The following is a 72,089-nucleotide window of genomic DNA, read 5'->3' as shown; positions in this document are numbered from 1 at the left end:
CTCGCTAACCACCTACCCAAATGATAGCATACACAAACAACAATTAGGGTTCACGTTCTCGAAATCGGTTCAGTGTTCGTTTTCAGTGTTACTGAGTTTTGGACAGAACATTCACCAGAATATACAATCAAGTTCGTATAAAGTATAAGTATATATATTCACTCGATGTGCTGATAATTACCGGATACGCTCCCGCATTTCCATAGTTGATTTTCCGGAAATCGGGCAGCGTCTCCTTTGTTTATCAGACTACCCGTCGAAACATCAATCGACGTCAACAAATCACAATCCAATTTTTTACAGTTCCACAACTATTCACATACGAAACTAATACACGACTCATTTCATTTTATTATTTTTTTATATAAAATTAGGACTCAGAATAAATTCATCACCGTCCACCATTGACTCACCGAAGTTCATCATCAACGGCGGTAAAATTTACGGGTACATGATTAATTCGAGTTTCCAACGTAAATTCCACCAATTACAAATTTGATTTTTCCCCGCCTGAACATATTTTTTTTTCATTTCATGAATGTTACTCGAATAAATTTCCTGCAGAAAATACTAATAAGAATTAATATAGTAAATTTCCCCGAAACACAATCTGCAAAACAAATAGAGCAAGGACAGTGGCTACACGCGCCACCGGAAAGAATAGGGCAGCCGGAAAATGGCCAAGACCAGGCGGAACAACAAGATAACCGCAACAAGGGAACAAAACAGACACACACAGCTATACTCGTACGCACACACACACATACATATAATCTCATACACACACATATATTGTACAGGGGTGAATCGAAGGCAGGGACCAACCGGAAAAAGAAACGGCCGGAACATAAACGGCGAACAGCAGCATGAAATAGGAGAACGAAGAGAAATAACAGAAGAAAGGGGAGATAGAAGAGGGAGAGAGATAACGAGAGGAGAGATTGAGACTGCCAAGATTGATGTCTACCCCCAAACATAACAATGACTCACCCTCCTGATACACAATCTCACGGCACGTGTCCAATTTAATAGATACGTGTCGTTTTATTTTTGTTTTGACTGACTGCAAGCCAATTCACTCTGCTTTAAACTATTTTTATAGTACAATCTGTGAATAAATATTAATCAAAACAATACCAAATTAATCTTAAGATTTTCTAAAAATCCCGAAACTAATAAAATAAAACTTTCATAATTTTTTAAAATATTTTTGAAATGCAACTCGTATCCGCATTTCGCAATTAACGAACCGAGCTGTACTTAAGATAAATTCAGAAAATCGCGAAATCAGTCTTAAAATGTTATAAATATCCCGAAGTTTATAAAAACATAAATTTTGTGATTTTAGAATAATTTCTGAAACGAAATTTATACCCGCTTTTAACAAATAAGGGAAACAACGCGCAGGTGAAATTAATCCCAAAAATTACCAAAATAATTTTAAAATTCTCAAAATATTCCAAACTTAAATAAATATGAGTTCCATAATTTTCGAAGAATTCTAGAATTAAATATGGATTTTATAAATAAAAATAATCAGAAAATCATTTAAAGATAAATAATTAATAAAATATTGATTCCTCAATTTTATAAAATCCTAAAAAATAATTATTGTAATTATAGAACCATAAAAACAATTTTAAAGATATTCCAAATATTTATGCAATTAAATTTGCACTAAAACCACTTTTGAAATTGAAAACAATTCAATACGACTTCATAATTAATCACGCGGACAACCTGATACACTATAATTCTCACATAGATAATAATCAAACAACACATAGCGGTCAAAACCAATACACATATTTTATTTAATAATTTCCATAATAATCACATATTTAAATAATTCAAAAAAAATACAAGAGTCGTTATAGGTTTTAAGTTAGGATAACTCAATAAGAGAGGTAAAAGTGTCTATTATGCTAGATTCTTTATGATGCTTGCTAACCATCTTATTGAGAACATTGTAATTGAGAACCCAACCAACAAACTGAACTGTTGGGTTCAAGAAAGAAGAATTATTGCAGATTTTAATAGAGTAAATTACCACAAAGAGGTGCCCTTATTCTATTTTCCAGTAATTGAGGGACCTCAGGTAAGTGAGGTAATTTCTATTGTCTCCACTCTTCCAAACTCGCACATTTCTTTTCCTTCTAGTGTAGCTATGACATCTGTGTCAATGACCCAACAGATGCCTACCCAAGCTACTAAACCACAAATTTCAAAATCCAAGTCTAAGAAAACCCCCTCTGGTTTCTTTCAAAAGAAACCAGTTGCAAAATCCACTAAAACCAAAGAGGGGAGTGTGAAGGAGGGTAAGCAAGGTGAGGGATAGGGTGAAAATCAAGGAAGCCCTAAGAATAAGGTTGGAGAGGTGAGTGTTTCCCAGCCTAGCCACACTGCAGCTTCTCAACAAACTACAGTGCTTAAAAAGGACTTAAGCTCATTACTAGTTGCATCCTCCCAAAAGGTTGTGACTGTTAAACAAAGCTCTAAGCCAAGAGCACATGCCAAGAGGGTAAGGGACACTAGCTCACCCCAAACTTATGCCGGAAAGAAGAAATCTAAACTAACTGGGGATGCACAGGGAACACACACAGTGCAAACTGAAGCAATAGACTCGGTCACTACACCTTCTCAAAGTCAGATTGATGTGACTCCACTAAATGTGGAGTCACAACCAAAATCCTTAACAATTGAAGCACCTCAAACACCAAATTCAACCATACACTCACTGGATGTTGACATGATCAATACTTCACTTCCAAATTCTCCATTTTCAACTCTCTTGGAGAAGCCAAAAATCCAAGCAAGTGAGCATCATCTTTTAGATGATTTGTTGGCTCACTTGCCATTTCTTTCTGAGTCTGTTGAGACATCTGTGCCTAAATTTTCATGAATCTGCACAGAGACTACAATAGTCTCCACTTCAAACTCATTCATTTCTTCTATCCCGATGGATATTAATCATCCATCGAGTAGTGATTGTATCCTGACGGATAATCCTAACAGCAGTCATCCGTCAGATAGCCATACTACTGTCCCGATGGATATTCATCATCCGTCGGGTGTCTCTGCACAACTTCAAATTTCTTCAATTCTTACAAGTGCAGAAGACTTAGTGGTAGTGCAATAACTCTTAGGACTGAGGGAATGGAGTGAATTGAGTGAGAGTCTGGGTTGCTCCCAGGAAAAAAGGAGAGAAAATGAATGAACATATGCAGTACATTTCTTCGGGACTGGAAAAAGTGAGTGAGAGGAGTACTACCTTAGATGGTGAAGGTGAGGGTGTGAGGGTGGGAAGGCAAGGGGAGCCCTTGATGCAAAAATAGAGAGATCATGAGAGAAATGCAGGTACAGGAGAAATAAGGGTGGACATCATTGTTAGTGAGTCAATGAATGTCAATGAAGTAAACAGAGAGGAACTATCTCAGCATAGTCAAGCTGTTATAGATTCCACCTCTTTGGATGCTGAGGCATTTACTCATCCTGTTCCAGTATATCAACTTTTGGCTGGACAGGGCAATGAAAATGCAGAAAGGATGTTGAATTTGGTGCACACCACTCAATCCATGCAAAGAGCAAAGGATACCATCACAGCTATGCCTTCTAAAGCTGGTGATGACATAGATTATGAGGCTGGTGGGTCAAAAGAATTCTTTGGTGATGATAGTGAAGAGGAGTCACTGGACATAGGGGGAGAAGTAGGCCCTAGTTCCAGATCCGGTATGCCATCTTGGCATTTTCAAAGAAATGTGATGAACATTATTTCAAGACCACCCTCATTCAACTCATCAGTCGGATACAATCTTCTTTACAATCAATAACAAATGCCAGCACCAAGAAGCTCCTACAAGCACACCTTGCTTCTCTTCATTTACAACAAATCCAAGGCTTTCAACACAGTCAAAATGTCACTTCTATTAAAAATGAGGTTGATCAAATGAAGAAGGATATTTCTGACAGATTGGATGCTAAACTTCCAGAAGCTACAGTGATTGATATTAAGAGACAACTAAGGAAGAACTTTGATCTTGCCACAAAGGTGGAGTCCTTGGACAAAAGGATGACTGCTATGGAAGCTTCTCTCACAGCTATACATCTACATCAAGCACAGCAAACTCAACTGTTGCAACAACTGGTGGATGCACAATCTTCTTCCTCCACTCTACTTGATGATAACAAAAAGGGGGAGAAATCATTATCTCAAGTCAGTCAAGCAGAGCCATCTAGTGAGGGGGAGAAAGTGGTAAATGTGCAAATCAACCAAGTAATTGTTCCAGAAATTACTTTGCCTAAGCCACCGGTATTGGACAACATTGATCTGATCCACATAGCAGCTGCTAAGCTTGAGTCAAAGTCAATTCCTAAGATACTTGATGTTGCAGCTGTGGAGAAGGAACTAGATGATAAATGGAGAAAGATAGATGCAGAAATTCAACAAAAGTTTTGGCCAATTCAGAAGCCAGACAAAACATTCATTCATCACTCTCAAGTCAAGAATATTTCTGTGAATGAAATGAGTATGAATTATCTGGAAAAAGGCCAAACATCTTGTATCAAATCTCCAAAGGAAAATCTGGTCATGAAGCCTAAAAGGAACTACTCAAATTTCTCAGACAAAAATCCTATGGATATTATGTATGAGACACCTAGGCCAGATGAGAAGAAGCTGTTGGCTAGGTCAATTGCATTTTACAAAGATCTAGTAGATTCAGCACTAAAAAGAAGAGTAGCCAAGATTTACAGAAATGGTAAGGAAATTTGTGTGGTGGCTGGACACCCTATATTTGTGGAAGCTAAAAAGGAAGAGAATGAAAGAATAAGGAAAGAAAAAAAGCAAGCTACTTTGGATGCTAAGAAGCTCAAACACAGGAAGAAGCAAGCTGCTATTTTAGTCAAACTTCAAGCTATAAAGACCACAACTGAGATTTCTGCACAACCATCTATAATTGCTAAACCTCAAGATCAAGAAGTGCAAGATGAACCACAACAGAAAAGAAGATTCAGATATAAGCTCCACTCCAAAAGAAAATTGGACTTTAGTGATGAGGAAATGGAAGACAATATTCCCAAAAAGACTACAACTTCAACTCAGACATCAAAACCCTCAGTGGTATTTGAAGAATTCAAAGTGGTGGATCCAACTACGAACATTCATGGTGAGCCCATTATTCCTAAGGATGAGCCAGTAGATTGGGATAGTTTGCCAATTCCTGAGCTAAATTTTCCTATCTTCAACAAGCCAAAAAAAGACAAAGACTAGAGCAAGCAAGAAAGTGAAGCCTATGACTCTCAGATCCAAGACCCTAACCAAAACTCAATCTATAGTCAACAAGGGAGATTTGTTATACATCTGTGATATCAAGGAGTTCTCTGACATAAACCACTACTTAGATGAATTGGAAGAAGTAAGAGGGATTGATGCTCACAGACATCTTCCTGAAAGGCTGGTGTTCAAATATAAGGGATAAAATGAGCTAATATGGCCACTTCACAGGATTCTTCTAGAAAGCCAAGCTGTTCTAATAAAGATCTACTCATCTTTCAAAAAGAGATTTGGATACAATGTGACTGCAAGGAGATTAGTTCGAAAAAAGATTGAGGAGCTGAGGAGTAATAGAGCCAAAAATGCACTACCAAAAACTCTGTCAATTCCCTTCACAGGAAAGAGAGCGCAATTGAGGCCCTATTGGCTGATGGAATTCAGGGATGAAAAGGGAGTAAGAAGATTCTTCAGATTGGAGGACCAGTTGAGTATCTCTAGCAATGAGACTCTACTGGAAATGCAAGAAATGCTAGATCTCTTGGAAGCTGATGAACTTGAGTTCCACAGACAACTCCAAAATCAGATAGAAGAGAACAACAGGAGGCTTGGGAAGAAATCCATAAAATCAAGGAAATAGACTTATCTGCTCAGACTAGAGGAGTATCTTGATAATGATTGTGAGCAACTTCTTTTTATGCTTTAATTTGTTCAATTTTCAGTAATTATTGCAGCACTTATCAGTTTCATCTACTATTTTTATTCTGTATCTTTTGGATGTTTTGTTATCATCAAGTTTCTCTTAATTTATGCCTACAATTCCAGTAGACATAAATTGGAGGAAATTGTTAGGAATATGTTGTGAACTTGATGATAAATTAATCAAAACACCTTAGTAGATTTAACTTAGTGAATTTTGTAGCACTCGACGGATAACCAAATATAGTCCCGACGGATAATTCAATATAGTCCCGACGGATGATGATTTGACATCCATCGAGTGAGTAGCTTATGTAATAATAAGTATTGTAGCACATTTCTGCAAACAACTTTGTGTAGATTCTGTGGGAGCATATGAGTCATATTGACTACTAGTAAATATGCAGAATAGGTTGATTAATTGTTAATATGAGATTTCTTGTAATTCTGCATAAGTGAAATGGAGTCAAGTGACAAATAGCTACCCGACGGATGATCAACAAAGCTACCTGACGGATGATCAATAAAGCCACCCGACGAATGACAAGCATGTACTCGACGGATAATCAAATTCAAATATCTGTTGACAGTGATAACACAGTCACATGCGTTGGGTGTTTACAAAAGGAATGTGACAGCCTATTAAGCAGGGTTTTGAGAACAAAGAAGCATTACCATTTCCATGCTATTATGAAGATATTCAAAGATGCTGGAATAGAGTAGTGAAGTAGCATGGAGTTAGACTAGATATGTGTTATTTTATTATCTTGTCTTATTGTCATGTAAACTTGATGATATATAAACCAAGTGTAGCAAGTAGAATAATTATCAAACTAAGCACACACATTTTCAGAGAAACATTTTCAAGCTGTATTCTGTAGCATTTCTCTATAAGTTTAGTTGTTCATACTTGTAAGCAGCTGTGAGCTATTCAAGCTTTACAGAGTTTTCACTCGATATATATAAATATATATCTGGTGGATACTTTCAAAATCCACCAGAAAGTTTTAAAAGTTTGTGTTTTTATTACTTTGTGTTTTGATTCATTTAAAGTATTTATTCCGCATTCTGCAAATCAAACACTTATATATTATCAAGTAAGAGTTGTCTTAAAAATCTTGAAAAAGAAGCCAGAATTACCTTCAACCCCCCTTCTATAATTCATGTTGTATTTTTAGGGAATAACAATTGGTATCAGAGCAAGCTCTTGAAGTACAAATAGTGTAAAGATCGCAACAAACAGCAAGATGAACAAGAAGGATGTTGTAGTTAAAATTCCTTTTCTGGACAAAGATAATTATCACCACTGGAAGGTGAAAATGCACCTACATCTTCTTTCCCAAGATCGGGCCTATGTGGATTGCATAGAGAGAGGTCCTCATGTACCAATGAGAGCTGCAATTGGCAATGAGCCATCTGTTCCTAAACCAAGGCATGAATGGTCAGATCCTGATATTGAGCAAGTCAGGAAAGACAAGGCCATGAATATATTGTTCAATAGAGTTGATGGTGATATGTTTGATAACATCATTAACTGCAAAACAGCCAAGGAGGTTTGGGACACTATCCAGATTACTTGTGATGGTACTGAGCAAGTAATAAAGAATAAGATGCAGCTGCTAATTAAGCAATATGAGCCCTTCCATTATAAAGATAATGAGTCTCTCACTGATATTTTTAGTAGATTTCAAAAACTACTAAATGCTCTGAAGTTGCATGGAAGAGTATATCAAACAAAAGACTTTAACCTCAAGTTACTTAGATCTCTTCCAAAGGAGTGGACACCAATGACAGTCTCATTGAGAAATTCTCAGGATTACAAGGAGTTCACCTTGGAAAGACTGTATGGCATCCTGAAAAATTATGAGCTTGAAATAGAGAAAGATGAGAGGATGGAGAAAGGAAGGAAGAAAGGAGGGTCCGTACCACTGGTTGCTGAGTTAGAGAAGGAAAAAGAGATGAAGGTAGAAGCTGTTGAGTCTACATCAAAGGTCTGTGAAAGTAAGGGCAAAGGGATGGTAGCTGAAAATGAAGATCATTTGAGCCAAGATGACATGGATGATATTGATGAACATCTAGCATTCCTATCCAGAAGATTTTCCAAGCTCAAATTCAAAAAGAATTTTGGAGCAGCCAAGCCAAGTAGAAACATGATTTAAATGTTTTAAATGTGGCTTGACAGGGCACTTTGTAAGTGAATGTAGAAAGTCTGATCCTAGCAAAAAGAAGTTTGAGCCTGTTGACTATAAACAAAAATGCTTTGAGTTGCTCAAGCAAAAGGAAAGGGCTTTCATCACACAGGAGAATGACTGGGCTGCAGATGGTTTGGATGAAGATGAAGAAACAAGCTATGTCAACCTAGCCCTGATGGCCAAATCTGATGAAACTGAAATAAGTTCTTCAAGTAATCAGGTAATCACCACTAATCTAGCACATTTATCTAAAGCTGAGTGTAATGATGCAATAAATGACATGTCCACAGAATTATATCACTTGCGTGTTACACTTAAGCCCCTCACTAAGGAAAATGCTAAAATTAAAGAAAACAATTTATTTCTAAGTGAGAGGAATAATATGCTAGAGTCTCAGTTTATTGAATTTGAAAAATTGAGAATTGAATGTAAGATTGCTAAGGTTGAATTAACTGAGTCCTTGAAGAAAGAAGAGATTTTAAAGAAGCATCTTGAATGAGAACAGGAAGTGATTAAAGCATGGAAATCATCCAGAGATCTCCATGCTCAAATCACTAAAGTTCAAGGTATTGAGTCCATTTGTGATACAGCCTGGAAAAAGAGTGAGGAGAAGCTGGAATCCAACTTGGTTGAAGGATTGTTGAAAGATGTGGACTCGATGGATGATGAAAATCATCCGTTGGATAATCAAAAAGATTATCCGTCGAGTGACAAAGAGCCACATCCGTCGGCTGTGAGTAAACCTGTGAGCAAAGCTAAGCTTGCCAAGCTGAATGAGAAATATGGATCCGTTTCCAAAAACTTTGTTCCAGGAGAATCAAGTCAAGTGAAAAAGGAGAGGAAAGTTAATGTTGGTCATCTATCCATCAAGCAATTGAATGACAGATTAGAAAAGATTGAGGTTAAAATAGAAACTAAAAAGAAAAACAATAGAAATGGGAAAGTAGGAATTAACAAGCATAACAACTACACACCTGATAAATATGCTCCGAGAAAAATCTGTGTTAAGTGTGGTAGTGTTAATCACCTGTCTATTAATTATAAACTTTACATGCCTACTCCCATGTCTGTGCCTCACTCTTTTCCCAACATGACTGCCATGCCTATGAATGCTATGTCTACTCAGAATATGAATGCACAATTTGCTAATATACCATTTGCACCTAATCCTTATTATACTGCATTTAGTATGCCACAAATGCCATTTAGCATGCCTTACTGGAATAACATGTTTACAAACAGCATGCCTTTTCCTGTTAATCAAAATGTGCAAGATAATTCCCAAGTCAAATGAAATGAAACCTAAGAAACCAAAGAAGAAAGCTAACAACGCAGGACCCAAGTCAAGGAAGAAAGCTAAAAAGCAACTACCGTCCAACGACTCAGAATAATATCTTTTTTTTTCTCAAAAACCCAATTTAGACATTCGACAAATAACATAGATCATATATTGCACAAATATTCTATGACGCCCTAAATCTTGGGGTTAGGAAATGAGGACCCATACACCATTAAACTATAAATAAAATAAATATAAACCCTGATTAACTACTAACAGGATCTAAACAGGATTAAGTATGAGACAAGACAAAAGTATCAACCAACATATTATTATTACAACCCAAAATATAATATCGAATTTACCCAATCGATTCCGACTTGGAACCGACAGATAACCTATTGTATCTTTACAACCTTCCAACTAAAGCGCTTGCTCACACAACCTATACTGCCTGCTCTGGCATCTGGAAGCCTACAACACGGTAGGGGCCACCAGGTATGCTCTTATGAGTAGTGCACCTAAGTCTGGCCATCTTCTCTCTTAACTGCCATGGTTAGAACAAAGTAAAATATATGAGCATAAAACGCTCATCAAGTAACTATATGACAGTTCTATGATGCAATAATAACAATTATCCAGAATCACTTTTAAGGCATTCTACTTTAAATCTCTAGGTGGAAGATTTCTATCTTTGGGCTATGAAAGGGTTATGAAAAAAGGTTTGGGCTTTGAGGAATCAAGGTTCAAGATAGGGTGAAAGCCGACATTCATCACAAATCATTAACAGGATCTCAAAGGATCTTTCAAGTGGAAAGCAAGAATCTATTCAACTATAGGAATCAATTACATGATTAATAATAATATCAGCATAAGAATCATGGTTCTCAAAGCTGTATTCTAAATAATACACAATCAACTCATCTCAAATCATTTTAAATCATTTCATTTTCAAGGAAGCAATTGCTAAGGCAATGTATTCAATATCTTTTTATAAAGTGATAGGGAGCCCTTGATTGGACTACTTTAACTTTCATAAATAATAATACGGGTGATCAGCCCGTACTGACCTCCATCTGGTCGTTAAGGTACCTACGGCATAATTTTAGATTTAATTGGACTAGCCCCACTAGTCTCTTATATGACTGGACTAGTCCCACTAGTCTCTTACGTCTCAATCCAATCCATCAGGAATTTATTAGGAAAACCTTGTGTTGAAAAAAGAAAGGTTTTACTAAATTCATTTTATCATTACCAAGAATATGAAATCATTCGGACTATTTTAAGTCGAAACTCATTCTTAAGTTCAATTTATGATTTAAGGAAGTGAATGAATCATACGTAAACAGGGATCAATACCAAGGAACTAGATCAAATGACAAATATAGAACAATACCAAGGAACTGGATCAAATGACAAATATGGATCAATACCAAGGAACTGGATCAAATGACAAACATGGATCAATACCAAGGAACTGGATCAAATGATAAACATGGTATACAAGTTAGGGAATTAAAACAGTTCTAAGGATCATTACAGGATAAGGTAAACAAAGGAATGAAGGATCATTACGCAAGGGAGTTCATAAAGGTTTTTATAGGGTTTACCAGAATTCAGGGTATCAACAGGTGATCAGGATATGGATAAAAAGGTTACTATAAAGGATTCAACAATAATCCAATCAAGTCATTACAAGAACAATATTAGGGTATTTCAAGGGATCAATGATAGATATAGCACGAGTATCAACATCAGGGTTCAAGAATCAATGACAGGCTATCGTAAGAAACAATAATAGGGTATCTCAAGAATCAATATCAGGTTCACAAGGAACAATAATAGGGTTTCTCAAGGATCAATAACAAGTTCACAAGGAACAATAACAGGGTTTCTCAAGAATCAATAACAGGTTCACAAGGAACAATAACAGGGTTTCCCAAGAATCAATTACAGGTATATCACAATTTCAATAAAAAGCCTCTAGTTAATCATGGCATCAATAGTTTCCTCTCTATAAACAATTCACAAGAGAAGGCAGAATTACTTGCCTGGATTTGCTTTCCTATTTTATGGGGTTTGAGTTACTGCCAACTAAAATACCTTTCCCTTTCCTAGCATGAATTCCTTCACAATCCAAATCTACAATTTGAAATCAAACCCTAATTAGATTCCCACTCGACGTTCCCAGAACGTTTAATAATTACCCCAATTCGATCTAACTCTTAACTCATATATACGAGTATAAACACTGAATACTCACATAACACTTAATAGTGTATACTTATATACTTAAACTCCATACTTTAGAAAATGATCTCAATTCGTTAGACTCGCTAACAAAGCAACTCAATCCTTTCCTTATTATCCAAAAAATTCGAACCAAACAAATGAACCACATTAACATGCAATCTTATGCATTCATTTAACTAGACTCTAAAATAAACTTAACCCAATAACTTGAATCAATCCTTTTGAAATCCATGAACCATTCGGCTTTTTCATAAAATACAAACAAGAAATCAATTTTTTACAAGAAAAACTTTAATTTGTTACATGCAACACCATAAATTGACATGCAAGTACAAGGATCATCTATAAACTTTAGTTCAAGCCAAAACTCATCCTTTTAAATTATTTTTAACTTAAATATTTACATACAAAGCTATAACTTGACATGCATGATCCATTTCACACATATTCTCTCATTTAAACCCAAATCGACCATGTTTATCATAAAATCAAACCAAAATCATATAAACCGAGATCTTCATTCATAAAATCAAGTAATCATTTTGATTATAAATAATAACTAAAAACAACTAGCACGCAAGCCATAAAAATCAATTTATTCCCCTTTTAATAACAAAACCTATTCGGGTTTTTCAAATACACACACATGCACACACCATTTTTGACATGCAACCTTTAACTCATATATCCATTATTTAATCATTTTACTCAAGATCAAAGCAAGTTACAACTTGAATACACAAAATCTTATATGCATGCAAAGAATTTTATTAAAAATAAGATTTTATAGTCCATACCAAACTCAACACTTAATATAAGCAAGTAAATCATGGATCATCAATCAAAACGCATTTAGAAATCAAAACCCCATTTTATTTTTCCAAAAAATTGAACTACACCATGTCATAACCAAAGAAAACACAATATATAGCACACTACACTTCTCCTATGATCATACACTAAGAAATTGAGCTTTTTATAGATATAATTAAGAGAAGTTGATTTTGAAACTAGCTTAAATACTTACATGCAAATGGCATATGAGTAGAATATTGAAAATGATGACTATAGGTAGCAAGATCTTTGAATTTGTACTAAGTTTTAATGTTGCATGCAAGAGAAAGAAAGGGAGATAAGGAGAGAGCCGAGAGAGAGAAGAGAGAAAAGAGAGAGAAGGAAAAGAGGAAAGAAAGAAATAAATAAATAGTGGCTGGGTGGAGAGAAGAGAAAGAGGGAGGGGTGGGTTTTTATAGCCAAAATGGCACGGGCATTTTGGTCTTTTGCCAACCCAACTCTAGAATCTTTTTTTTATTTAACTCAAAACGAATTTGAATATTATATAGCTCTCTCAGAAAAGATGGGAATGAAGTGAAGAATAATTTTAGAAAATAGATCTCGAAATTAGCTTTCCAACCGTTTTTTAAAAATAATTTTTGAGCGTACGGTTTATTTTATATGAATTTTACAAAATGACGCTCGAAATAGAATTATAACTCGATAAAATCATTTTAAAATACACCGATCACCAAATAATTCCATCTATAATTTTTGTAAAGTCTCTAGGACTATTTTGAAGATAACAAAACAAATGTCATGTCCTGACCATACTCGGATAATTTTATAAAAATCTTTAAATGTTCAATAAACCTTATTTTAAATCAAATAAATCCCTTAAAATCATTTAAAAATAACCAAAGCACAAAATCAAGCATATTTTCAAGCAATAGTATGTATTCACATATCACGGCTCATATCATAATACATTCGATCATAAGAATTTCCCTTTTTGATTAATAACCACTTTTCGCGTAACGGGTCGCGCCTTGTCTGACGGCCCGACGCTGAGTGTTTTCAATTACGCTTCTCAATCATTCTCTTTATATCAACTGACACATCACTGAAATATAATACTCACTTAAACATTCCTACTTCACACAATAACACATAGTTCACATTTAAATACCTTAATCTCTTTTTAAGACGGGTTCCGTTTAACTTGACGGCCCGACAACAAAGCTTATCCCCTAAGCTGACTCATCAAACTGGAACGGGTCAGTTTATGTTCCCAGTTACTAATATACAATAAAGAAAATGAACGAAAAAAATTATTTAACCCTTATTTTAATCACATAATTTATAATTACACCACAGAATTATACTTTATTCACTTAATCACGTCGCGAAATTCCCAGTCGCTACAATCTACCCCCTTAAAAGGATTTTGTCCCCAAAATCTAATCTAAGCAAGTAGATGGGGATACTTTTATTTCATTTCGCTCTCTAATTACCAAGTTGACTCTTCTACTTTAGGATTTCTCCACCACACTCTAACTAGAGGTACAACTTTATTTCTGAGCGCTTTCTCTTTTTGATCTAAGATTCGAACTGGTTATTCCACATAAGATAGATCTTGTTGTATTTCCACTGGCTCTAATTTGATCACAGGTCTTGCATCAATTTTATATTTTTTTAGAAAAGAAACATGAAACACGTTATGAAGATGTTGCATCTGCGGAGGTAACGCTAACTCATAAGCCACTTTTCCGACTTGTCTTAGCACTTCCAATGGTCCAATATACCTGGGACTCACCTTTCCTTTCTTTCCGAATCTGGATAAACCTTTCCACGGAGATATCTTTAACAACACTTTGTCTCCATGATCGAATCACAAATCTTTCCGATCTTGATCCGCGTACTTCTTTTCTCTTTTGTTTGTTGAACTAGCTTTGGGCCAATTAGTTTGCGCTCACCATCTTCATCCCAATATATAGGGGATCTGAATTTTCTTCCATACAACACTTCATAAGGCGGCATGCCGATACTCGCGTGATAACTGTTGTTGTAGGAAAACTCTATGAATGGCAGATGATCCTCCCAACTTCTTTTGAAATCCAAAGCACAGGTTCGTAACATATCCTCGATCATTTGAATTTTCCTTTCGCTTTGTCCGTCAGTCTGTGGATGATACGCCATGCTCATTTTCAATTTAGTTCCCAAATGATCATGAAATTATTGCCAAAATCTCGAGTTGAATCTCGGATCTCTATCGGACACGATAGATACTGGAACTCCGTGACGCATCATAATCTCGTCCAAATATAATTTGACCAACTTTTCCAATAAAAGTGTTTCGTTGATAGGCAAGAAATGTGCTTATTTTGTTAGTCGATCGACTATCACCCAAATCGCATCATGATTAGACTTGGTCTTGGGAAATCCGACCACGAAATCCATCGCGATATGCTCCCATTTCCATTCAGGTTTATCCAGTGGTTGAAGTAATCCACTCGGTCGCTGATGTTCCTCTTTTACTCTTTGACACACATAGCATTTACTTATCCATTCCGCGATTTCCTTTTTCATGTTTGGCCACCAGCAACTCTCTTTTAAGTCCTTGAACATTTTCGTACTTCTGGGGTGAATTGAAAAACTTGAGTTATGCGCTTCGTACAAAATCTCATGCTTTAGCTCCACAATGTTAGGTATCTAAATGCGCGAGTTAACGCGATATATTCCCTTTTTATCCTTTTGAGCTTTAACTTTCTCTCCTGTCAACTTATCTTTCTCGTGGTTCATTACTTGCTCTTGACCACATCGAATTTTTTCCAAAATTTCTGGTTGAAATGACATAGCATACATGGCTCTTCTTCCTAGTTCTGGAATCTGCACTTTTATTTCTAACTTCTAAAAATCCTTGATTAATTTTCTTTGATGAAGTTAGCATATTCAATCTTTCTTTGTGGCTTAAAGCATCTGCTACCACATTCACTTTTTCGGGATGATAACTTATCGTACAGTCGTAATCTTTGATCAATTCTAACCACCTTCTTTGTCTCATATTTAACTCCTTTTGAGTAAAAATATACTTTAAACTCTTATGATCCGTATAAATCTCACACTTTTCTCCATATAAGTAATGCCTCCAAATTTTAAGAGCAAACACAATCGCTGCTAATTCCAAATCATGTGTGGGATACTTCTGTTTATGTGACTTTAGTTGCCTTGACGCATACGCTATTACTTTCCGGTGTTGCATTAACACACATCCTAACCCTTTATACGGAGCATCGCTAAAGATCACAAACTCTCCTTTTTCATCTGGTAACACTAAGACTGGGGCAGCTACCAATCTCTTCTTCAACTCTTGAAAGCTTTCTTCACATTTATTTGTCCACACAAACTTCTCATTCTTCCTAGTCAACTTAGTCAATGGAATAACAATCTTAGAGAAATCTTGCACAAATCTTCTATAGTATCCTGCTAATCCCAGAAAACTTCTGACCTCGGTAGGAGTCTTGGGTCTTTCCCAATTCATCAGAGCTTCTATCTTAGCTGGTTCTACTTTAATTCCTTTACTATTGACTATATGTCCAAGAAACTGAACTTCTTTCAACCAAAACTCGCACTTCAAAAACTTGGCATATAACTTTTCTTTCCTTAAAATTTCCAAAGAAATCCTTAAATGTTCCATATGGTTTTCCTCCATCTTGGATTATATCAAAATATCATCGATAAACACTCTAACGAACTTATCCAAATACTGCTTGAACACTCTATTCATAAGATCCATAAATGTAGCTAGCGCGTTCGAAACACCGTCTTGGGTATATCTTCTGCTTTAATCTTCAGTTGATGATACCCAGATCTTAAATCAATCTTGGAAAAACAAGTAGCTCCTTTTAAATGATCGAACAAGTCGTCAATTCATGGTAGAGGGTACTTATTCTTAATCGTCAACTTATTCAATTTGCGATAATCAATGCATAACCTAATGCTTCCGTCTTTCTTTCACAAATAACACTAGTGCACCCCACGGGGATACACTTGGGCGTATTACTCCTTTATCCAATAATTCTTGCAATTGCGCTGCTAATTCCTTCATCTTAACTGGCGTCATTTGATAGGGAGCTTTCGATACTGGTTCCGTTCCAGGAGCCAAATCAATCGTGAACTCGATCTCTCGATCTTGAGGTAGTCCAGGAAATTTATCTGGAAACACATCGGGGAAATCTCTTACTACTAGAATATCCTCAATCCTTACGGATTCTTTTTCCATATCGTTGTCGTAACAATCTCCTCGTCTGAATTGTCGTTAGAAACTACTTTACTTGTTTTTTCCTTTGAATATTACTTCGACACCATCCTTGGTCTTTAACTTCGCCTTCTTACTTTTACACTCTATTTGCGCCTCATGGTTTGACAACTAATACATTCGTAATATAACGTCAAATTCTCCTAATTTAAAGGGAATTAAGTCAGCTAGAAAAGTGCCGACCTTCTATAATCAAATCGCAATTGGGACAAAATCTATTAGCAGTAACTCTCTCTTGATTTGCTACTTCTATAATCAAATTGGGTTCAAGAGGGTACACAACACATTTTAATTTATCAAGAATACTTTCAGGAACAAATGATCTAGTTGCTCCAGAATCCATTAATACTTTTACTTCAACTGAGTTTATAATGAGCATACCTGCCACCACATCCACATCTTGCACAACATTTTTCACTGTCATGTTGAAGGTTCTAGCTTTGGGTTGAGCTGTTGGTGCTGGGAGAAGCGGCGGTCCAGCAATCCTAAGAACATTTGCCTTCTGAACAGGCTCCTTGCAACTTTTAGCGATATGGCCCACCTTTCCACACTTAAAATAAGTTAATTCTGGCTTCCTAGCTCCACTTGGGCACTCTGATGAATAATGCCCTTTCTGATTACACCTATAACAGGTCACATCTAGCTTGTTACATCTTCTCATGTGTCTTTTACCACAAACTTTAAACTCTTGAATCTGAGGTCTACTATCCTTTCCCGGTTGTCCTTTCTTCTGAAAATGATTCATTTGAGCCCCATTCCCGGGTTTAAACTTTTAAAACTTTTGATTTTGACCTCCACCATTCTTTCCAAACTTCCCTCTATACTTCGAACTTCCTTGCTCTTGCTCCGAGCTCTCAAACTTCCTTTTCCTACCTTCATTCTCCCTTTTTGCAGGATCTCGCTCCCCTTCCACTATCATTGCCTTCTACACCAAAGAGGCATAGTTCTTGATCTCCAATAGTGCCACTTACTCTATATCCATGGCCTAAGTCCCTGCTGGAACCTTTTGGCCTTCTTTGCCACCATATTCACATACTCAGGTACAAACCTAGATAACTCTGAAAATTTTACTTCATATTCCGCCACCGACATATCCTCTTGTCTAAGATCCAAAAACTTCATCTCTAACTAGTCTTGCATATAAATTGGAAAATACTTCTCCAGAAACATCCCGGTAAACTTTCCCCACGATAAATATTTTCCTTCAAGCAAAGCCTTGGAAGATTCCCACCAGAAACTTGCCTCGTCTTTAAGGTAATAACTCGCATACTGAGCTTTCTTTTCATCCTTAACTTCCACTAATTCAAACGCTTTCTCCATTTCTCTTAACCACGACTGAGCTTTTATCGGGTCGGGAAAACCTAAGGACTCTGGGGGATGTACAGACTGAAAATGTTTAAAGTTTCCAACTTTAGGGGCTACGGGTTGTTGCAAAAGCTGAGCAAGTCGGTACATCATAGTGGTATCTTAGTTTTGTTCTTGGTCTTGGGTTTAAATTTCTTCTTCTTGGTGATTTGGTGAGTTGTCCATTTCTTGCAAACCTGATTGAGAAATTATTTAGCAATACGATAGCATGGCATTGATATACAACAACAACATTTTACTACGAAATAACTTTGACGGGTTTTAAGCTTTACCCAATTTTACACATGCAATCCTATTACTATATAATTTTTCTTATCAGTAGTGTTTGCACATGGAACAGCGTATGATTTTGTGTAATGTTAAACACGATTATATAGAAACATGGTATGCAAAATAGTTTATAAAGATTTCCAGGGCACACAATAGGGAACAAGATATATGATTGATTCAACAAGCCAAGGGTACATAGATAAAAGGTCTGATTACATCAAGTTCTGAGATAGGATACAATAATATGGCTAGGTTAAACAGAGGAAAAACTGGAAAACATCCCCTATCTACCCCTAGCTTATAACAATCGCTATGATACAAGGTTCTGAAATACAATACAACAAAACAAATGAAAAAGGGATCCTGACATCTGATCAAGTATCCCAAGCCTACTGGCGCTGAAAAGTAACAACAACTACGGGCTCTACCAGATGCCCGCCTGACCAACATTATCGAACTGTCCAAAATCTCTCTCAACATAACCAACATCCAGCGAATAATCTTATGCAGCCTCCGGGCCTTAGCATCAGCATCACTAGTGGAGGGTCCCTCGTCCAATCTCCTCCGGGCAACCTGCTCCACCAATTGAATCCTAGCTTTCCACTCCTCCTCCACCACTGAAGTCCTCTTCCTAGACTCTCGAGCTAGCCTATCCACCAAAGCTCACAACTCAGGAATGCGGGAGTAAACAAAATCTCGATCCTGGGCTAACTTGCCACCAACACTAACAGGTACAAGCTTAGTCATCTCAGACTCTGGTTCAGGGGCTGGGGTCTCTGACTCTGGCCTCAAGGGTGATATCTACATAGGGATCTCACTACTCTCAGATGGATCCTCCTCCTGGTCAGAACTAACATACACAGGCACCTCTAAAGAGGGCGGAATAGAGTCCACTAGGGTACCGGTCAAACTAATCTCTGATTCAGAATCACTACCACAACTGGGATTCTGAGAGAAAACACAAAACAACAACCAAGAAACAGCATTAGGGTTAAATAAGACTTCCAACTGACTCACACCCTAACTCTATTTGCCATTTTAACCTATTCACTTCACTTAGACTATACCTAATAGTCTATTTCAACTCTATATGATTCGAACACTCTCGCGATATAGATATATACCCAAAATACCCTTTTATCCTAACTTGGCTCAGGGACTAAATCCTTTTGCTCTGATACCAACTTGTGACACCCTCAATCTCGGGATTAGGAAATAAGGATCCACACAACATTAAACTATCAATAAAATAACATAAACCCCGATTAACTACTAATAGGATCTAAACAGGATTAGGTATGAGACAAGACAAAACTATCAACCAACATATTATTATTACAACCCAAAATATAATATCGAATTTACACAATCGATTCCGACTTGGAACCGACAAATAACCCATTATATCTTTACAACCTTTCAACTAAAGCGCTTGCTCACACAACCTATACTACCTGATCTAATATCTGGAAGCCTACAGCATGGTATGGGCCACCAGGTACGCTCTTACGAGCAGTGCACCTAAGTTTGGCCATCTTCTCGCTTAACTTCCATGGTCAGAACAAAGCAAAATATATGAGCATAAAACGCTCGGCTAGTAACTATATGACAGTTCTATGATGCAATAATAACAATTATCCAGAATCACTTTTAAGGCATTCTACTTTAAATCTCTAGGTGGTATATTTCTATCTTTGGGCTATGAAAGGGTTATGAAGAAAGGTTTGGGCTTTCAGGAATCAAGGTTCAAGATAGGATGAAAGCCGACATTCATCACAAATCATTAATAGGATCTCAAAGGATCTTTCAAGTGGAAAGCAAGAATCTATTCAACTATGGGAATCAATTATATGATTAATAATAATATCAAAATAAGAATCATGGTTCTCAAAGCTGTATTCTAAATAATACACAATCAACTCATCTCAAATCATTTTAAATCATTTCATTTTCAAGGAAGCAATTGCTAAGGCAATGTATTCAATATCTTTTTATAAAGTGATAGGGAGCCCTTGATTGGACTACTTTAACTTTCATAAATAATAATACGGGTGATCAGCCCGTACCGACCTCCATCTGGTCATTAAGGTACCTACGACATAATTTCAGATTTAACTGGACTAGCCCCACTAGTCTCTTATATGACTGGACTAGTCCTACTAGTCTCTTACGTCTCAATCCAATCCATCTGGAATTTATTAGGAAAACCTTCTGTTGAAAAAGAAAGGTTTTACTAAATTCATTTTATCATTACCAGGAATATGAAATCATTTGGACTATTTTAAGTCGAAACTCATTCTTAAGTTCAATTTATGATTTAAGGAAGTGAATGAATCATACGTAAACAGGGATCAATACCAAGGAACTAGATTAAATGACAAATATAGAACAATACCAAGGAACTGGATCAAATGACAAATATGGATCAATACCAAGGAACTGGATCAAATGACAAACATGGATCAATACCAAGGAACTGGATCAAATGATAAACAGGGTATACAAGTTAGGGAATCAAAACAGTTCTAAGGATCATTACAGGATAAGGTAAACAAAGGAATGAAGGATCATTACGCAAAGGAGTTCATAAAGGTTCTTATAGGGTTTACCAGAATTCAGGGTATCAACAGGTGATCAGGATATGAATAAAAAGGTTACTATAAAGGATTCAACAATAATCCAATCAAGTCATTACAAGAACAATATTAGGGTGTTTCAAGGGATCAATGATAGATATAGCATGAGTATCAAAATCAGGGTTCAAGAATCAATGACAGGCTATCGCAAGAAACAATAATAGGGTATCTCAAAAATCAATATCAGGTTCACAAGGAACAATAATAGGGTTTCTCAAGGATCAATAACAGGTTCACAAGGAACAATAACAGGGTTTCTCAAGAATCAATAACAGGTTCACAAGGAACAATAACAGGGTTTCTCAAGAATCAATAATAGGTATATCACAGTTTCAATAAAAAGCCTCTAGTTAATCATGGCATCAATAATTTCCTCTCTATAAACAATTCACAAGAGAACGCAGAGTTACTTGCCTGGATTCGCTTTCCTGTTTTACGGGGTTTGAGCTACTGCCACCTAGAATACCTTTCCCTTTCCCAGCCTGAATGCCTTCACGATCTGAATCTAAAATCCGAAATCTAACTCTAATTAGATTCCCTCTCGACGTTCCCGAAACGTTTAATCATTACCCCAATTTGATCTAACGCTTAACTCTTATATACGAGTATAAACACCGAATACTTACATAGCACTTAATAGTGTATACTTATATACTTAAACTCCATACTTTAGAAAATAATCTCAATTCGTAAGACTCGCTAACTGAGCAACTCAATCCTTTCCTTATTATCCAAAAAATTTGAACCAAACAAATGAACCACATCAACATGCAATCTTATGCATTCATTTAACTAGACTCTAAAATCAACTTAATCAAATAATTTGAATCAATCCTTTTAAAATTCGTGAACTATTCAGCTTTTTCATAAAATACAAACAAGAAATCAATTTTTTATAAGCAAAACCTTAATTTGTTACATGCAACACCAGAAATTGACATACAAGTACAAGGATCATCTATAAACTTTAGTTCAAGCCAAAACACATCCTTTTAAATCATTTTTAACTTGAATATTTACATGCAAAGCTATAACTTGACATGCATGATTCATTTCACACATATTCCATTTAAACCCAAATCGACCATGTTTATCACAAACTCAAACCAAAATCATATAAACTGAGAACTTCATTCATAAAATCAAGTAATCATTTTGATCATAAACAATAACTAAAAACAACTAGCATGCAAGCCATAAAAATCAATTTATTCCCCTTTTAATAACAAAACTAATTCGGGTTTTTCAAATACACACACATGCACACACCATTTTGACATGCAACCTTTAACTCACATACTTATCTTGCCAATATCCATTATTTAATCATTTTACTCAAAGTTCAAACCAAGTAACAACTTGTATACACAAAATTTTATATGCATGCAAAGAATTTTCTTAAAAATAAGATTTTTATGGTCCATACCAAACTCAATACTAAATATAAGCAAGTAAATCATGGATCATCAATAAAAATTCATTTGGAAATCAAAAACCCATTTTATTTTTTCAAATATTCGAACTACACCAAGTCATAATCAAAGAAAACACAACATATAGCACACTACACTTCTCCTATGATCATATACTAAGAAATTGAGCTTTTTATAGATATAATAGAGAGAAGTTGATTTTGAAACTAGCTTAAATACTTACATGCAAATCGTATGTGAGTAGAAGATTGAAAATGATGACTATAGGTAGCAAGATATTTGAATTTGAACTAAGTCTTGATGTTGCATGCAAGAGAAAGAAAGGGAGAGAAGGAGAGAGCCGAGAGAGAGAAGGGAGAGAAGAGAGAGAAGGAAAAGAGAAAAGAAAGAAATAAAGAAAGAGTGGTTGGGTGGAGAGAAGAAAAAGAGGGAGGAGTGGGTTTTTATAGCCAAAATCGCAGGGGTGTTTCGGTCTTTTGCCTACCCAACTCTAGAATCTTCTTTTTATTTCACTCAAAACGAATTTGAATATTATATAGCTCTCTCAAAAAAATGGGAATAAAATGAATAATAATTTTAGAACATAGATCTCGAAATTAGCTTTCTAACCATATTTTTAAAATAATTTTTGAGCGTACGGTTTATTTTATATGAATTTTACAAGATTACGATCGAAATAGAATTATAAGTCGATAAAATCATTTTAAAATACACCGATCACCAAAAAATTCCATTTATCATTTTTTGTAAAGTCTCTAGGACTATTTTGAAGATAACAAAACAAATTTCATGTCTTGGCCATACTCGGATAATTTTATAAAAATCTTTAAATGTTCAATAAACCTTATTTTAAATCAAATAAACCCCTTAAAATCATTTAAATATAACCAAAGCACAAAATCAAGCATATTTTCAAGCAATAGCACGTATTCACATATCACGACTCATATCAAAACAAATTCGATCATAAGAATTTCCCTTTCTAATTAATAACCACTTTTCGCGTAATGGGTCGCGTTCTGTGTGACGCCCCGACGCTGAGCATTTTCAATTACGCTTCTCAATCATTCTCTTTATATCAACTGACAAATTACTGGAATATAATACTCACTTAAACATTCATATTTCACACAATAACACATAGTTCACATTTAAATACCTTAATCTCTTTTTAAGACGGGTTACGTTTTACCTGACGGCCGACAACAAAGCTTATCCCCTAAGCTGACTCATCAAACTGGAACGGGTCAGTTTATGTTCCCAGTTACTAATATACAATAAAGAAAATGAACGAAAAAAATTATTTAACCCTTTATTTAATCACATAATTTATAATTACACCACATAACTATACTTTATTCACTTAATCATGTCGCGAAATTCCCAGTCGATACATATTCGATAATAAAGATAACACAATATAGAGTATTTAAAATACTTTTATATTTCTTAAATTAAGATGCTGATACTGGTGAATAAGATTTTTTTCAGCAGAGATTAAGAAGCTGTTAAATGACATTGTAAAGTCATTAGGAGATTTCTCGATGCCGCTTTTTTCCGTAAGAGAAATTTTTTGAAACTGCTGTAAATCGTGTCATTGTCGAAGAAACCACTTATGATCCATTCAAAATGCGAGAGCAACATGACAAAAATTATAAAAATCTTTACGCAAAGCAAATGGAGGTTTATGATGCAGTTTTGAATAATGTCAATAATAACAAAGGCAATACATTTTTTATTTATGGAAGTGGTGGATGCGGAAAAACATCCCTCTGGAAAACTCTTTGTTGTCGTCTGCGTTCAGAGGGAAGGACTATACTCCCGATTGCAGGATCTGGAATAGAAGTGACATTTCTCCCAAGAGTTTGAACCGTGAATTTCAGATTTCATATTCCTCTTAAATTAGGTAATACCTCTATTGTTGGCATAAAACATGGCACATATATTGCCGAGCTAAAATGAATCATACAACAAATTCTATAATCCACATCATCACAATTCTTAATCAATCAATAAATCTTAATAACAAATTCTTATCTTTAGTCCCATAGTCCGAAATCACACCTTATGCCACACTTTGCCAGTGACCGGCATCTTATACTTTATGTCACACTTCCCAAGTGACCGGATTCTTATTCTTATTCGATGATAGGCTAGTTTACGTCCCTCGTCAAGTGAAACCGAAGTTTGACAAGGTATCTATGTGTTCCAGAATGTACGCAAACTAGTTCTAAGTTCTATGTATCACACTACCCAGTTATCGGGTTTTAATTCTTATACATGACTAATACAGGGGATTCTAGAAAATTCATTATTTTATTAATCACATATCGATATCACACTTATAATAAACAACAAATATCAGAGAATATCTTATCACACAATAAACGATACGCAACACAATAATACAGAGTATCGAATAGTTACACACTTAATAATTAAGAACACATAGTCAAATAAACGTTACACAATAATACGGAGCAACATATAGTAACTTACTGAAAATGTAAGAAAATAAGTAATACGGAGCAACGAGTAGTTACTTACCTAAGTTACGCAAATAAATAATTCATGTTATGATACATAGCGAATACTCAACAATCCATCAAACACTAAACATCTAAAATCTTGAAAATCTGTACGATTCCAATTCTGCCTGGTTCTGTTTTTAGCCTTTTGACCCTCTAAACGACGTTTTATTGAAAAAAATGATCATGAAAGTTGTGAAGAACAAAAAGAACTTTCCTAAAATTCCAGAACCAATAAATCAGACTTGTAGTTAATTTTCTACAAATTTTACAAGATTGTTGATTTTTATGTAAAAGGGCCCATCGAATTTTAATACAAAAGATGATGAACATGAATATAGCTTATTTATAGAGTTACAAAACCCTATTTCTTAACCTACAAGTTATCTGTATTAAAATCTGATCCAAATTTTAGGCCCATTAGTCTAACATAATTTTTAAATCTGTATCTTTATCTAATTTTAATCCTTTTTTTCTATTATTCTTATATGCATATTATTCTAAAAATTATGGGTAATTACATATACCATTTATAAAAAGAATTTTGTCCCCGAGTACACAACAAACCAAAACATCTACGCCCTCTAATATCTTATAGGTGAATCTTAAACTATGTTCCACGGGAATGCATCTTAGGGAATGTATTAGTCCTTTACCTAATACACTCCGAAAGACAGCCTGCTCTTGATACCAACTGTAATAGCCCGCACTTCTGGAGTATTATCTCTAAATCAAAATTAAAACAAAATACAATTTACTAATACGAAATATATTACAAAGCTGCCTATTACAACAGCGCAGCTAACGGAAGTCCAAAAGTCAATTTAGTCCAATCCTAAATCCTCGAACTCAAATGTTATCTAACTCATACTCTTAGACGAAACCTTAAATACTAAAAGAATGAGCTACGAATCCCAGCAAGCAACTACCATCCAACGGCTCAGAATAATATTTTTTTTTCCTCAAAAACCCAATTTAGACAAGCGACAAATAACATAGATCGCGGATTACACAAATATTTTATAATAAAAAAACATAATATAGAGTATATTAATTACTTTTATGTTTCTTAAATTAAGATGCTGATACCGGTGAATAAGATTTTTTTCTGCAGAGATTAAGAAGCTGTTAAATGACATTGTAAAGTCATTACAAGATTTCTCAATGCCGCTTTTTCCGGAAGAGAAATTTTTTGAAACTGCTATAAATCGTGTCATTGTCGAAGAAACCACTTATGATCCATTCAAAATGTGAGAGCAACATGACAAAAATTATAAAAATCTTTACGCAAAGCAAATGGAGGTTTATGATGCAGTTTTGGATAATGTCAATAAGAACAAAGGCGGTACATTTTTTATTTATGGAAGTGGTGGATGCGGAAAAACATTCCTCTGGCAAACTCTTTGTTGTCGTCTGTGTTTAGAGGGAAGGACTGTACTCCCAATTGCAGGATCTGGAATAGAAGTAACATTTCTCCCAAGAGTTTGAACCGTGAATTCCATATTTCATATTCCTCTTAAATTAGATAATACCTCTATTGCTGGCATAAAATATGGCACATATATTGCTGAGCTAAAATGAATCACACAACAATTTCTATAATCCACATCATCATAATTCTTAATTAATTAATAAATCTTAATAACAAATTCTTATCTTTAGTCCCATAGTCCGAAATCACACCTTATGCCACACTTTGCCGTGACCGGCATCTTATACTCTTGTCACACTTCCCAAGTGACCGGATTATTATTCTTATTCGATGATGGCCTAGTTTACGTCACTCGTCAAGTGAAACCAAAGTTTGACAAGGTATCTATATGTTCCAGAATGTGCGCAAACTAGTTCTAAATTCTATGTATCACACTACCCAGTTATCGGGTTTTAATTCTTATACATGACTAATACAGGGGATTCCAGAAAATTCATTATTTTATTAATCACATATCAATATCACACTTATAATAAACAACAAATATCAGAGAACATCTTATCACACAATACACGATACACAACACAATAATACAGAGTATCGAATAGTTACACACTAAATAATTAAGAACACATAGTCAAATAAACGTTACACAATAATACGGAGCAACATATAATAACTTACTGAAAACGTAAGAAAATAAGTAATATGGAGCAACGAGTAGTTACTTACCTAAGTTACATAAACAAATAATTCACGTTATGACACATAGCGAATACTCAACAATCCATCAAACACGAAACATCTAAAATCTTGAAAATCTTCACGATTCCAATTCTGCCCGATTCTGTTTTTAGCCTTTTGACCCTCTAAATGATGTTTTATTGGAAAAAAATGATCATGAAAGTTGTAGAGAACAAAAAGAACTTTTTGAAAAGTCCAGAACCAATGTATTCAGAGTTATGATGAATTTTCTACATGTTTTACAAGATTGTTGACTTTTTTTGTAATAGAGCCTTACAAATTTTAATACAAAAGACGATTAACATGAATATGGTGTATTTATAGAGTTACAAAACCCTATTTATTAACCAACAAGTTATCTATATTAAAATTCGATCCAATTTTAGGCCCATTAGTCTAACCCAATTTTTAAATCTTAATCTTTATCTAATTTTAATCATTTCATTCTATTATTCTTTTATAAATATTATTCTAAAAATTATGGAATATTACATGTTTGTTTTTGGCTCGTCCAAACCAAATCAAAAAATGGTACCGAATTATATCTCAGTCCGGTTATTATAATTTAGTACTAGCTTAAAACCTGTGCGATGCACGGATTTATATAATTGTATTATATATTTTTTTTGTAAAAATATTATTTTGAATTGAATTCTTAAATTTTTTAAATAATTTGATTTCATGAAAAATATATTAATACATGTATATGTTCATAATTTTTTAATTAAAGGTATTTAAAAAGATAATATTACTGAATAAATGATAAAGTTTTATTCATAGTGTTCACAACAAAATATAATAATTTAATTAAAAGTTAAGTTTTAATTCAGATTACTAGTATACATATTATGATTAGTCTTATATTAATTTTGCCTATCCCGACAATAGTTTACATTATTGTGTTGTATCCCAGATCAATATTTTACATTATTATGTTTACACCAGAGGCCTATTACATGGACCAAATTTAACTAATTATTTTTAATTTAATTATAATTTTTTAAGCCCAAATTAATATGATAATTTTGTTTTAACTTGAATACATAGTAATAATAGGGAATAAAAATAACCCTGATTGCATAATTAATATCACATTAGTTAGGTCTCATTTGGTCCGCAAAAGAAGCCCAATTAACAAAGCCCGATAATTAATATTGCATTAATTAGGCTCTAAAAGCCCAAAGTTATGATATAATTAAGACCCAATTATGTTAAAAGGCTTGACCCACTATTTTTTCTAGACAAGGCTTAGATAAGGCCCACAAACCATGAATTTATTATTAAATTCGTGGGTTATAAATCAACCAAAATTATAGCTGAAAAAATAATTCAGAATCAGACTCAAACTCTTAAAAGAGTAGTCCCCAAGCAGCACAATCTTTCAAGAAAGAAAATCCCTACTTTTTACGACTTCTAAGCCCAATCAAACTTGAAGACTTGTCCACCAAGTCTCCTAATCCTAAAACACAAGCCTTTAATGCCTATATAAAAGGTTTGACCACTCATTCTCAGAACTATGTTTTGGACAAGAGATCCATACGTCACCACCACAATATTACGTGGTGGAACACAACTATAAGCTTCACAATGCCCGAGAAGGCTCTGTTAGTCCCAAAATATCGTAAAAGCAGGGGTTGAATACCATACCTACAATCTTTTTTGATTCATTTCAAGTTCTTCATTATAAGTACGAAATCAAAATAGATACAAAACAATTCGAGGAATATATTATTTTATTAATATAAACCTTGAGGTTGCTACAAGCTAATCAATGAATTGATTAGCTACAATAAATTCGGCAGCACACCTTTGTGTTTACAAGCTATAATAAATATGGTCTTTAATGGAGCTCTCGTAAAATACTTTATGTTTCTTGAAGAAGATGATAAAATGAATATCAATTCATTGTGCTGCTTTGTAGTCTACAAATTCAATCAGACAGGTGGCATAATTATATCCCACAAAATCCTTTGAATTTGCTGCAATTGATCTTCAATAAAAACTCTAAGGGCTAACTGGCAACCAGAGGGAAATAGTTGATTTATTCCAACCTACGACCACAGGAGTGCTAATTTGCCTTAGAAGATTTTCGTTATTCCCAAACAATACAACAAGAATTACAGAGGGGGGGTTGAATGTAATTCTGGCTTCTTTTTGAGATTTTAAAGATGTTCTAACTTAATATATATAATAGTGTTTGATTTGCAGTAATGCAGAATGGAAGAATAATAGAAATCAAAACACCATGTAATCAAACACAAAGCTTTAAAACTTTCTGGTGGATTTGAATGTGTCCACCAGATATATATATATATATATATATATATATATCAGATTAAGAACTTTGTGATGCTTTGAATAGCACACAGCTTCTTACAAGTGAATAAACAAACTTACAGAGAAATTCTTAACAGATACAGCCTTATCTATTTCTCTAGAAAAATAAGCTTTTTTTAGTTACTTAGTTCTACTTGCTACTCTTGGTTTATATATCACCAAGTTATATGATAATAAGACAAGACAATAAAACAAAGTGAATCTATTCTAATATCATGCTTCTACATTACTCTATCCAGCATCTTTGAATATCTTCACATTTGAATGGAAATGGTAATGCTTCTTTGTTCTCAAAATACTGCTTAACAGGCTACCACATTCCTTTTGCAAACACCCGATGCATGTGACAGTGTTGTCACTATCAACAGCTATTTTGAATATGATCATCCGTCGGGACTATGTTGGTCATCCGTCGGGAGCCTTATTGATTATCCGTTGGGAGTTTTGGTGATCATCCGTCGGGAGCCTTTGTAGATTATCCATTGGGAGTCTTTCTGCCACTTGACTCTATTTCACTTGTACAGGATTACAAGACATCTTATATTTACAATTAGCCAACATATTTTGTACATCAATCTAGCAGTCATCATGACTTACAGAATTTTACAGCATTTATTTAACTAAAACATGTTGTTTGCAGAAATGTGCTACAAAACTTATTGTTACATAAGCTACACTCTCGATGGATGTTAAGTTGTCATCTGTCAGGACCATAAAGTTCATCCGTCGGGACTATATTAGATCATCCATCGAGAGCTACAAATTTACTAAGTTAACTCTACTAAGGTGTTTTGTTTAACTTATCATCAAGTTCACAACATATTCCTAACAATCTCCCCCAATTTATGTCTACTGGAATTGTAGCCATAAATTAAGAGAAATATGATGATAACAAAACACCCTAAATGTACATATTGAATTATAGTAGATAAAACTAGTAAGTGCTACAATTTATTTAAAAATTGAACAAAGTAAAGTGTACAAAGAGTTCTCACAATCATTATCAAGGTGCTCCTCTAGTCTGAGAAGATGATTTCTATTTCCTTGATTGTCTGGATTTCTTTCCAAGCTTCCTGTTATTTTCTTCTATTTGATTTTTAAGTTGTCTGTGGAATTTAAGTTCTTCAACATCTGATAGATCCAGTTTTTCTTGCATTTCCAATAGAGTCTCATTACTAGAGATACTCAATTGGTCATCCAGTCTGAAGAATCTTCTAACACCCTTGTCATCCCTGAATTCCATCAGCCAATAAGGCCTCAAATGCACTCTATTTCCTGTGAAAGGAATTGATAGAGTCTTTGGGAGTGCATCATTGGATTTATTACTCCTTAGATCTTCTATCTTCTTTAGGACCAATTTCCTTGCAGTAACATTGAATCCAAAGTTTTTCTTGAAGGATGAGAAGATCTTTATCAGTATAGAGCAGCTTTCTTGAAGAATCCTGTGAAGAGGCAATGTGATTTCTTTCACTCCCTTGTACTTGAACACCAGTCTTTCAGGAAGATTTCTGTGAGCATCAATTGCTCTCACTTCTTCTAGTTCATCCATGTAGAGATTAATCTCTGAAAATTCTTTGATGTCACAGATGTATAGAAGATATCCCTTGTTGACAGTTGGTTGAGCTTTGGCTAAGGTTTTGGTTCTGTGAGTCACAGGCTTGATCTTCTTGATTGCTCTTATCTTTGTCTTCTTTGCTTTGTTGAAGATTGGTAGGCTAAGTTCAGGAATAGGTAGACTTTCCCAGTCTATAGGCTCATCCTTGGGAACTATTGGCTCACCATGAAAGTTCTTTGTAGGATCCACCTTAAAGTCATCCTGCACTTCTGAAGGCTTAGATGTTTGAGTTGAAGTTGTAGACTTTTTGGGAATGTAATCTTCCATTTCCTCATCACTGAATTCCAATTTTCTCTTTGAATGGAGCTTGTATCTGGAATTTCTTTTCTATTGTGGTTCCTTGAGCATTTTCTCTCCCTGATCTTCAGCTACTACAGGTTGTTTTTTAGAGATTTCAGTTGCAGCTTTCACAGCTTGAAGCTTGGCTACTATACCAGCTTGTTCTTTCTTCTATTTGAGCTTCTTAGCATCTAAAGCAGCTTGCCTCTTTTCTTGCTTGATTCTTTCTTTTTCCTCCTTGTTAGTCCCTAACAATGCAGCAAGAATTACAGAAGGGGGGTTGAATGTAATTCTAGTAAACTTTTTCTTGAACTATAAAATGTTCTAACTCAAACTATGAATATATATGTGTTTTGATTTGCAAGGTGTGGAATAACAAGTTAAGTGAATTAAAAACACAAAGTAATAAAAACACAAGCTTTTAAAACTTTCTGGTGGATTTGAAAGTATCCACCAGATATATATATATATATATATATATATATATATATATATATATATATATATATATATATATATATATCGATTTAAGAACTCTGTGAAGAACAAGTTGTCTCACAGCTGCTTTACAAGTGAACAAACAAACTACAGAGAAATTCTTAACAGTTACAGCCTTTTCTATTTCTCTTCTAGAAGTGTTTGCTTAGTTGTTTATTTCACTAGCTACACTTGGTTTATATATCACCAAGTTTACATGGTAATAAGACAGGATAATAAAATATCAAGTCAAACTCCATGCTGCTTCACTACTCTATTCCAACATCTTTGAAAATCTTCTTAACTTGCATAGAAATGGTAATGCTTCTTTGTTCTTCATTTCCTGTTAAACAGGCTGCCACACTCCTTTTACAAACACCCAACGCATGTGTGCTGTAACTGTCACCAGATGTTTGAATTGATCATCCGCCGGGTACATGCTTGTCATCCGTCGGGTTGCCTTGCTGATCATCCGTCGGGTAGCTTTGTTGATCATCCGTCGGGTAGCTATTTGACACTTGACTTCATTTCACTTATGCAGAATTACAAGACATCTTATATTTAAAATAATCAGCCTATTCTGCATATCTAATAATAGTCAACATGACTCATATGCTACTACAGGATCTATACAAAGTTGTTCATAGAAATGTGTTACAATACTTATTGTTATATAAGCTACTCACTCGATGGATGTCAAATCATCATCCGTCCGGACTATATTGAGTCATCCATCGGGACTATATCTGATCATCCGTCGAGTGCTACATTTTTTACTAAGTTAAATCTACTAAGGTGTTTTGTTAATGTAATCATCAAGTTCACAACATATTCCCAACAATCTCCCCCGGTTTATGCCTACTAGAATTATAGCCATAAATTAAGAGAAACTTGATGATAACAAAACACCCTAAAAATACAGATTTAAAAGGTAGTAGATAAAAGTACTGCATTATTTACTGAAAAATTTACAAGACAAAGTGTACAAAGATTTGCTCACAATCATTTTCAAGGTGCTCCTCTAGTCTGAGCAAATTGATCTATTTCCTTGATTGTCTGGATTTCTTCCCAAGCCTCCTGTTGTTTTCTTCTATCTGATTTTGGAGCTGTCTGTGGAAATCAAGTTCATCAGATTCTGAGAGATCTAGCATTCCTTGTATTTCCAGAAGAGTCTCATTACTAGAGATGCTCAACTGGTCCTCTAATATGAAGAATCTTCTAACTCCCTTATCATCCATGAATTCCATCAGCCAGTAGGGCCTTAGATGCACTATACTCCCTGTATAAGGAATAGTTAAAGTCTTTGGGAGTGCATCTTTGGCTCTAATATTCCTCAGTTCTTCAATCTTCTTTAGAACTAATCTTCTAGCTATCATATTGAATTTAAAGTTCTTTTTGAAGGATGAACAAACTTTTATCAGTACAGATTGGCTCTCTTAAAGAATCCTGTGAAGTGGCCATATCATCTCTTTTCCTCCCTTGTACTTGAATATTAACCTTTCAGGTAGATTCCTGGAAGCATCAATCCCTCTAACTTCTTCCAGTTCATCTAGATAGAGGTTTAGGTCAGAGAATTCCTTGATGTCACAGATGTACATGATATCTCCCTTGTTGACCTTGGTTTGAGCTTTGGTTAGGGACTTGGATCTGAGAGTTGAGGGCTTCACTTTCTTGACTGCTATGGTCTTTATCTTCTTTGGCTTCATGAAATGAGGTAGATTAAGTTCAGGAATTGGTAGACTATCCCAGTCTATTGGCTCATCCTTTGGAATGATAGGTTCACCATGGAAATTCTTGGATGGATCTATCTTGAATTCTTCATGTGCCACAGAGGGCATGGATGTTTGAGTTGTTGTAGAAGTAGACTCTTTGGGAAAGTATTCTTCCATCTCCTCATCACTGAAATCCAATTTTCTCTTGATTCTTTGCTTGTACCTTGGTTTCTTTTTCTGTGGAGGTTCATCTTATACTACTTGATCTTAAGATTCAGTAATTACAGATGGTTGTGCAGAAATTTGGTGTGTGGGTTTGACAGCTTGCAACTTGGCCAAAATAACAGCTTGCTCCTTCTTTTGTTTGAGCTTTTTAGCATCTAGAGCAGCTTGCTTCTTTTCTTGCTTCAATCTTACCTTTTCTTCCCTTTTTTCTTCAACAAATTGAGGTGTCCAGCCACCACACAAATTTTTTTACCATTTCTGAAAATCTTGGCAATTCTCCTTTTTAGAATTGAATCTGCAGGATCTTTGTAGAATACTATTGACTTGGCCAACAGCTTCTTCTCATCAGGCTTTGGTGTCTCAAAAACTGTGTCCAAAGGGTTTTTTAGTGAATATTTTGGGTAGTTCACCTTTGGCTTCATGATTAGATCTGCCTTTGGGGATTAGATGCTGGATGTCTGGCCTTTCTCTAAATAGTTCATGCTCATATCATTCACAAAAATTTGCCTGACTTGAGATTGATGAATGACTGATTTTTCTGGCTTCTTTGCTAGACCAAATTTCTTTTGAATATCCTCATCAATTTTCTCCCAGTTGATTGGACTAAACTGCTTCTTCTCAGCTGCTCTCAAGGTGGCTGCTGCTTCATTTATTAGATCAATGCTATCTTTAGCTGGTGACATTATGAAAGCAATTGTTGGCCTCACTTGAATGTTAAGCACTTTTTGCTCCCCCTCACTCCTAGAACTCTCTTTCTCCCCCTTTTTGTTATCAGCAAGTTGAGTGGAGGAGGAGGTCTGTACAGCCACCAGTTTCTGAAGCAAGTCTGTTTGTTGTGCTTGTTGGACATGAATTACTGTGAGAGAGGCTTCCATTGTTGTCATTCTTGTATCCAAGGCATCTATCTTTGAGGCAAGATCAGAATTCTTCTTGAGTTGTCTCTTAATGTCAAGCATTGTAGCTTCTGGAAGTTTAGAGTCCAACCTTTCAGAAATGTCCCTTTTCATTTGATCAATATCACCTTTGATAGTGGTGACATTCTGATTATGCTGAAGACCTTGGATTTGTTGTAGTTGTAGAGAAGCAAGGTGTGCTTGAAGGAGCTTCTTGGTGCTGGTATTTATTGTGGTTTGAAGAGAAGAATGTGTCTGATGTATAAGTTGAATCAGGGTTGTCTTGAAATAGTGTTCATCACACTACTTTGAAAATGCCCAAGATGGCATACCTGATCTGGAACTAGGGCCTACTTCTCCTCCTATGTCCAATGGCTCTTCTTCACTATCTCCACCCTCACCTTCAAAGAATTCTTCTGAACCACCAGTCTCATAATCAACATCACCAGATGTTGAAGGCAAAGATGTTATGGCATCATTAGCTCTTTGCATGGACTGTGTGGTGTGCACCAGATTTAGCATCCTTTCTACATTGTCATTTCCCTGTCCAGCTAGAAGTTGGTATGCTGGAACAGGGTGAGTAAATGTCTCAGCATCTAAGGAGGTGGAATTTATAACAGCTTGAGTTTTCTGAGTTAGTCCATCCCTGTCTGCATCCTGGACATTCATTAACTCACTTACAATGACATCCAACTTTATATCTCCAGTACCTGCATTTCTCTCATTATCTCTCTTTTCTTGCATCAAAGTCTCACCTTGGTTCCCCACCCTCACACCCTCACCTTCACCATCTAAGGTGGGACTCCTCACACTCACTTTTGCTAGTCCTGAAGAAATGGACTGCATTGGATCACTCTTTTTCTCTCCTTTTTCCTGGGAGCAACCCAGACTCTCACTCAAGTCACTACCTTCCCTCAATCCTAATAGTGATTGCACAATTACTAAGTCATCTGCACTTGTAACTATAGTTGAACTTTGGAGTTGTGCAGAGACACCCGATGGATGAGAAATATCCATCGGGTTAGTAATTTGATTACCCAACGGATGACTGCTATTAGGCACATCCGTCGGGATACAATCAATACTCGACGGATGAACAATATCCATCGAGTGAGTAGAAATGAATGAGTTTGGAGTGGAGACTATTGTGGACTCTGTGCAAATTGATGAAAATTTTGGCATAGATGTCTCAACAGTCTTAGAAAGAAATGGAAAGTGAGCCAACAAATCATCTAGAAGATGATGCTCACTTGCATGGATTTTTGGCTTCTCCAACAGAGTTAAAGATGGAGAATATGGTTGTGATGTTTGAATCATGTCAACATCCAAAGAGTGTGTGGGAGAATTTGGTGTTTCCGGTGTTTCAATTTGTATAGATTTTGGCTGTGACTCCACATTTGTTGGAGGCACATCAATTTGACTTTGAGATGGTGCAGTGACTGGGTCTTTAACTCCAGTTTGCACTGTATGTGTACCCTATGCATCCCCAAGGATTTTAGTTTTCTTCTTTCTTGTGTAGGTTTGTGGTGAACTTGTGTCCCTACCCCTTTAGTTCTGTGCTCCTGGTTGAGAGCTTGTTCCAATAGTTACATCCTTTTGAGAGGTTGAAACTAGAATTGAGCTTTTATCCTTATTAACAACCACAGTTTGTTAGGAAACTATGGTGTGGCTTGGTTTGGGTACACTATTCTCACCATCCTTATCCTTAGGGCTTCTTTGATTTTCACCCTGTCCCTCACCTGCCTTTCCTACCTTCACACTCCCCTCTTTGTGTTTAGTGGATTTTACAACTGGCATCTTTTGAGAGACACCAGAGGGGGCTTTTTTGTCTTTGGTTTTGAAACTTTGGTTTTGGTAGCTTGGGTAGCCATCTGTCTGGTCATTGACACAGATGTCACTGCTACACTAGAAGGCAAAGAAGTGTTTGAGGTTGGAAGAGTAGGGACAATTGAAATTACCACACTTACCTGAGGTGCCTCAATTAGTAGAAAGTAGAAGAGTGGCACCTCTTTTTGGTGATCTGCTCTATTGAGATCTGCAATAATTCTTCTCTCTTGAACCCAACAGTTTCACTTGTTGGTTGGGTTCTCAAGTACAATGTCCTCAGAGAGGTGGTTAGCAAGCATCATGAAAAATCTAGAATAAACACTCTTACCCCTCTTATTAAGCTCCCCTAACTTAAAACCCAACTCAAACAAGACTAGATCACTAAAATTGAAGTATTTATCAGTTACTAGCATGTAAAGCATGTTGAGCATAGAGATATTAACAAAATCAAAATTGCTAATTTTTCCAGAAAATACTTTAGTAACTACATCACACAGGAAACTCCATTCTTTCCTAAGACCCAATCTTCTAATTTCACTTAATTTAGAGATGGTGAGTGCATAACCCATGGAGTTTAACATGTTAACAATATCAGTGTCTGTGTGTGGAGTAGAGACAATATTATCAGGAAAGTGATGGTCTTGTCAGTTGAGTTGTACACTGTAGTCGTCCATATTTCCTTACCTTTAATAGTGAAAGTGATGGTCTTGTCAGTTGAGTTGTACACTGTAGTCGTCCATATTTCCTCCACAACCTCACAGTAGATAGTGGGAGATTCTAGCATGGCATATTTGAGCTTACAGCTTTGCATAAAATCCATCATTTTGTGGTAGTCGCCAGACTGTTGAATCCCCTTGTTCACTAGAGCCGTGAAATTGTTCTTCTCATAGATAAAGCCAGTTTGAGACATGATTTTGACGACTGGTGCCATTGTTAGAGAGTAAAAATTGCAGAGACAGAGGGTAATTGCTTTTGAGAAAGAAAGAAGTTAGAGCAGATGAATTGAGAATGATAAAAGAAAAGAAATGAAAATGAATTCTGCTTTTATACCTTTAAAAAAATAATTGTCAAAAATAATAAAGTAAAATAAAGTGACCAATAAAAATTGCCCAAAATAACCGTTTAAAAAGATAAACTGTAAAAATTCCATCAATTATCCATCATATTATGCTTACAAACTGTAAGTATACTCGATGGATAATGTTCAGAAAATTAACGGTTAGGATTTAGACAATTCGACGGATGAGGATAAACAGTTATCCGTCGAGTTATAAAAATTCCAGAAAAATAATTTATTTTATTAACAAATTGTATTCCGACGGATGATCGAACTCGATGGATAATGATCATCCGTCGGGATGTAAATTTTGACTTAGCCAAAACTTCATCCAGGACTGAAAAATCAATTAAATTTATGGCTTCTTTACAACTTGCAAATATCGGAAAAGTATCAAAAGTAATTAAGAATACCTAACTCACTTACCAACCTTGAAAAGGTGGATTCATCCAGTAGCTTGGTAAATATATCTGCAAGCTATTTTTCACTTGGAACAAAATGTAGTTCCACAGTACCATTCATTACATGTTCCCTTATGAAGTGGTACTTGATGTCTATATGCTTTGTTCTTGAATGCTGTAATGGATTCTCAGTAATGGCAATTGCACTTGTGTTATCACAAAAAATAGGAATTCTTTCCACTTGCAGACCATAGTTTAGCAATTGGTTTTTCATCCACAAAATATGTGCACAGCAACTGCCAGCAGCAATATATTCAGCTTCTGCTGTAAAAGTAGAAACTGAATTCTGCTTTTTACTGAACCAGGACACAAGCTTGTTTCCTAGAAATTGACAGATTCCTATTGCACTTTTTCTATCAATTCTACAACCTGCATAATCTGTATCGGAATAACCAATTAGATCAAAACCAAAATCTCTAGGGTACCAAATGCCAAGTTTTGGTGTACCTTTGATATATCTGAAAATTCTCTTAATATCAATTAAATGAGATTCTCTAGGATCAGCCTGAAATCTAGCACAAAGACATGTAGCAAACATTATATCTGGCCTACTAGCTGTTAAGTATAGAAGTGAGCCAACCATGCCTCTATAAATTAAAATATCCGTAGACTTTTCAATAGTGTTTAATTCAAGTTTACTTGCAGTGGCCATTGGAGTTTTTGCAGATGTACAATCCATTAGTTTAAAATTCTTTAAAAGATCATAAATGTATTTATTTTGACTAATGAATATTCCATCATTAACTTGCTTAACTTGTAAACCAATAAAGTAAGTTAGTTCTCCCATCATGCTCATTTCATACTTACTTTGCATCAATTTGGCAAACTTTTTGCAAAGTTTTTCATCACTAGAGCCAAAAATAATGTCATCTACATAAATTTGAACAAGTATGCTAGAGTCATTAACATTTCTAAAGAATAAAGTTTTGTCTACAGTACCTCTAGTGAAGTGATTCTCTAAAAGAAATTTTGACAAAGTGTCATACCAGGCTCTAGGTTCTTGCTTTAATCCATAGAGTGCTTTCAAAAGATAGTATACATGATCAGGTAGACTTGGGTCTTTAAAACCAGGAGGATGACTGATATAGACTTCCTCCTCCAAATCTCCATTTAGAAAAGCACTCTTGACATCCATTTGATAGACCTTGAAATTGGCATGGGCTGCATAGGCTAAGAAGATTCTGATGGCTTCAAGTCTTGCAACAGGAGCAAAGGTTTCATCAAAATCTATTCCTTCTTATTGACAATAGCCCTTAGCAACCAATCTAGTTGTGTTCCTGAATACTATGCCATTTTCATCCATCTTATTTCTGAATACCCATTTGGTGTCTATTAGATTCTTTCCTTTAGGCTTGGGTACCAGCTTCCAAACATTGTTCCTTTCAAATTGGTTTAGCTCCTCCTGGATAGCTAAAATCCAATCAGGATCCAACAAAGCTTCTTCTACCTTCTTTGGTTCTTCCTTAGATAGGAAACTGCTATATAGACATTCTTCTTGAATTGCTCTCCTTGTTTGAACTCTAGAAGATACGTCACCAATGACGAGCTCAAAGGGGTGATCCCTTGTCCATTTTCTTTGTTGAGGTAGATTAGTTCTAGATGAAGAGGCCTCATTGTTGTCTTGATGTGTGATTGAGTTTTGATTATTAGAAACTCCCCCTGAGTTTGTAAATCTATGATTTGAGAAGGAGGAACTTTCTGTAAGTGATCTATTATTACTTTCAGCTTCTTTTGATGACCCGACGGATGGTGTATATTGAGTTCCGACCGATGAAGCTTATTGTCTCCTGATGGATGATGCAGATTATCTGCCGACAGATGAAGCATTTTGTAACTCGATGGATGTTGAGTTATTAGTTTCATTGGTTGTAGATTTTTCTGCACTATCCTTAGTTGTAGTTTCTTGATCACTTTCATCATCACTGTCATCACTAACCATCTCCACATTGTCAAATTTGAGGCTCTCATGGTAATATCCATCTTGTAGTCCTTCAATCTTTTAATCATCAAACACAACATGTATTGATTCCATAACAATGTTGGTTCTCAGATTGTAGACTCTGTATGCTTTACCAACATCATATCCAACAAAAATTCCTTCATCTGCTTTAGCATCAAACTTCCCATTTTGATCAGTTTGATTTCTCAAGATATAACATTTGCAGCCAAAGACATGAAGAAAATTTAGAGTTGGCTTCTTATTCTTGAACAATTGGTAGGGAGTCATGCATTTTGCTTGATTAACCAAAAAAATATTCTGAGTATAGCATGCAGTATTTACAACTTCAGCCCAGAAGTATGTTGGTAACTTTGATTCTTCAAGCATTGTCCTTGCAGCTTCAATAAGTGATCTGTTCTTTCTTTTTACTACTCCATTTTGTTGTGGTGTTCTTGCTCCTGAAAACTCATGCATAATCCGATTCTCTTCACAAAATGCTCTTATGACTGAATTCTTGAACTCAGTTCCATTGTCACTCCTGATTCTTCTAACTTTGAAATTAGGATGATTGTTGACTTGCCTTATGTGATTGATGATGATTTCACTAGCCTCATCTTTAGAATTTAGGAAATATGTTCAAGAGAACTTTGAGAAATCATCTACAATTACTAGGAAAAATCTTTTCTTTGAGATGGACAACACATTGACTGGTCCAAACAAATCCATGTGTAGCAGTTGCAAAGGTTCTTCAATTGTTGTATCAAGCTTCTTTCTGAATGATGCTTTGATTTGCTTTCCCTTTTGGCAAGCATCACACAGTCCATCCTTAGAAAACTCCACTTGAGGAATACCTCTGACAAGTTCTTTCTTTATAAGCTCATTCATGGTCTTGAAGTTTAGATGGGATAGCTTTTTGTGCCATAGCCAACTTTCATCTTGACTTGCTTTACTGGGAAGACAACTAACAGATTTTGCATTTGATGAGTTAAAGTCAGCTAGGTACACATTTCCTTTTCTCACTCCAGTGAGAACCACTTTGTTGCTCCTCTTGTTTTCACAACACAGGCTTCTGAATTGAAGGTTACTGAATTGCCTTTGTCACAAAGCTGGCTGATACTCAACAAATTGTGCTTGTGACCATCCACTAAGGCAACCTCCTCAATGATGACATTGTCTTTTGAAATCAAGCCATATCCCACAGTATAACCCTTGATGTCATCTCCAAAAGTAATACTAGGGCCAACTCTTTCCTTGAACTCTGTGAGCAGGGTAAAATCTCCAGGCATGTGTCTTGAACAGCCATTATACAAGTACCACAGATTATTTCTATTTCCCTGCACACATTAAAATCAAATCAAGTTGATTTTGGTACCCAAGTTTTCTTGGGTCCAGCCTTGTTAGCTTTGTTCTTTTGTTTCTTAGGTTTGATCTCATTTGACTTGGGAATATCAGATTCATCCTTAGTCATTTTAGTTGGACCTTTGAAACCATTCATTAAAACAGAATTATCATGCACATTTTGATTAACAAGAAATGGCATGCTATTTTTAAACATGTTATTCCAGTAGGGCATGCTAAGTGGCATTTGAGGCATACTAAATGCAACATAATAAGGATTAGGTGCAAATGGCATGTTAGCAAATTGTGCATTTATATTCTGTGCAGACATAGCATTCACAGGCATAGAAGGCATAGCACTCATGTTGGAAAAAGAAGGTGGTACAGTCATAGAAGTAGGCATGACAATTTTGCAATTAACAGACAGATGATAAACACTACCACACTTGATAGATTTTTCTAGGAGCATATTTATTAGGTGTGTAGTTGTTATGTTTGTTAATTCCTACTTTCCCATTTCTATTGTTTTTCTTTTTAGCCTCTGTTTTAACCTCAATCTTTTCTAGTCTGTCATTCAATTGCTTGAGGGACAGATGACCAACATTCACTTTCTTCTCCTTCTTCACTTGACTCGATTCTCCTGAAATAAAGTTTTTGGAAACTAATCCATATTTTTCGTTTAACTTCGCAAGTTTGGCTTTACTCACAGGATTGCTCACAGCCGACGGATGAGGATTTATGTCACTCGACGGATAACCTTTTTGATTATCCGACGGATGACTCTCATCATCCGTCGAGTCTACATCTATTAGCAATCCTTCAACCAAATTGGATTCTAGCTTTTCTTTACTCTTTTTCCAGGCTGCATCACAGAAGGACTCAATACCTTGAACTTTGGTGATTTGAGCATGGACATCTCTAGATGATTTCCATGCCTTAATCACCTCCTGTTGACGATCAAGCTGCTTCTTCAAAATTTCTTCTTTCTTCAAGGACTCAGTCAATTCCTCCTTAGCAATCTTACATTCTATTCTCAATTTTTCAAATCCAATAAACTGAGACTCTAGCACATTATTCCTCTCACTTAAAAACAAATTATTTTCTTTGATTCTAGCATTTTCCTCAGTGAGGGACTTAAGTGTAAAACGCAAATGATATAATTCTGTAGACATGTCATTTATTGCATCATTACACTCAACTTTAGATAAATGTGCAAGGTTAGTGGTGATTACCTGATTACTTGAAGAACTTGCCTCTGTTTTATCAGACTTGGCCATTAGGGCAAGATTGACATAGTTGACATCTTCATCCTTATCCAGACCATCTACTGCCCAGTCATTTTCTTGTGTAATAAAAGCTTTTTCCTTTTGTTTGAGCAACTCAAAATACTTCTGTTTATAATCCACAGGCTCGCAATTCTTCTTGCTGGAATCAGACTTTCTACACTCACTGGCAAAGTGCCCTGCCAAGCCACATTTGAAACATTTGAATTTTGATTTATCCACCATGTTTCTATTTGGCTTAGCTGCTCCAAAGTTCTTCTTGAACTTGAGCTTGGCGAATCTTCTGGAAAGAAATGCAAGATGTTCATCAATATCATCCATATCAACTTGGCTCAAAGAATCTTCATTTTATGCTACCAGCCCCTTGCCTTTGTTTTCACAGACCTTTGAAATAGACTCAAAAGCTTCTATCTTCATCTCCTTCTCTTTCTCTAACTCAGCAACCAGTGCGATGGACCCTCCTTTATTTCTCCCTTTCTCCATTCTTTCATCTTGCTTTATTTCAAGCTCATAAGTCTTTAGAATGCTATATAGTCTCTCTTGTGTAAACTCTTTGTATTCTTGTGAATTTCTCAAGGAGACTGTCATTGGTTTCCATTCTTTTGGAAGGGATCTCAGGAATTTGAGGTTAAAATCTTTGGTTTGGTAGACTCTTCCATGCAGCTTCAGAGCATTTAGTAGCTTTTGAAATCTACTAAAGATATTAGTGAGAGTTTCACCTTCTTCACAGTGGAAATGCTCATATTGCTGAATTAGTAACTGCATCTTGTTTTCTCTAACTTGTTCAGTGCCATCACAAATTATTTGAATGGTGTCCCAAACCTCCTTGGTTGTCTTGAAATTGATGATGTTGTCAAACATGTCACCATCAACTCCATTGAATAAAATATTCATGGCCTTCTTGTCTTTCCTGACTTGTTCAATATCAGGATCTGACCATTTATGCCTTGGCTTGGGAACTGATGACTCATTTCCAGTTGCAGCTGTCATTGGTACATGAGGACCTCTCTCTATGCAATCCACATAGGCCTCATCTTGAGAAAGTAAATGAAGATGCATCTTTACCTTCCAGTGATGGTAATTATCTTTGTCCAGAAAAGGAATCTTGACTCCAACATCCTTCTTGTTCATCTTGCTGTTTGTTGTGATCTTTAAACTCTTTGTGCTTCAAGAGCTTGCTCTGATACCAATTGTTAATCCCTAACAATGCAGCAAGAATTACAGAAGGGGGGGTTGAATGTAACTCTAGTAAACTTTTTCTTGAACTATAAAATGTTATAACTTAAACTATGTATATATATGTGTTTTGATTTGTAAGGTGCGGAATAACAAGTTAAGTGAATCAAAAACACAAAGTAATAAAAACACAAGCTTTTAAAACTTTCTGGTGGATTTGAAAGTATCCACCAGATATATATATATATATATATATATCAATTTAAGAACTCTATGAAGAACAAGTTATCTCACAGCTGCTTTACAAGTGAACAAACAAACTACAGAGAAATTCTTAACAGTTACAGCCTTCTCTATTTCTCTTCTAAAAGTGTTTGCTTAGTTGTTTGTTTTACTAGCTACACTTGGTTTATATATCACCAAGTTTACATGGTAATAAGACAGGATAACAAAACAAAACTATCAAGTCAAACTCCATGCTGCTTCACTACTCTATTCCAGCATCTTTGAAAATCTTCTTAACTTGCATGGAAATGGTAATACTTCTTTGTTCTTCATTTCCTGTTAAACAGGATGCCACATTCCTTTTACAAACACCCAATGCATGTGACTGTATTGTCACTGTCAACAGATGTTTGACTTGATCATCCATCGGGTACATGCTTGTCATCCGTCAGGTTGCCTTGTTGATCATCCGTCGGGTAGCTTTGTTGATCATCCGTCGGGTAGCTATTTGACACTTGACTTCATCTCACTTATGCAGAATTACAAGACATCTTATATTTACAATTAATCAGCCTATCCTGCATATCTAATAATAGTCAACATGACTCATATGTTACTACAGGATCTATATAAAGTTGTTCACAAAAATGTGTTACAACACTTTTTGTTACATAAGCTACTTACTCGATGGATGTCAAATCATCATCCGTTGGGACTATGTTGAGTCATCCGTTGGGACTATATCTGATCATCCATCAAGTGCTAGATTTTTCACTAAGTTAAATCTACTAAGGTGTTTTGTTAATGTAATCATCAAGTTCACAACATATTCCCAACGTCAAATCATCATCCATCGGGACTATATTGAGTCATCCGTCGGGACTATATCTGATCATCCGTCGAGTGCTACATTTTTCACTAAGTTAAATCTACTAAAGTGTTTTGTTAATGTAATCATCAAGTTCACAACATATTCCCAACACTCCTTTTTAGCTGCTGCAAACTGAGGGTGTCGAGCCACCACATAAATCTCTTTTCCATTCCTATAGATTTTGGCAATTCTCTTCTTTTATAATGAATCAGTTGGATCTTTGAAGAATGTAATGGACCTTGCCAACAGCTTCTTTTTATCTGGTTTTGGAGTCTCAAACAAGAGATCCAAGGGATTCTTATCTGATGACTTTGGATAATTCCTTTTAGGCTTCAAAATTAGGTTGGCTTTTGGAGACTTAATGCATGAAGGTTGTCCCTTTTCCAAACTACCTAGACTCATTTCATTCACAGAGATTTGCTTGACTTGAGAGTAGTGATGAAAAGTCTTGTCTGGTTCCCAATTGGTCCAAATTTCTTTGTAATTTCTTCATCTATTTTCCTCCATTTGTCATCCAATTCCTTCTCAAAAGCTGCAACATCAAGCTTCTTTACATTTGACTTTGAATCCAGCTTAGCAGCTGCTATTTAGATCAGATCAATGTTGTCCAATACTGGTGGCTTTGGTAAAGTAATTTCTGGAACCATTACTTGACTGATTTGAATGTGAAGCACATCCTCCCCCTCACTGATTGGCTCTCCTTGACTAACTGGGACAAGTGAGTCTTTTTCCCCCTTTTTGTTAGCATCAAGTTGAGTGGAGGTTGAAGTTTGTGCAACCACCAACTTTTGAAGAAACTGAGTTTGCTGGGCTTGATGTAAATGAATGGCAGTGAGAGAGGCTTCCACTGCTTTTAGTCTTGTATCCAGGGAATCCACTTTGGTTGCAAGATTAAAGTTCTTCCTCAATTTTCTGTTAATGTCAAGCATGGTTGTGTTGGGAAATTTAGTATCCAATCTTTTAGAGACATCCTGCTTGACTTGGTCAATCTTTAAATTAACTGAAGTGACATCTAGATTGTGTCAAAGAGATTGAATTTGGTATAGTTGAAGAGAATTGAGATGTGCTTAAAGTAGCTTCTTGGTGTTGGCATTGGTTGTAGCTTGAAGAGCTGTTTGAGTTTGTTGAATGATATGAAAGAGAGTAGTCTTGAAATGTTGCTCATCACAATCTTTAGAGAACACCCAAGCTGGAATGTTTGATCTAGAGCTAGGGCCTACTTCTCCCCTATGCTCATTAGCTCTTCTTCATTATCATCTTCATCTCCAAATAACTCTCCAGAGCCATCAGTGCCATAATCAACATCATCACCAGCTGTGGGAGGCATGGTTGAGATGGCATCATTTGCCCTTTGCATTGAAGCAGTTGTATGCACCAAGTTTAGCATCCTTTTTGCAGCCACATTGTCCTATTCAGCTAGGACTTGATGTGCTGATACAGGGTGAGTAAATGCTTCAGCTTAAAAAAACAGAGTCTAAAATAGCTTGATATTATTGCTGAATTAGCTGTTTCTTGTCATCCTCATTAACATCCATTAACTCACTTACAATGGGCTCTTCCCATTCAGTTGTACCTGCTTTTCTCTCATTTTATCTCTTTTCTTGCATCAAGGGCTCCCCTTGGCTCACCACCCTCACACCCTCACTTTCACCTACTAAGGTGGAACTCCTCTCACTCTCTTTTGCCAAGCTGGAAGAAATAGCCTGCATGATTTCTCTCTTTTCCTCTCCTTTTTCCTGAGAGCAACTCAGCCTCTCACTCAATTCACTCCCTTCCCTCAGTCCTAAGAGTGATTGTATAACTACTAACACATCTACACCTAACAATTGTTGAGATTTCAGTGTGTGTAGTGAGTACCGACGGATGAGGAACATCCATCGGGGTAGTAGTTAGGATAGCCGATGGATGACTGCTGTTAGGCATATCCGTCGAGATACAAACACTAACTGACGGATGAACAATATCCGCCAAAATAGAAGAAATGATAGAGTTTGGAGTGGAAACTATTGTAGACTCTGTGCAGATTGATGATAATTTGGGCACAAATGTCTCAACAGTTCCTGAAAAAATTGGCAAGTGAGCCAACAAATCATCTAAAAGATGATGCTCACTTGCACTAGATTTTGGCTTCTCCCACAGAGTTAAAGAAGGAGAATCAGGGATTGATGTGTTGATCATATCCACATCTAGAGAATTTATGGGAGAGTTTGGTATTTGTGGTGCTTTTATGATTAAAGATTTTGGTTGTGACTCTACATTTATTGGAGCCACATCAATCTGAATTTGAGATGGTGCAGTGACTGAGTCTTTAGCTGCAGTTTGCACTGTGCATGTTCCCTTTGCATCCCCAATGGTTTTAGATCTCTTCTTTCTGGTATAAGTTTGGGGTGAGCTTGTGTCCCTTACCCTCTTGGCCTGTGCTCCAGGTTGGGAGCTTGTTTTAATAGTAGCATCCTTTTGGGAGGATGAAACTAGAGTTGTGCTGATTTCCTTATTAATCACCACAGTTTGTTGGGAAACTGTAGTGTGGCTAGGCTGGGTACACTAACCTCTCCATCCTTATTCTTGGGGTTTCTTTGATGTTCACCATGTCCCTCACCTACCTTACCACCCCTCACACTCCCCTCTTTAGTTTTGGTAGATTTTGCAACTGGTTTCTTTTGAGAGAAACCAGAGGGGGGTTCTTTGTTTTGGATTTGGAAATTTTTGTTTTGGTGGCTTGGGTAGGCATCTGTTCGGTCATTGACACAGATGCCATAGCCACACTCAAAGGCAAAGAAATTTGGGAGGTAGGAATAGTAGAGACGGTGGTGCTTACCTCACTTACCTGAGGGCCCTCCATGATTGGAAAATAGAAAAGGGGCACCTCTTTGTGATGATTTGCTCTTTTAAGATCTACAATCACTCTCCTTTCTTGAACCCAACAATCCAGTCTGTTGGTTGGGTTCTCAATAACAATATCCTCAATAATATGGATAGCAAGAATCATAAAGAATCTAGCATAGTAGACATTTTTAGCTCTCTTTTTAATTTCCCCTAACTTATAACCTAACTCAAACATAATCATGTCACTGAAATTATGGTAATTGTCAGTAACCAACATATAAAGCATGTTAAGCATGACAGTGTTGACAGAATCAAAATTACTTATCTTACCAGAAAACAGCTTGGTAACTATATCACACAAATAACTCCACTTTTTTCTAAGACCTAGCCTTCTAATCTCACTTAATTTAGTGGTAGGAAGAGCATAGCCAATAAAATTAAGCATGGTAACTAAATTAGAATCTGTGTGTGGTTCAGTAGTAGTGTTCTCAGGAATCTTTAAGCATGCTTGAATTATGTCACTCTTAATGAAGAACTGCTTACCTTTAAGAGTAAAGGTTATGGTTTTGTCAGTAGACTGGTACACAACAGTAGTCCATATCTTTTACATAACTTCACAGTAGATTGTGGGTGATTCCAGCATGGGATAACTGAGTTTGCATCCCTTCAAAAAGTCTATCATTTTGTGAAAATCTTCAGATGCCGAAATTTCTTTGTTCACAAGAGCTACGAAGTTGTTCTTCTCATAGATGAATCCTGACTGAGAGAGGATTTTACTTTGAGGAAGAAGATAGCAGTTAGTTGCAATAAAGAATGATAAAAGTTAAAATAAACTTGAAGTAAGGCTTTTATGTATTTTCAGATTAAAATGGAATAAAAATTAAAGTTAAAAATTAAAGACCCAATCAAAATTGCCCAAAATAGCCGTTAAAAAATAAAATAAACTGTCAAAATTCTGTCAATTATCCATCGTGATATACTTACATACTGTAAGTATATCTGATGGATAATGTTCAGTACTTTTAACGGCTAAGATGTAGACAATTCGACGTTTGAGAATAAGGCAATTATCCGTCGGGTTAAAAAATAATCCAGAAAAGTAATTGATTTTTACCAAGCTGTTATATTTCGATGGATGCTCAAACTCGATGGATAATGAACATCTGTCGAGATATAAATTTTGACTTGGCCAAAATTTCATCTAAAACAGAAAAATCAATTAAGTTTCTGGCTGCATTACAACTTGTAAAATTATCAGAAATAATTAAAGAATAATTAAGCATACCTAACTCACTTAACAACCTAGTAAAGGTGGATTCATCAAGTGGCTTGGTAAAGATATCTGCAAGCTGCTTTTCACTTGGAAAAAAATTCAGTTCCACAGTATCATTCATCACATGTTCCCTAATGAAGTGGTACTTGATGTCTATGTGCTTTGTTCTTGAATGTTGTACTAGATTTTCAATGATGGAAATTGCACTTGTGTTATCACAGAAAATAGGAATTCTGTCCACTTGTAGACCATTGTCCAATAGTTGGTTTTTCATCCATAAAATCTGTGCACAGCAACTACCAGCAGCAATATATTCAGTTTCAGTTATAGAAGTAGAAACTGAATTTTGCTTTTTACTGAACAAGGATACAAGCTTGTTTCCTAGAAATTGACAGGTTCATGTTGTACTCTTTCTATCTATTTTACAACCTGCATAATCTGCATATGAATAACCAATTAGATCAAAACCAGAATCTCTAGGGTACCAAATGCCAAGTTTTGGTGTTCCCTTGAGATATCTGAAACTTCTCTTAATAGCTATTAAGCGAGATTCTCTAGGATCAGCCTGAAATCTAGCACAATGATAAGTAGCAAACATTATATCCGGCCTACTAACTGTTAAATACAGAAGTGAGCCAACCATGCCTCTATAGCTTAGATATCCACAGACTTTTCAGTAGTGTTTAATTCAAGTTTAGTTTTAGTGGCCATGGGAGTTTTTGTAGATATGCAATCAATTAGATCAAACTTCTTTAAAAGATTAATAAATATATTTGGTTTGACTAATGAATATTCCGTCACTAACTTGCTTAACTTGTAAACCAAGAAAGTAAGTTAGTTCTCCCATCATGCTCATTTCATACTTACTTTGCATCAATTTGGCAAACTTTTTGCAAAGTTTTTCATCTATAGAGCCAAATATAATATCATCTACATAAATTTGGACAAGTATACTAAAGCCATTAACATTTCTAAAGAATAAAATTTTGTCAGTAGTACCTCTTGTGAAGTGATTTTCTAAGAAAAACTTTGACAAAGTATCATACCATGCTCTAGGTTCTTGCTTCAATCCATAAAGTGCTTTCAAAAGATAGTAGACATATTCTGGAAAATTTGGATCTACAAAACCAGGAGGTTGACTGACATAGACTTCCTCCTCCAAATCTCCATTCAGAAAGGCACTTTTGACATCCATTTGATAGACTTTGAAATTGGCATGGGCTGCATAGGGTAAAGAAATTTTGATGGCTTTAAGTCTTTCAACAGGAGCAAAAGTTTCATCAAAATCTATTCCTTCTTATTGATAGTAGCCCTTAGCAACCAATCTAACTTTGTTCCTGACAACTATGTCATTTTCATCCATCTTATTTCTGAATACCCATTTGGTGTCAATTGGATTCTTACCTTTAAGCTTCGGTACCAGCTTCCATACCTTGTACCTTTCAAATTGGTTTAGCTTTTCCTACATAGCTAAAACCCAATCAGGATCCAACAGAGCTTCTTCTACCTTCTTTGGTTCCTCCTTAGAAAGAAAGTTGCTATACAGACATTCTTCTTGAGTTGCTTTCCTTGTTTGAACTCTAGAAGATGTATCACCAATAATAAGCTCAAAAGGGTGATCTCTAGTCCATTTAATCTGGTGTGGTAGATTAGCTCTAGATGAAGAGGCCTCATCATTGTCTTGATGTGTGACTGAGTTTTGATTAGAAGAAACTCCCCCTGAGTTTATGAATCTTTAATTTAAAGAAAGAGTTCTTTCTGTAAGTGATCTATTTTGACTCTCAGCTTCTCTCATTGTTTCGACGGATGATGCACTTTGTATCCCGACGGATGAAGCTGATTGTCTACCGACGGATGAAGCATTATGTAAATCGATGGATGTTTAATTATTTACTTCATTAGTTGTATATTTTTCTGCATTATCCTTAGCCACTATTTCTTGATCACTTTTATCATCACAGTCATCACTAACCATCTCAACATTATCAAATTTGAGACTTTCATGGAAATCTCCATCTTGTAGTCCTTCAATCTTTTTATCATCAAACACAACATGTACAGATTCCATAAAAATGTTGGTTCTTAGATTGTAGACTCTATATGTTTTTCCTACATCATATCCAACAAAAATTCCTTCATCTGCTTTGGCATCAAACTTTCCATATTGATCAGTTTGATTCATTAAGATATAGCATTTACAGCCAAAGACATGTAAAAGTTTAATATTGGCTTCTTGTTCTTGAACAATTGGTAGGGTGTCATGCATTTTGTTTGATTGACCAAAGAGATATTCTGAGTGTAACATGCAGTATTCACAGCTTCATCCCAAAAATATGTTGGTAACTTTGATTCTTCCAGCATTGTTCTTGCAGCTTCAATAAGAGATCTGTTTTTCCTCTCCACCACTCCATTTTTTTATGGAGTTCTAGTTGTAGAAAACTCATGCATGATCCCATTCTCTTCACAGAATAGTCTCATCATAGAATTCTTGAACTCAGTTCCATTGTCACTCCTGATTCTTCTTACTTTGAAGTCAGGATGATTGTTGACTTGCTTTATGTGATTGATGACGATTTCACTAGCTTCATCTTTGGATTTTAGAAAGTAAGTCCAAGAGAACTTTGAGAAATCATCTACAATTACTAGGCAATATCTTTTCCTAGATATGGACAACACACTGACGGGTCCAAACAAATCCATGTGTAACAATTGCAAAGGTTCTTCAATTGTTGAATCAAGTTTATTTCTAAATGATGCTTCAATCTGCTTTCCTTTCTAGCAGGCATCACAAAATCCATCCTTAGTAAACTCCACTTGAGGAATACCTCTAACCAATTCTTTCTTGACTAGCTCATTCATGGTCCTGAAGTTTAGATGGGACAGCTCCTTGTGCCATAGCCAACTTTCATCTTGACTTGCTTTACTGAGAAGACAAGTTACTGATTCTGCATTTGATGAGTTGAAATCATCTAGGTACACATTTCCTTTTCTCACTCCAGTGAGAACCACTATGTTGCTCTTCTTATTGGTAACAACACAGGCTTCAGAATTGAAAGTGACTGAGTTGCCATTATCATAAAGATGGTTGATACTCAACAAATTATGTTTGAGTCCATCCACTAGGGCAACCTCTTCAATGATGACATTATCCTTTGAAATCAAGCCATATCCCACAGTATATCCCTTGCTATCATCTCTAAAAGTGATACTTGGGCCAGCTCTTTCCTTAAACCCAGTGAACAGGGTAGAAGCTTCAGTCATGTGCCTTGAGCACCCACTATCCAAATACCAAAGATTCTTTCTGTTTCCCCACACACATCGAAATCAAATCAAGTTGATTTTAGTACCCAAGTTTCCTTGGGTCCTGCCTTGTTAGCGTTTTTCTTTGGTTTCTGAGGTTTGACCTCATTTGACTTAGGTATTTCAGATTCATCCTTAGTCACTTGAGTTGGACCATTGAAACCATTCATTGAAGCAGAATTATCATGCACATTTTGATTAATAGGAAAAGGCATGTTATTTGCAAACATGTTATTTCAGTAAGGCATGCTAAATGACATTTGAGGCATGCTAAATGCATCATATTAAGGGTTAGGTGCAAATGGCATATTAGCAAATTGTGCATTCATATTCTTTAGAGGCATATCATTCATAGGCATGGCAGGCATGGTAGTCATGTTGGGAAAAGAAGAAGGTGCCGACATGGGAGTAGGCATAACAAGCTTGCAATTAACAGACAAATGATTAACACTACCATACTTAACACAGATTTTTCTTGGTGCATATTTATCAGGTGTGTAGTTGTTATGTTTGTTAATCCCTACCTTCCCATTTCTATTGTTTTTCCTTTTTAATTATATTTTAACCTCAATATTTTCTAATATGTCATTCAATTGCTTGATAGATAGATGCCCAACATTAACTCTCTTTTCTTTTCTCACTTGAATTGATTCTCCTGGAATAAAGTTTTTAGAAACTGATCCATATTTATCATTCAATTTAACTAACTTAGCTTTGCTAACTGGTTTACTCACAACCGACAGATGTGGAACCTTGTCTTGTGACGGATAATCCTTTTGATTATCCGACGGATGATTTTCATCATTCGTCGAGTCCACATCTATAGAGAGTCCTTCAACCAGATTGGAATCAAGCTTCTCTTTGCTCTTTTTCCAGGCTACATCACAAAAGGATTCTATGCCTTGAACTTTAGTAATTTGAGCATGAACATCTCTAGATGATTTCCATGCTTTAATTACTTCATTCTCTCGCTCAAGCTGCTTCCTTAAAATCTCTTCTTTCTTTAAAGATTCAGTTAATTCATCCTTACCAATCTTGCATTCAATTTTCATCTTTTCAAACTCAAGAAATAGAGCCTTTAGCACATTGTTTCTTTCATTTAAAAACACATTGTTCTCTTTAATTTTATTTTTTTCTTTAGTGAGAGATTTGAGTGTAACACGCAGGTGATATAATTCAGTAGACATGTCATTTATTGTATCATTACACTCAGCTTTAGATAAATGAGCTAGGTTAGTTGTGATTACTTGATTGCTTGATGAACTTGTCTCTTTTTCATTTGATTTGTCCATTAGGGCTAGATTAACATAGTTGATTTCTTCATCTTCATCCAATCCATCTGCAGCTCAGTCATTCTCCTGAGTTATAAAAGCCCTTTCCTTTTGCTTGAGCAACTCAAAGTATTTCTGTTTATAATCAACATGCTCAAACTTCTTTTTACCAGAATCAGGCTTTCTGCACTCACTGGCAAAATGCCCAGCTAAGCCACATTTGAAACACTTGAATTTTAACTTATCAACCATATTTCTATTTAGCTTAGCTGCTCCAAAATTCTTCTTGAATTTGAGCTTGGCAAACCTCCTGGATAGGAATGCTAGATGCTCATCTATGTCATCCATTTTATCTTGGCTCAACTGTTCTTCATTTTCAGCTACCAGCCCTTTACCCTTGCTTTCACAGACCTTTAATGTAGATTCAACAGCTTCCACCTTCATTTCTTTCTCCTTCTCTAACTCAACAACTAGTGCAATGGATCCTCCCTTCTTCCTTCCCTTCTCCATCTTTTCATCTTGCTCTATTTCAAGCTCATAGGTTTTTAGGATGCCATACAGTGTTTCCAAGGTGACCTCCTTATAATCTTGTGAATTTCTCAATGAGACTGTCATTGGCTTCCACTCCTTTGGGAGAGATCTAAGGAACTTGATGTTAGAGTCTTTTGTTTGATAGACGTTTCCATGCAGTTTTAGAGCATTCGGTAGTTTTTGAAACCTACTGAAAATGTCAGTGAGTGACTCACTTTCTTCACAGTGAAAATGCTTATATTGCTGAATCAAGAGTTGTATCTTGTTCTCTCTTACTTGCTCAGTACCATCACAAATAATCTGTATTGTGTCACAATCCTCTTTGGCTGTTTTATAGTTAATGATGTTGTCAAACATATCACTGTCAACACCATTGAACAGTATATTCATTGCCTTTTTATCTTTCTTGACTTGTTCAATGTCACGATCAGACCATTCATGCCTAGGTTTTGGAACTGATGGTTCATTTCCTGTAGCAGCTCTCATAGGGACATGAGGACCTCTTCAATGCAATCCACATAGGCTTCATCTTGAGAAAGAAGATGTAGGTGCATCTTCACCTTTCAGTGGTGATAGTTGTCTTTGTCCATAAATGGAATTTTTACTCCAACATCCTTTTTGTTCATCTTATTAATTGTTGTGATCTTTACTCTATTTTTACTTCAAGAGCTTTCTCTGATACCAATTGTTATTCCCAAACAATACAACAAGAATTACAGAACAGGGGGTTGAATGTAATTCTGGCTTCTTTTTGAGATTTTAAAGATGTTCTAACTTAATATATATAACAGTGTTAGATTTGTAGTAATGCGGAATGGAAGAATAATAGAAATCAAAATACTAAGTAATAAAACACAAAGCTTTAAAACTTTTGGGTGGATTTGAATATATCCACCAGATATATATATATATATATATATATATATATATATATATATATATATATATATATCAGATTGAGAACTCTGTGATGCTTTGAATAACACACAGCTTCTTACAAGTGAACAAACAAACTTACAGAGAAATTCTTAACAAATACAGCCTTATCTATTTCTCTGGAAAAATAAGCTTTTTTTAGTTACTTAGTTCTACTTGCTACTCTTAGTTTATATATCACCAAGTTATATGATAATAAGACAAGACAATAAAACGAAGTGAATCTAGTCTAATATCATTCTTCTACATTACTCTATCCAGCATCTTTGAATATCTTCACATTTGCATGTAAATGGTAATGTTTCTTTGTTCTCAAAATCCTGCTTAATAGGCTACAACATTCCTTTTGCAAATACCCGACGCATGTAACTGTGTTGTCACTATCAACAGCTATCTTGAATATAATCATCCGTCGGGACTATGTTGGTCATCCATTGGGACCTTTGTTGATTATCTGTTGGGAGCTTTGGTGATCATCCGTCGGGAGCCTTTGTAGATTATCCGTTGGGAGTCTTTCTGCCACTTGATTCTATTTCACTTGTAAAGGATTAAAAGACATCTTATATTTATAATTAGCCAACATATTATGTATATCAATCTAGCATTCATCATGACTTACAGATCCCTACAGCATCTACTCAACTAAAACATGTTGTTTGCAGAAATATGCTATAAAACTTATTGTTACATAAGTTACACTCTCGATGGATGTTCAGTTATCATCCGTCGGGACCATAAAGTTCATCCATCGGGACTATATTAGATCATCCATCGAGAGCTACAAATTCACTAAGTTAACGCTACTAAGGCGTTTTGTTTAACTTATCATCAAGTTCACAACATATTCCTAACAATTTTTGTTGTCTTCTAACCAGCGACCATGCTATCCTACAACCACAAGGCATAAGGAGTGCCTTATAATATTTTTGATGTCTTCTAAACTGCGACCTCAAGGCATGAGGATTGCCTTAGAAGATTTTTCTCCACATTTCTAAGTTGCGACCTCTAACCTGCGACCAGAGGGTAATGTGAATTTTTCCTTGGAATTTTTCTCAACTCTTAACCTGCAACCACAAGGCACTGTGGTTTCCTTGGAATATTTTCCAACTCTCAACCTACGACCACAAGGTAATGTAGATGCCTTAGATTAATTTCCATGTCTCCAATAGCTGTATCAAAGAACCATTTCTTCTATGTTACTGAATTAAATCTTTTCTGGAATGTTGATGTTTGGTGTACCGGTTTGGTTCACAAACAACATGAATTGATTTAATTCAATACCTTTTGCACTACTGAGCTGATACTTCTGGGATGATCATACATTGCTTCAATCACTGAACCTCTAATCTTCATTACTTCAAATTAAATCATTTCATTGACACTAAAAGCCTTTGACATCTTATTCTTCATGGAGGCTTGAACATGTTAATGAATTTCTCCCCATGACTTGGTTATGGACTTGGAGCATTAATTCCATCTTTTGATTCTTTTTATTTATCCAGTCTTTATCTTCGAGGTTCCTGTGCTTCACAGTTTAATATTATTTATATGTTTCTATTTCATGTTGAGTTATAATTCCTCGATTATATATTACGTTATATTCTGCTTTACAGGCTCTACAAGCCACGAGATCATCACCTAGAGTGATGTTTTAGACTTAATCTTCGAAGAAGGAAGAATAAGTCACTACGCCCTTGGTGAGCCCTTGTCATCATAACTCCGAGGGCATCACCAAGAACTATGTTTTGGCTTTATCTTTCGCATACACCAAAGTATGTAGACATCTTGTGAGGGGAGATGCAATCCATGAAACACAAGCGCATCCATTAAAGCTCGAATCTCTCAAACCCTAACATTAATTATACGTAATAAAGACATCTCATATTTTTATCGATAACAAGTATATATGATTTTCTTTTAGTTGGTCAATTTATATTTTGATTTTGATTTTTTATTTATTTTAGATCAATTTTTATAAAATAAATGCATTCTGGATTACATATACAATTCCAGATTTCTTAAATTACAAATTACAAAGAAATGTTCCTCTGACCTGAACAAATTATCTATGTCTTCTTTGTTTTTATCTTCTTGAGCTTCTTTCCTTGACTACCTTATCCTTCTTGAGTTAATTGAGTCTGAATAGACTTTCTCTTGACAACTTTCTTTCTGGGATCTTTTGATTTTGTTGAATCAGGGAGAGATGATCCTTTGCTTCTATCCAGAAGGTCATTCATTCTAGCTTGGACCAAATCACGAGCTTCCATTTTAAGTGCATTAATGGGAGGTGGATTATTCAGTTCATTAAGGATTAACTGAAGATATCTGATTTTGTAGCACTTAGGAAAAAGTTCAAATAACAATGTAGATCTTTTTGTCATTACGAAGTCTGTTATCCTTTTAAGATGTCCTCGTAATCTTTTGGTGTCGTTCATTGATTCTTCTTCCACTACCTCATCAAGTATCTTTATGATTGGAATCAAAGCAATCTTGTCCTTCTTACATGGGGAGAGTTTTACATCCATCAAGGCTTGATATATTACTTCTGATCCACTTGTTCTGAAATCATTGATCTTAATCTTTATTTTATTAATCTCAAAGACTAGATCCCCTTCATTATCAGTGTTGATGGTAGGTTCACTATCTTTTAGAAGATTAATTTCTAGCTCTCTATTTATTAACACCATCTCATGATAAGCTCTATTAACTTTCTTCATGTCCTTATTTGAATCCTTGATCATCTTGTCATTGAGCCTGTAAGCATATAAAACTTTAGCAACTTTCAAGTCAGCTTCTGATCTCCTGACTCCTGGTGCCTCCAGTTTTACTCTTTTGCTCCTTAGTTGACTTTCTAGGAAAGTGAGTTATAGAAAATGAATGGATCTTATATATTGATAAGACATGGTGATATTTTGCATCCTGCCATCTGCAAATACTTTGATCATAAATGGATAAAGAAATGCTTGAGGTGACACATCCATCATCATCTTCTCAAGCTTGTCTCTGAAGTATTCATTCTCATTCGATTTCAACCAAGGGATTTTTGATGCTAAGACAAACAGTTCCATAATATTTAGCTTTTTCAATACACTAGTAGAGATCTTCATTTAGAGTCCATCCTTATGATTAACAATGATTTTCCATCCATTCTTTAGAATATTCATAGTGGTACCAGTATTATCCCATTGAACTGATCATAGAACTCATGAAAATTGGGATAATCCTCTATGTACTTCTCCACAGTGTTTAGAAGATTCCTGTTTCCAGGGTCTAACTTATGATAGTTTTCAGATTTGTCCATTTTCCTTTTTATCTCATCCCATTACTTTCCTCTCATATTAGCCCGAAGATATGATTCTCTTGCTTCTCTTGCTTCCCTTCTCTGTATAGTTGTTTGCACTCTAGCTCTTGATCCTTCAATCTCTCCTTAAATTTCTTCATAAGATCGGTTGAATCCGACAATCCATAGAACAAACAGTCATCCGAGAAGGCATCTTCATCTTTATATTCCTCGTCCTCAGAGATAATCTTTCTCTCCTCCGTCACCACTTCTTCAAATCTGGGTTCATACCCCTTAGGAACATCGCTCTCATCTATCTCTTCTTTCTCCAGCTCATACTCTGAGAATAGGCGCTTTGGAGCATATATCTCCTACAGAAGATTTCTATGAGTTATAATGACTTTGCTTAGATGATCTTATTTTGATGTTGATTTCTCCCCCTGAGTTGTAGAACTCTTCTCATCCGTATGTCTTGACTTTAGTAACACCCTTTCATCAATCATCTCCTCTTCTTATTCCTTTTCTCCTTGTAGTTCATCTCCAAACTCATCATATCCAGAGTCAGCTGCTTGAAAAGCATCTTGAATTAAATTCACAGTAGCATCTACTTTTTCTTCCTCTACCCTTTTATCCCCCTCAGTTGTGTTATCCTTCAGAGTTGGGGTTGATTGAGCAGGAAAGATCAAGATAAGGATCTCTTGAGTAGATGGTTCTGAAATAGACACTTGCTTACTGACTAAGGTCTTTGGCCTAGTATTGGGAAGAGTTATTCCAGAAGAGAAAGGGATTGGCGCTTGCTTGCTAACTGAGATCTTTGGCTCAATATTGGCGACTATATTTCCCTTTCCTGATTAAGAGAGAGATTGCTCCACGAATTCCCGTAAACTAGCAAATGATGCTTGTTGAAGTTCAAGTTATTAGGAAAGACGTGCAATTGGTGATCCATGATAGACAGTTCATCCTTAAGATATTGATCCTTGAGAGCCAGTTGTTCTTTGAGATAGCTATCTTTGAATGCTAACTGCTCTTCAAGGTAAGATTTTGTTACATATTGTGACATGTCTATAGGTATAGTTTGGGAGTTAGGTATAACGACTCGTATATTTTTATATTATTTAAATATGTAATTATGGAATTATTAAATAAATAAAATATGTGTATAACTTATGTTAATTTGGTGTTGTTTTATTATTATCTATGTGTGATTTATGGTGTACCGGGTTGTTCGCGTAATTAATTATTGAGTTGTACCGAGTTGTTTTCACTTTTAAAAGTGGATTTAATGTAAATTTATTTGTATAAATATTTGGAATGTCTCTAAAAATGTTTTTATGGTTTTATAATTACAATAATCATTTTGGGATTTTATAAAATTTAGAAATCAATATTTCATCAATTATTTAGCCCTGTATGATTTTCTGATTTCATTTACTTGTAAAATTCGTATTTAATTCCAGAATTCTTAAAAATTATGAAACTTATATTTATTGAAGTTTGGAATATTCCGAGAATTTTAAAATTATTCTGGAAATTTTTGGGATTAATTTTACCGCATGTTGATTCGTTAAATTGTTAAAAGTGGGTATAAATTGCATTTGGGAAATTGTTTTAAAATTATAAAATTTATGTTTTTATAAAATTCGGGATATTTACAATATTTTAAAAAAAATTAGAATTTTCCGATTATTTTTCGTTGCGCGATTATTCGTTAAGTTCCAGAAACGGGATAAAATTAGGCTTTCAGGCAGAATTAAGACGTGTGGCAGCTCTCTGTTATTTCAAGAAATACGTGTCCAGGATGCATTTGGTTTTCCTCTTTTTACTTCACAGAACTATTCTCCCTGATTATCTCTATCATCTCACTAATCTTTCAATTCGATCTCTCTATTCTCCCGAGTCTCTCACTCTCCCATTCTTATTTCTTCCTCTTCCTTTCTCGTTTTCGTGTCTGTGTTGCCCCCTTTCCCTGTTACTTCCGTTCCGGTTGCCACCTTACTTTTCCGGTGAGTTGCCGCCTTTCTGGATTGGTAGCCCAGTTCCTGCATATATATATACTTATATTTATATGTGTGTATGTGTGTATAGTTCGTATTGTGGGTTTGCGTGTGTGAGTTTATGGTGAGGCTGTGTGTTGCCTGCATCCCTGTGTTCCTGTGGTTCTGTTTTCGATTACTTGTTCTGGCTGCCCATTTTGTAATACACGCGCGTGCGTGTGTTGCTCAAATTTATGGTCCTCTTTTTTTCTGAATTTTGATAATCTGGAATTGATAAAATTCGACTGATTATTTGGGTTTATTCGAATAACTTCTGAAAATTCAAAGTAAATATTTAAAATATTTACTTGAATTGTTTGGTAAAATATTTCGAATAAATCCCTGTAATTATTCGAATTTTATTTTTACGTAATAATCGGTGAAACTCGTGACTAGAAACCCGGTACGGGTACCTCCGAGTTTTACCGCCGTCCTAATATTTAAAATCGGTGAAATTCGATGAGTTGACGGTGGACTGTGATGATCGTTATCTGAGTCCTAATATTTAAAATAAATATAAAATATGAATAATAATTAGTAATTGTAATTGGGTTGAAAAGTGAACATTTATGGATTTAGATTAATATGGTTGATTGAATCGGTGGTTGGGAATTTTAATTGGATTGTTTTTGCGTTTGATTGTTGCTGAATTGACGTCGATTGTATTCGACAGGTAGACCGATAAAGAAAGGAGACACTGCCCGATTTTAGGGGGCGTATCCTGTAACATATCGAAACTACCAGTCGAATGTAAATAGTTATATAATAATAAATAAATACTTTGTAAAATATGACTGACAACTTGTTTTCTAAAATGACGAGTATATGCATTTTCCGAAAATAAATATCGAGTCGATTTTGGAGTATGTAACATTGTTGCTATATGTACTATAATAGTGCTCATAAGTACGAGTCGGGATTTAATATCGATTGAGTAAGTTTGTTAGCGAGGATATGTCAAGCATACTTAGACGTCTAACATAGGGTATTTCGACTCTGTAGATTCTAGTCGAAGGACTCAAGAATTGATATCGAACTAAAATAACCTAATGATCAGTCGACAAGCGCAGCGAGGTTCCAAGCGAAGGACCTGAGCGTTGAAGTCGGATCCAGGATAGTCAAATAGTAAAGTGATAAACCCGAGTGTCCCAAATCGGTTCAAGGTTAATCAGAGATAGTTGTAACGCTCTTCAAGGTAAGTACCCCTGACCATTCTTTTATGGTTCAGTATATATGAATATCTGTTGTTTATTCTCGTAATGGAACAAACACGTTTTAAGTTACGTATCCCCTGTATTTGTAAGCGTTGTTTAAAAATATATTTTGGGGAAAGGTAACTTCTGAAAGCACCTATCTCTTAACGTGATTTAAATGGAAAAAAGTTTTGAATAGTGTGCTGTGACAAAATGGTTTTAAAAAAAGAGATAGGTGATAGTGATTTTGGAAACTGGATAAAGAGAATGTTTTGATCCACCTATGTTGTGGAATTTTGGAAAGAGGCAAAAAGGGAATTCAATTGATCTATTGGAATTGAGTAGGCGTAAGTGGCTAATTCGGTTGGGCGCTCTGTTTAACCGATTAGTCCAACATTGGGGGAAAGACCTAGCTAGTCTTTTCCCAAGTTCCGGAACACATTCTTCCTTTTGTGGACGGCCGTTAGTCGCTGTCCGGTGATGATAGAGTGATAAGCTATCTTCACCCGTTGAACATTCAATAGATTTGATTGATTCAGTTTTGGAAATTGTTTAGAAAATTAACTTATTTAAGAAAGATGATTTGAAAATGAAATAGCATGCTAAGATTTAACTATGGTATTTATACACAGCACACGACTGATGTTGTTGATTTTTAGAGCATGCTAGTTTTGAATATCTAGTTTATAAATGTTTACCATGTTTTGCAAACGAGCAATAATCTCTGTTCCTAACACTGTTTTATCATAAATTGCTTTACTTGTTATTAATATAGTGGTACTGCTGAGCAATTGATTGCTCACCCTTGCGGAATGTTTTATATATGTATTGCAGATACCTAGAAGATTCTTTCGTGGTAGTCGGGGCAGGGTTCCAGTTCTTTTCATGTCAGGCTCCTCTGAGGTAGTTGTGTGGACCAAAGGTGGTCTATTGAGTTGCTGTATTAAGTTAGTTGTGTCAGAATGGCTTGTGTAAGTTGGTGTTCTAATAGTTGTAACCTAAATCATACTTAAACCTGGAAAAGATCTTGGTAAAGGGGTCATAGTTATATTTTATCATTGAATTGTTTATCTTATGGTTTTTATTGATGACGTCAACTCATGACCCCGGGGTTGAGGCCGTCATAGTAGGTGTCTCATGGTCTTCTCAGAGTGTATCACTAAGCACTCTGTCACTCGGTTTATGGATTTATATTTCACTCGCCCTCATGGATACACTCTGCTCATAGCTCCGAGATCTAGAACATGTACCTGCAGGAAACACCGGATCCATCCTTAAGGAGGTCAGCAGTGATGCAATGGGAGTTCACGATTCCCGATCCTTTTTCAAGACAAGTTGCATGTCATCATGAGATGACTGGTCCAGAGTTGGAATCTCTAAGAGGATCACTGAGGCCGTCATATTTGACATCCGTACCTCAGCTTCCTCTAGTGTCGGTGAAGATACTTTCCTCGTAGGCTCGCCAGTTGAATCTGGCTCATCGCCAATGGGTTGCCGATCCGCACCTATGTCGGATCCCCTATCAGCAGATGCATCCAGGTTTATCAGTCCTGGGGAGGTAAGTGTAGTGCTAGATGTGGCAGCGATTACAACACTCCCTCCTAACACCTGTGAAGGTAGTTGATCCATTGAAGGACCTTGAACATGACATTTTAACCGTAATATACTTGAATGCCATGTTATCGTCAATACATCCTCACCAAACTCTCATCTGATCGACTCATTTAAAGCTTCAAGAGCTTGAATATTAGAGAGTGTGTTTGACTCAATACAGGATGTCATGGTCGACTTGCAAATTTTAATTGACCCGCCTTATTGAGAAGATGGATCCATTAACTATTTATGTGCTTTTTCAGCCATTGTATCCTTTTGGGAAGATACATGGGAGGATACAGTTGTCTTAGTGGGGGTACTGCTTTGCTTCGTTGGAGACAGAGCTGTGGGTTCACTCAAAGTACCTTCCTTATTTGCTGCATCGTGTGCAGTTTCTCCCACTATACTCATAGGATCCTTATACTCGATGAATTGGGCTAAGAGAGTTTGAGATGTGTTTTTTGGCTCTAGAGGGTGGTTATAAATTTGTGGGAAAATAAATTCACTGCCTCCTGAAACTATTTGCTCTTGGGCAAGTTGTGTGTGAAAGTCACCAAGGTGAAATGAATCTATATCAAGTAAATCATCAAAAGTAGTACTCATAGAAGATTCATTCATACCTCTGAAGTCTGGCCTGTAAACATTTTTCTCTGATTGAGTGGGCTCAGCTTCTTCTTGATGTTCAGCAGCTTCAGGTTGAAGAACCTCTTTTGACTGTTCATCACTATCAGATTCTTGGTCAACAGCCATAGGTTGGGCATCAGGGTTCGGCTGAGGATCTGCTTCATGTTTAGCTTATGCTTCTGCATCATCCTTATTTTCAGCATCAATTTCTTGATTATCAGATTCTTGATCATCTTCAGACTCAGAGACAGGTTCTGAAAAAATAGAGTCAGAGTATTCTTGCATGAAGTCCGTCATATAAATGGGGTTGTTGTTTGCATAAGGAGTCTTTCTTATCAGGGTAACCACCAATTTGAGGACAATTCTGGAGATTGTTATGTTATCACTGTGAATCAGGTCTTTCTGAGCTTCTCGAGGAAGTTATAAATATTCATTGAAATCATCCTCAGTGATTTGTATTATTTCATCACCAATGAAAAATGAGAACCCTAGCCTATCATCATCTGATATGTCTTAAGTTGTACTGTGAATGTATCTGAGGAGCCCAACATTCAATTGGACATTAGTAACTAAAGCATAATGTACAGTAGAGTGCTCGTTTAGAAAATGAATCCATTTCTCAAAATCACCTAAATGAGCTGGATTACGTTTTATAACCGAGACAAAATTTGTTTTTAGAATCTGAATATTATCCGCCATTAAAAAATGAGAATAAAAATGTAATCGCAAAACAAATTAATCGTGCATGAAAATTAAAATAATTAATTAAAGTCCAACACATAAATTAATAAAGAACAAAATTTCAGTTATAACCCTGGAGAGCAAATAAGCCAAAAACCCAATTATTTGTAGGAACCAAACACGACCTTAGTTTTTGCAAACCACAGTTCGAGATCTCTCTGTTTAATTGGTGAAAACATAGGTTTTTATAGTCTACAGCAAGGACGAATTTTGGGCTACAAGAATCTGATATCGGTATAAAATTTTGGCAGAGTTTGGGTATACTATTAATTGAAAAAAATGGCTCTTGTTCTCTCTTGCGACTGTAAGGAATGTATGTATATAAAGAAATGAAAATAGAAGTCCGTTGATATATATATACTCACAACAAATCAAACAAAAATAATGTTCAAGTACCAACCTGCGACTACAGGGACTCATAGGTCACAGGTTAGGAACTTAGTATAAATCTAAGTGCTAACTTGCGACCACAGGGTACATGTAGGTCGCAGGTTAGGAGATAGATTTCTGAGATTGATATAACCTGTGACTACAAGGAAAAAGGGGTCGTAGGTTGGGAGTTAGTAGATTTTTGAGTTGAAACTTATAACTTGCTACTACATGGATTAATGAGGTCACAGGTTACAAGTTGGAACAAAACACACTACCAACCAACTCAAGCAACAAAAATTTTATTATCATAAATAATCAAGTTGAGCAATCTATTAAAATTCTTCTTTTAAGAAAAGAAAAAGATTAATAAATTTAAAATAAATATTGTGCTGCAAAATAAAATATTAACTAAATGAATTCTTTAAATATGGAATTATTTAAAATTCATTACATTGATAATACACAATTTATTCATCATTAAATAATTATTATCATTAATTTCATAATAATTATATCTTTATAAAATAAATTATGCTGCTTGTTTCAAATTAAATTTAATGAACCTCTTTAAATATTAAATAATTTAAAGTCCACTAAAATTAATAAATCACAACTTTGATTATTAAAATTAAAACTTTTATCATTGAATTGATAAAGTCTCAATTAATTCAAATCAAAATTATGCTACCACATTTTACTCATAACTTAACCAATTTTGATTAAATTATTTTCAAACAATTTACAAATATTAGTGTGCTAAAATATTTATCAATTAGATGCAAGCACACAAATATTTGAACTACGAGAAATAAATGATGACACGTAAATTCACATGTCCTTAAAATATTAAAATTGAATAACAAGTGAATTTATTTAAGGCAAATTGTTGTTATTAATTTCTAATTTATTAATTAGAAAGATTTAATATCCCAAGTTCACTAACCAACTTAGAGAAAGTGTTTCCATCATGTGGTTTTGTGAAGATGTCTGCAATTTGATCCTCTGTGAGTACAAAATGTAATTCCACAGTGCCATTTGTGACATGCTCTCTGATAAAGTGATACCTGATATTAATATGCTTTGTCCTTGAGTGCTGAACTGGATTGTTGGAGATTGCTATGGCACTAGTATTGTCACAGAATATTGGAATCTTTGACATCAACAGACCATAATCCCGGAGTTGGTTCCTCATCCACAAGATTTGAGCACAACAGCTTCCAGTAGCTATATATTCAGCTTCAGCAGTTGATGTGGATACTGAGTGCTACTTCTTGCTATGCCAGGATACCAACCTTCTTCCAAGAAACTTACAGCTTCTTGAAGTACTTTTCCGGTTAATCTTACAACCTGCAAAATCTGAATCTGTATAGCCAACTAGGTTAAAACCTGTACCTTTAGGGTACCAACTGCCAAGATTTGGAGTCACCTTAAGATACCTAAATATAATCTTAACAGCCATAAGATGAGACTCTTTAGGGTCAGCTTGAAATCTAGTACATAAGCATGTTGCAAACATAATATATGGCCTACTTTCTGTAAGATATAGTAATGAGCCTATCATACCTCTGTAGTTTGTGATGTCAACTTTCTTACCAGTTTTATCCTGATCAAGCTTAGTGGCTATTGGCATTGGGGTCTTTTCTGGAGTTAAATCTTCTATATTGTACTTCTTGAGAAGTTCTCTGATGTACTTGGATTGACAGATGAATATACCATCTTTCCTTTGAATCACTTGTAATCTAAGAAAGTAGTTCAACTATCCCATCATGCTCATTTCATACTTGTTATGCATTAGCTTAGAAAATCTCTTGCAAAGATCATCGTTAGTAGAGCCAAATATAATGTCATCAACATATACTTGAACTAATATCATATCATATTTACGCATTTTATGAAACAGGGTTTTATCCATAACACTTCTAGTAAAACCATTTTCAGTTAAAAACTCTAAGAGAGTGTCATACCATGTCCTTGGAGCTTGCTTGAGATCATAGAGAGCTTTGAATAAAAAATATACAAATTCAGCCAGATTTAGATCTTCAAAACTTGGAGGTTGTTCCACATATACTTTCTCTTCTTGCTCCCCATTCAGGAGTGCACTCCTCACATCCATTTGATAAACTTAGAAAGCTGAATGTGCTGTGAATGCCAGAAACATCCTAATTGCCTCAAGTCTAGCTACTAGTGCATATGTTTCATCATAACCTATAACCTCTTCTTGAGAGTAAACTTTAGCTACCAGTCTGGCCTTGTTTTTCGTTACAATGCCATCTCCATCTAACTTATTTCTGAATACCCACTTGGTGTCAATTACTGACTTGTCCTTTGGTCGGGGTATCAACTTCCATACCTTATGCCTCTCAAACTGATTGAGTTCCTCTTGCATAACAATAACCCAATATGGATCTTCAAGTGCCTCATCCACTTTCGTGGGTTCGATTTCTGAGAGAAACCGTGAAAAGTGACATTCATTTTGTGTGGCATGTCTAGTTCTCACTCATGTGTCAGGATCACCAATGATCAGTTCAAATGGATGGTCTCTGTTCCAGACTCTTTATCGAGGCAGATAAGATCTTAATGTTTCCCCTTGTTCAACATAATTTTAAGTGTGAACCGTAGATCCTCTTCATACTCCCCCTGAGTTGCTGCCACCATGACTTGATGATTCTGATCTTTAATTAGTAGTTCTTGAAGGGATTCCTGTATGATTGTCGTAATCATTGTTTCCACCATTACCACCACTTGATTCAGGATCAGCATTTCCATGTTCTATAGGTATAGCACTAGCAATCTCAGGTTCTTCTACATCCAAATAATCATTTAAAAGATCTTCAAATTCCAGAGATTTAAAATCTTTTTCTCTTTGCAGGCTTGCTAACTTGGTGTCGTCCAACGTTACATTAAGGCTTTCAATCACCTTTTGATCAGTAATCATATAAACCCTATAAGATTTAGATTCTATAGAGTAACCAATAAATATGCCTTCTTCTACCTTAGCATCAAACTTTCCCCGATGCTCATTTCCTTCTTTCAGCACAAAGCATTTAGCCCCAAACACATGAAATTATTTCAGTGTTGGTTTCTTTCCAGCCATAATCTCATAAGGAGTCTTGTCATGATCTTTATTAATCAGGGCATAATTTTGAGTGTAACACGCTGTGTTGACAATTTCAGCCCAGAAGTTGGTAGGAAGTCTTGATTCACTTAGCATAGTCCTTGCTACTTCAACTAAGGTTCGACTCTTCCTTTCTACTACTCCATTTTGTTATGGAGTTCTTGGGGCTGAGTATTGTCTCGAAATACCTTTCTATGTACAAAATTCATTTGGAAATGCATTCTTGAACTCTGTTCCATTGTCTGGTCTGATATTTCTGACAGGTTATTTCGCTTTCAACTCAATCTTTTTTATATGATCAACTATCATATGTGGTGCTTCATCCTTTGATTGTAAGAATAACACATGTGTACTTGGAGTAATCATCGACTATCACTAAAGCATATCTTTTCCTTGATAGTGACAACACATTCATTGGACCAAATAAATCCATGTGAATTAACTAAAGAGGTTCAGTTATGCTTGTCATTTTCTTGCTTCTGTGTGATGCTTTCTTTGACCTCCCTTTTTTATATGCTTCACGGAGTCCTTCTTGACAGAATTCCATTTGTGGTAGTCCTCTCACCAATTCCCTCTTAACCAGAGAGTTCATTATCTTGAAGTTCAAGTTCGAGAGCTTCTTGTACCATAGCCAACATTGTTCTGATGAAGCTTTGCTGTAAAAACATCTCATTACTCCATCACAAGTAGACTTCAAGTCAGCTATGAACAAATTACCTTTTCTTACTCCCTGTAAAGAAAGCTTCTCATCTTTCCTGTGAGTGATTAAAAACCTTTCTGGTCTGAAGTCAACATTGTATCCTTTGTCACAAAACTGACTTATGCTCAGAAGATTATGCTTTAATCCTTCCATAAGAGAGATATTTTCAATAATGACATTCCCAATTTCCAGATTGACATATCCCTTAGTAAATCCTTTGTTGTCATCTCCAAAGGTAACTATATGGCCAGCTTTCTCAACCACACCTATGAGCAGGTACTTTCCTCCTATCATGTGCCTAGAACAACCACCGTCTAGAATCCACATGATCTTTCCCTTTTGAAACTTACCCTGCAAACACAGATTGATTAAGAAGACTTTGGTACCCAAGTTTTCTTGGATCCTGAAGGTTTAGGGGTAGAAACAGAATCAATAAATGAAACCTTAACAGGCTTAGCTTTCACTTTGGCTGACTCCTTCTCAGTGCTAGTCTCAACAGAGTTGTCAGACTTAGAAACAAGAGGTATTACAATCTTTTCCTGTGTGCGCTCATTACTCATCCTTGTCTTAGTGTCAGTGCAAGTGCTAGCAGATTCATGTAAAGATTTAAAATACTCAGACATGGTAACAAATGCACATGGCATACAACCAACTACACCACAAGGCTCATGAAAACTAGGCATGTTAGGCATGGCAGGCATACTAGAAGTTTTAACAAATTCTACTTTAGATTTTGTGCAAGCATGTGTAAGGTGTGCAACAGAATTGCAATTATTACATAACTTTCTAGATGCAGATGAGGAAGATGTAAAATCAGTTTTCTTATTTACACCTACCTTACATTTCCTGTTCTTTTTAGCCTTAACCTTAAAACTCTCACCAATCTTAGGTTTATCTATGATGTCTGGTTTCTTAAGTGTCTCAGGTTCTTTCTTATCCACCTTATTACCTAGGTCAGCTTTATGTTTAGCCTTACTAGCTGGAGCCTTAGGAGTGTTAGGGGATTCCTCTACCTTCTCTCTCTCTCTCTATCTCTCTCTCTCTCTCTCTCTCTCTCTCTCTCTCGACAATCAATTCCTCATTGATTAGCAAACTTACTTCATCCAAAGGTTATGAAACAGACTCAGTGAACAACGGAGATACAGCATCCTTAATAACATATGGAACCTTTTCTGAGACAAACATGTTTATCTCTGACGCACCACTATGCTTCTTACTAGGGGTAGCTTAGAATAGACAAGTCATATTGAAGTCTTAGATTTAAATCTTTGACTATCTATTATCTCCTTCTGAGACAAAGCTTCATTCTTAAACTCCTGTAACTTCTTTTCTAAATCAGCAATTTTGGTTCTAAGAATAGCTTTTATGTCTACATTGCACTTAACCTTATTCTCTAAATATCTATCATTTTGTTTAAGGTCTTCTACGCCAACTATAAGCAATTCTAGTTCTTCATTTCTAGAGGTCAAATTCTCAGCTATAAGAACTAACTTATCATTTTCAAGTTTATATGCAAGCATGCTTGTATGAACATTATACAATTCTAAAGTAAGTTCATGCACAATAGATTTGTATTCAGATACAGACATATCAATTGTGGTAAGTTCAAGAACCTGAGATGATTGTGGTGATTCCTCTGCAGAATCTGCCATAAGAGCTAGATCCACATACTCTTCCTCTTCATCTGAATCAGTATCATCCTAGCTTTTTCCTTCAGCAATGTACGCTCTTCCCTTTTTCTTAACCAAGTAAACATTCAGTTTCTGTTTCAGCTTCTCATTCTGCCTCTTCAGATCTTCATAAGTTTCCTTCTTTTCATAGGAATCTTTTCCTTTTGCTGCCTTGGGCTTTCTGTAATCAAATGCAAAGTGCCCCAACTCATTGCAGTTGTAACATCTTATTTTGCTCTTGTCTATTGTTAGTCGCTAAACACGCACTAAAATTCACGCAAATATACGCGTTCTCAAGTAGTATAAGATATAAATCAGATTCGTTCCCACAGGGACTGGTTTAGGTTAACTTTATAATTTACGCACTTAAGCAACAATGTATGGTTATTATTCAATGCTAAGACGAGTAACAAATTGAGGTTGTTTATAACTAAGAATTAAACTAACAATTATAACCAAAGGAATAAGAATGATTGAATTAATATATATATATATGACAAACATGGGATTCTAACTTCATTAAGTACTTCATTCAATAACCTTTTCGTTCTTAACCTTAGCATGCAATGGTGATGACACTAATCAGATAACACGAAACTGATAAACGCCAACTTTCGTTGCACGAATACCATACTACCAAACATCCACAAAAGAGATAGAAGCTAACACTACAAGAAAAAAGTCAATAGACATCGTTTTTTGACTGATGTCTATGTTACTTGTCAACCGATGTCTTTGTCGGTGATGTCTATTCTAGACATCGGTTAAACACCGATGTCTGTCAGAACTTACATATCGGTTTTAAACTTAATTACTGATATATATAACCCTCATAAACATCAATTTTTTTTATTTTAGACATCAGTTCTTAGTCAATAAAAGTGATATTTAATAGTTTTCAGACATCAGTTTTTATCTAATAAAAGTGATATAAACCTAGTATTTATACATCAATTTTTTCTTTAAAATTATGATGAATTTAAACCCAACAAGCACCAAAGCGAAAAAATAAGGAAAAAATGAACTAACAATACACTTATATTAACCAACATTATCAAGTATAAATTGTTCTTACAAAATCAACCAAAACCAAAGTAATAATTATTAACCAACTCAAATATTAAGTACATTAGAAAACTCATAAGCTCAAAATCAAAATCAACGTTGAATTCCAGTATCCCAAAGGTAGATATGGAATTGAAATGATTAACATAACAAAGCTCTCCTTACAAATGGTTCACCCATGTCCTAAAAATTCATTTGGTGTGAGATGCATATCGATATTTTCAGCATATTCATGACATTAATGTCCCGAAGAACAATCATCAGAGCTGGGTACCAGTGATCGCACTTGTTCTTAACATACCTTTAATTTTAAATGCCATACCAATATAGGATTTTGGAGGTAGATAAGTGTGATATACGACCAATTAGAAAGACAAATATGTACCTCATGTGCTCTTTTATTTCATCATTGCAGTCTTTTTTATCGTTCCTTGAATACATTAACCTGCAGGAACACAAAGATGAAGCATAAAAATCTCAGTCAGTCTAATTTTACAAGCTAGTCAACTTAATTAGCAAGTTTAAAGCTTATTTAACTTCTATACAATAATTCAATTACAAAAAAAAAAAATTATGTAAGCACTATCACCATGGTTTTGGCCAATTTATTTGATTTCAAGTTTGGAGAGTACAATATGAACACATTTGAGATGGTCACC

The sequence above is a fragment of the Apium graveolens genome, chromosome 5 (assembly GCF_009905375.1).
Source record: "Apium graveolens cultivar Ventura chromosome 5, ASM990537v1, whole genome shotgun sequence".
In the NCBI taxonomy this organism is placed as follows: domain Eukaryota; kingdom Viridiplantae; phylum Streptophyta; class Magnoliopsida; order Apiales; family Apiaceae; genus Apium; species Apium graveolens.
This window is presented reverse-complemented; position numbering follows the sequence as displayed.